The sequence below is a fragment of the Odocoileus virginianus genome, chromosome 15 (genome assembly GCF_023699985.2).
Source record: "Odocoileus virginianus isolate 20LAN1187 ecotype Illinois chromosome 15, Ovbor_1.2, whole genome shotgun sequence".
NCBI lineage: Eukaryota > Metazoa > Chordata > Mammalia > Artiodactyla > Cervidae > Odocoileus > Odocoileus virginianus.
Window position 1 is genome coordinate 56,834,828 of NC_069688.1, and position 72,089 is coordinate 56,906,916.

Genomic DNA, 72,089 nt, shown 5'->3' on the forward strand with positions numbered 1-72,089 from the left:
GGCCACCCTTCTCCTTGCAGCTTCTGCCCATTCCGTAACAGTTGGCTAAGCGGCCAAGAGGCTGCATTGTTTACAGAGAGTTTTGTGGAGTTAGGAGGACAAAAGCTGGAATAGAAATGTTGCCAGTAGTGCTGCAAAGCATCAATATTTTTCATTAAATTCCCAAAGATCTCTAGGAATAAGGATTCTACAAGGGTGAACCACAAAGGGGTAATATCTCAAAGGAATTGAAGTCCAGATATAAAGTCCCTAAATCCTTGAAAACAGATCAGGGAATACTTGTATGGCTAGTGTACGTGGCTGCCTACAAAAGTCACGATAAATCATGGATGATTTATTAGTTCAGGGCTAGTCTGATCTCTATAATTTTTATATACAATAATCAGCAAGTCGTCAAAATAATCAGGCACATAAAAAAGAAAACATAAGAGAAAAAACATAGAAACAAACATTTCTAACCTGTAGATACAGACTTTAGCTACATTTGCTATATTTTAGGAAATAATAAATAGTATTAGGAAGTTAATAAGATATCTGGAAATTATTTTAAAAATTATATAGAAATTAAGAACTCCTTAGGAGCAGCAGCACAATAGAAACATTTGAAGAATCAGTAAGTAAATCAAGATAAATCAGAAGAAAATGTTCAAAGTGAATAATGGAGAATAAAAAGAATCTAAAGTTAAAAGAGCAGGTAAGACACATACAGGATAGTGTGAGAAGGTGCAATGGATAAGAGTCCTAGAAGAAAAGATGAGGGAAAAAAAGGAGTATTAGTGATCAGTGATAATGTGACAATAGATAAGGACTTTCCCAAAATGAAGAAAGCATCAAGCCACATATTCAAGAAGCATCATAAACAAGAAGGATTCTTTTAAAATCACATCTAGATGCATCATAGTAAAACTGAAAAAAAGAAAGAAGCTAAACCAGGAAAATTTTTTAAAGAACACCTTAGAAACAAAAAGGTTAGGAAGAAAATATCAAAAGAAGAAATAATTAGCCTGACAACTATCTTTTGAAAAAAAAAATACAGAAGACGGTAAAAATACAGTGACAACTTTCAAAGAAAGAAAGCAAATAACTGTCAACCCAGCATTCTATACCCAGTGAAACTATCTTTCAAAAATAAAGATAAAATGCATAGACTTTAATTTTTTGTTAATTGAAAAAATTCATCACCTACTGACTTGAAGTACTAATGGATGTTTTTCAGGTAAAAGGATAATGATCTTAGATAGGAAGTTGTAGATTCAGAACAATTTAAGTACAAAAATGCCACTCACAACAATGAAAAGCACATATGTGGGCAAATCTAAATTGATGTTAGCTTTAATGAACAATGTTAATAATGTCATTTAGATACACAAAATCAATGGTCAATTGTGTCCACGTATTCAAAGGTCCTCACTTTGTCAGAAGTATAATTAGTAATTTATACAACAGTTTGGATTAGATCTAGGGTGACTGTGGCAATCTCTAGGATAAACAGTGAATCATGCGGTATTTGTCTTTTGTTGCCTGACTTATTTCATTTAGGATATGGCTTCAAGTTTTATTTATGTTGTTACATATTGCCAATTTTTCTTCTTTATTAAGGCTGAATAGTATTCCATTGGGTGTGTGCATGTGTGTACACACAAAGAATGTATTATTTGTATATAATATGCTATTTGTCCAATTCATGTGTTGAGAGCCATCTAGCTTGTTTTCCTATCTTGGCTTTTGTGAGTAATGCTGTGATGATCATGGGAGTGCAGACATCTCTTGGAGATGGTGATTTTACTTCCCCTGGATGCATACCCAAAAGTGGGGTTGCTGGGTCAGATAATAGTTCTATTTTGAATTTTTGAGGAAATTCCATACTGGTTTTCAAGGACCTACACCATTTTGTATTCCCATCAACTAAAATAGTGAAATTCATAGAAGCAAAAAGTAGAGTGGAAGTTGCCCAGGATGAGAGGAGGAGAGAAGGAAATGGGGAATTATTAATAAACAGGCATGGGATTTCATTAAATGAGATTGACAAGCTCTAGAGATATACTGTACAACATTATACCTACAGTCAAAAATAATGTATTATTCCCTGAAAATTTATTGTACAGGTAGATTTAATGTTAAGGGTTCTTACCACAATAAAATAAAATACAAAGTAAAATAGGTTGAAATGGAATAATTTTTAAATATAGTAGATAATTCCAAAAGAAAGCAGAGGAGGGAAGATAAGATACAGAGAACAGACCAGACAAATAAAAAGAAAATATTTAGATGATTGATTTAACCAAAAATATATTAATAATTAAATTAGTGTCAACGAGATAAACAGTATTGAACAGGAGATTCTAGAAAGTTAAGTAGGAATAGAAAACAAATAGTAAAAGATGTGGAAAGGAAGAGATCAAGCAATTATCATCACCAATAGCTAGTGTAATAATGTATGTGTCAAAAATCCAAAGAAGCTCCAGATAAGTTATTGGAATAATAGATGAATTTGGCAAGATGGCTGACTATAAAAAGCAATTTTAAAATCAGCTTTCTTTTTTTTCCTTTTGGATTTCACTTTCCAAGTAAAAGACTGTCTTTTATCTTAGGAATTCTTCCTTAGGCACTTGGTCTCCACCTCTTTTTTTCTCTGTGGTTGCCCACTTCTAGAGGAATCAGAAGCCATGTTATGAGGTAGCCCTGTGGACAGGCTCATGTAACAAAGATCTGCCAACATGAGTCAGCTTGGAAGTGAAGCGGTATTTTTATACATTACCAAAAAAATTGGAATACAGAATTAAAAAAAAAACTACTTAAAATATCATATTAAAAAAGCCACTAGCCAAGGTTTTCCCATGTTGTGCAGTGGCAAAGAATCTGCCTGCCAATGCAGTGTGACACAGGAGATGTGGGTTTACCCTCTAGGTCAGAAGATCCTCTGGAGTAGGAAATGGCCACCTGCTCCTGTATTCCTGCCTGGAAAATTCCATGGACAGAGGAGCCTGGCAGGCTGCAGTCCACAGGGTCACAGAGCTGGGCACAACTGAGCTACTGAGCACTCACAGAAATAAATAAGCAATATGTAGGACTCAACTCCAGACAGCACAAGTGCTTATAAACAGCAGAATTAAAATCCATGAATGCACATATATACATACATATACACACATATGTATGTATGTGCATACTCATATACAGCGAAATTTTACACAGCAATGAAAAGGACTGAATCACAACCACATATAATAAAATGGATTAATGTTACAAATGTAGTATTGAAAACCACAAGACTCACAGATTCTATTTCTATAAATTCTATAAACAGATAATACTAAGCTATAGCATTAGAACTCAGAAGAGAGGTTATTTTTGTGGTTATAGACTGGGCAGGTGCATATAGGAACTTCTGAGATTCTGGCGAAGTTTTACTTCTTCACTTCCTGACCAGGTTTGAAGGACCTGGTCAGAAAGGGGGCAGGCTTGGTGGCTTCGATCCATTATGGCTGGCATGGATCCTGGGTCTTCAGGGGCAAAATAGGGATCAGGGACCAGTGACTTGGGTCTGGTATCTGTGTCCAAGGCAGATGACCTCATTTTTGGGGAGGGCCGGGAATCTGGTTCATGAGAGCCTTCTGGTGACGGCATGGACCTTTTGCTGGAGTTCCTGGTAAAGTCAGGCCCTCACTTCAATCTCCTTCTCACATGGAGAAGAGGTCTCTCTGCACACGGGCTGCCTGGGCTCCGGAGAGGATTGCTGAGGGTCCTGTGAACCTGTCTCTAATACCCCCCTCAGTGCACATCTCCTTATTTATGTGTTCCACACACATGCTTTAACCCCTATCTGGGAATACTTAGCTCTTGCGAGGTTATTTTTGTGTGGAGGTTGTTGATCACATTGGTGTTTCTGGGAGGGGAAGAGCACTAGGAATTCCTATTCTCCATCTTGCTGATGTTACTTCCGTATCTCACTACGTTTATCTTCTGTGATGAAAGTGATTTGAATCACTGTCAATTTGGGGGCAAAAATTCTAGAAACTTTAGCTTGTAAGCACAGAGTTTTAAAAATAGTTAATATCTTTTCAAATAAACTACACAATTAATTTTACTAAAAAATAAGTAATGTTAAAATAACAAAAAATCTCTCTGCCCCAAGGATCAACATCATGACCAAATATTACACTATAGATTTAGTCAGTCAGTCAATATTTAGGTTTTTGTTGTTGTTTAGTCACCGAATCATGTCCAGTTCTTTTGCAACCCCATGGACTGTAGTCCACCAGGCTCCTCTGTCCATGGGATTTCCCAATCAAGAATACCAGAGTGGGTTGTCATTTCCTTCTCCAGGATTTCTTCCTGACCCAGGGATCAAACCTGTGTCTCCTGCATTGCAGGTGGATTCTTTAGCACTGAGCGACCAAGGAAGACCCTCAATCTTCATATAGGCAATTTTTTATTTTTTCACTCAACAAGAAATATGGAGCAAATATTGCTCCCTCTTAGAAGCCACACTTTGAACACATAGATAATAAGATAGAGTTCATAACTGAGCAATTCACGAAGTAAGAAAAATAGTCAAGATATTCATAAAGTCCTCCACTTGAAATTTATTAAGCACCTCTAGATGATGGATAGTCAAAGAAGAATGGTATTTATGGCCTCTGCTCTTGAAGAGCACCCTAGAGAACATGATAAATTCCAACAACATGTTCTAAGATTTACAATAAACAGAGGAGGAAATAGCTGAGTCCCCCCGGGCAAAGCGGTGGTCAAGAGGAAGCGATAGTTGAGCTGTGTCCTGAAGGATGAGTGGAAACAACATCATGGGCAAAGACAGAGTCACATCAGCAGGTTTGGAGAACTGGAAATAAGTTCACAGACACTAGAAATTAAGTGGATGGAGGCAATAAAGGGAGAAGGGACTGAAAAGTAAAGCGGGGGCTGGATAGCAAATGACCTTTTGCCATCATATGAAACATGTTCGATTTTTGGCAATGCATGGTAATTAAATGTTTTTAAGTAGAAGAGTAATGTGTTCATATTGCATTTTAGAAATATGGCCATGTGGACAATATTCACAAAAATGAGGCAGCCTAGAGACTGTGAATGTAACAGAGGGATGGTGCTGCATGCAGAGGACTTCAGCTGTGGAGCTAAAGATATTGCCAATGGCTTGGAAAAGCACTGGATGTTTAGAGGTGCCCTTCCAGGTATGGGACACACAAGAGAACTAGGGGAAGACCTTGAGTTCAGTTTCCACTTGCTGAGTTTAAGTGCCTAAGGAATAAACATGAAGGATGATGACCTTGAGGTCAAGGATCACATTTAAATCTCTTTTGACCTTTCCGCGTGTATAAATCCATAATCTTTTTTTCCTGTATGATAAATGACAATGTCTTTAGAGTTACAGATAAATATGCTTATGTTAATAATTATACTTTTCTTGTGGAAGCATGATAAACCCTTTAGGGCAGGAATAAATTCCATAGTCCTCTATAAATAGCTCTGTGAGTATCAAAAGTTCCTTTCTCCTCCCTGAGAGTCGTAACTCAGAGATAGTGGAGGACAGACGTGACTTGGCATGCTGCAGTTCATGGGGTCGCAAAGAGTAGATGTGGCTTAGCAACTGAACAACAACAACAATAATTTTGGTATTTTGAAGCGCTGGGAGAGCTGAATCAGTCTCCTTCTTTGGCCTCTTCCTCCCAGAGTGATGTCCTTAGTAAAAGATAGTCTTGCTTTCAATTTTGAGTCTATGACCTTATTTTCTGAAACAAATGCACTCATCATCCTGGAGTGCTGTTATTTTTTTTCTTGAATAGTCACTCAGTGTTTCCTCCTATGTATACATTATTTCCCTAATTATATCATCAGCTCACTGAGGGCATGACTTCCTTGTCTCTGGATCTTCTGAGGCCCTCTGCAGAGCACCAGGCGCATAGTCTGTGCTCAGAAAACGCTGCTGATGGTATGCTTTTGAGCTAATCAAATGACGTCATTAACTATTTTTAATAAGTCAAAGTTTAAACTTAAGCTGCATGTCTTCTGAATTTTCAAAATGTGGCTTACTTTCTTGGAAACTCTCATGTCCTCACACAATCAACTTCCCTAATTCCTTGTTGATGCATTCTCTTAATTATAAAGAAAAAATGTTTGATTCATTAAAGAGAATTAATGCGTGTTGTGATACTCAGAGTGATTTTTTCCCCCTATTATTGAACTTGATTTTCTAAAGAAAAAGCAAAAGTCACAAATCCCACAGTGACTTCACTCATGTCCTGTTAACCAACAACTTGTCACAGCCATCAGGTAGACAGGTGGAACATTTATAAAGGCCATTGGGCCTTTGCAATGCACTGGAAATAGTTCTGTTTTCATGAGTCTTAGGATAGACATACCCCTACAATCACATTGTTATTGTCAAGGGACATTCCACAATCTCTTTATATTTTTATAAATTATAATTAAAGTGTGCAACCAAATTAAGGCAGGACAAAGGTGAATTTTTGGAATCAACCAGGTCTCTTTCCCTTGTGAAATTTATTGCATTTCCTGAACACATGAAACCTTGTTTCTCTAGAGGAGACTTGACTTTCTCCCTCAAGAGTTAATCTCCTTGTCAATAGTTGTTCATGGACAGGCTACTTATCAAACAACGATGGTGCCTTACATTGAGACCACCTATGGGCTGCCGATGTGTCTACCCATTGGAACATGATGTACAGAGTTGATAAAACTAATAGATTTTAAGGTAGCTCTCTAGGCAAAATAACACAAAAGAAACACTAACTTCATTCAAACTGAGTGTTAAAATAGAATTGTTTCTCACTCAGAGCTCCCTCAACAGGAACTGAGCATGGGTTAGTGCAGAAAACGCTATGAATCACCAAGCCTCAAAAGACTGTCCTTGTGCAGACAGATGGTTTGATTCTTTCATTGTATGTTGGCCATAGTAACATTTCAAGTCCTAGGATATTCAGGACAGTTAATTTAAATGCTTCATTCTTTATTTACTCCATGTTTAAAAGATTTCTTTTTAAAGTACCAGTCATCCATTAAATCCATAAAGCTGATGTGGTCCAATTGGTCCAATTCTTTGGTTGCTGTTAAGTGGTTATTGAATAAGCCACAATGTATCAAACATAAGTATAGACAAGTCTACTCTAAGCTTACAAGTTAAATTAGCTTAAGCATTACTCATAAAAAACACAGATCCTAAACAAGCATGTATTGATCAAATTTTAAAGTTAGTTTGTGAACAATGGACTTGAGTGAATATCTTGATGGAACCAGTTGCTAAAAATGAATTTTTGAGAACTGAGCCTTATTTGACTCAACTTTTCTGAGAAGATTTCACGTGTAAGCTGTAAATTGAAGAAGAGTCAAATGTTGGATGTCAGTGAGCTTTGCATGTAGAAAGCAAAGTAATCCAGGTTAGGGAAGAAGTCCAAAACAAATGCTCTCAAACCTAAATTTGAAGCAGATTTCTTAATTAAAATGGAAAACTAATTTCCAAATTGGGAAAGATTGGCAATTATTTGGTTACTTTGATCAGCATTAATTACATGAACAAATCTGGAATTGAGCCAAGGCAGCATTTTCTTCTTTTGATCAGTTACATGCTGGGTAATTGAATTAAGCATATACTGGCACTCACACTTCTGAAAGTGTGGCTGTTAGTTCAACCAAGTCTCAAATTCAAACTTCACACAAACGGTGTGATGCCGCAGTCTGCTTTGAGGACCTAGAAGCAAGTTTATAAAGTTTGATTGCTCAGGGAAATAGAAAATGATATATAAGGTGATTCAGTCTTCTTGGATAAATGTGGAACTTTCTACAAATCTCAGACTTGGGGGTTCTACTATTGCTTCCTAGAACTCATCAGTATATACCATCTCTTTTCTGAAACAGAAAAAAAAAAAAATCAAATCATTAGTTATGGCTCAAAAGAAGCTACTGGTTTTACTATGTTTAATAAGCTTATTTTACAAATAATATTACTATGTAGTCATTACATTTTCATTTGGCTAATGTTAGAGCTGAGATCTTGTTCCTATGACCTTTGACTGTTTATAAAACCCTTTTATATTTATTATTTCTTTAGACCTGCCTATTTACCTTCTCGGGTGATTCTTATTGTCTGTATTTAACAGATGAGGAAAACGAAGCTCAGAAGACTGACTGCCCCAACATCATAAGTTCATAAGAGTCAGAACTTAAATCCAAGAGTCCTGACATCTAGAGTTTTTTTTTTTTAATTATATTTCAATACCTGTTAGAACCCAGAGAAATATTACGCTATGGAATATTACCAGAATTTCAGAGAACAATTCATAAAATACTAAACAGCAATCTTAAGAACAGGATTAAGCAGTGACGGTTCTAATGGGCTTTGTAACCGATGATATCTATCACGGGATTCAGAAAGGTTCTGTTCTTTTCCTCATTCATTTAGTCCTCTTCTCTAACTGCTTTGGGTGTTGGCCGTTAAGTGGATAAGGTAACCAGAGCACTGCAGAGACAACTGTAGTCTGATCTTTGGGTAAGTATTGAACCCAGAATTCTTCTCAGTGGAAATGGTGGAAAAATAAAAGAATACAACTTACAAGGAAAAAAAAATAAACTTTTCCACTGTAATGACAGTAGTTTTACCAAGATTGGTCCAGAGTCATCTTTATTCCAAAAGGTCATGCCAGTGGCTGGACTGAAAATGCAAACCCTTCTCAGGTTAGTGCCTTTTGGCTGAAATATTCCAGTTTCTTTTCTTTCTTTTGGCCTCCGGATGATAAAGTCCGATTGCTATGTAGGATTGGGGGCTGAGGGAGAAGGAACAAAAGGAATTTGTTTGCACAAATTTACTCCCAGATGTCCTAAATTATGCCTCAAAAAATAATCATTTTAACTGTTCCACACAAAGACTTTGTAAACAAACACATTTGCAGTATTGCTCCTTAAATGGGAGAGTTGGGGGGAAGAAGACAGACATTAAATGTTCGGTGGTGAATAGTGGCTTTTACAGCTCTGCTCCCAAAGGATTATTTACTTTTGCAAAGGGAAGTTTCAAACTATGGAGGGTGGACCAATGATTTGCTAATGTAGTCCAGCCTCAGAGTCTATGTAATCCTCACAAGTTAATCTTCATTATTGGCAGATTCCATGTTTCAAATTTGCCTACTTGTTAAAATTTATCTGTGATTCCAAAGTCAGTACTCGTGGTACTTTCGGGGTCTTTCCCAGATAAGTGCAGAGGTGGGAAACTTTGAGTTGTCCATTGTGGACATTACCAGCTGATGTGGAACTCGGTCTTCTTGTTTCAGCTCCATACCATATAGAAGTGTCCTTTTTCTGGTCTATTTAGTGATACATTTTTCACATTTTTTTTTTGGTAGTTTTTCTTGGTAACTCTGCTGTTTAAAATGGGACCCAGGATTAATGCGGAAGTGTTGTCTGTTTTTTTAATACCTGAGCCCAACAAGGTTGTGTTATGCCTTACAAAGAAAATATACAGTGGCAGTGATTCAGTATTTGCTAATGTGTTTGCAGTAACTTTCTAGAACTTATAACTACACCAAATAATGAGATTCCACTATCGTATTTAGTTCTACTACTCTGAATTATCACAAATATCATGTAAGAAAAATAATGTATAGTATGACTTCGAACTACAAAATTTATAGCTAAAAACCCCATATTTTGAAGGTAATTGTTGGTATATTATTTTTTAAAAAGCGTGTCTCAAATGTATATAACCTTGAGTGAAATATACATACCTATTTTCAGGCATACTTTGTTTCCTCTTAAGAGATATACAACATTTTGGAAAGTAATGCAAGTGGATTAAATATTTCACAATGTTATGAAAGGGTAAGGCTATCAAATAAAAGCTTCAATAGATATACCCAAGTCATACCTTTTGAAAGAACCTGTATTAGAATAGAGCTGGTGTTAACTGAAATATAACCCCCACATGAGTATTTTTTAGGTGCATTGAGTTTTTATTGCTGAATAATAATGCTTGTATTTGTAGAGCTTTCTGTGGTCTTAAGCCTGCTCATGTGCATCCAAGTACTTTGATCTTCAGGAAAATGATAGACACTCAGGCACTACTACTAGAAATTAGCTGATGGGAACTGTGAGTCTACTGGCTAAGTGACTTGCCCATAGTAACAAGTATGGGCAAGTTAACTTAGTAACACAGCATCTTGTTAATGTAGTAACAAGTCACTCACATGGCATTGTTGGTGTTAAAATTCAAAAGATTTCAGGTAGTGTCCTTGATTTTGCCCTGTGTTGTCATGCCAAGGGTCGTTATTAGCCTTGAGAAATTTTTAGCACACACTTTATCAGTAAATCCAAACCCCAAAATCAGTTGAAAATGTTCTAAATGTATGGTTGTTATGTGTTTTCCATTTATAATTCTACTTATCTGTATTTGAAGCAGTGCTTTTTCAATAACATATTTCATTTTCCTATTCTTCAGATCTAGAAATGCATTGTATCATGTCTATGATAGAAGAAGTATTTACTGAGAGACAAGCTGAATTTGTAACCTGTATCTTATGGCTTCATGCTGAAATTATATTCCTTACTTTTATAGTGAATATTTAAGTTTGGGAAGCATGTAGGTCTCGTTTATATCTCAAGCTAAAGAACATTCAGTATTATGCTGAACAGAAAGAAGCTCAAGATTAGGCAAATGTAGCTACCAAAATAAATGATCTTTTTGAAAAAAATTTATATCATGTCAAATTTATATCATGTCAACCTTGAACTGATTAAAAAAAATAATTGTAGCTGCTAGTTTGATAGCCAAAATGTTGCAAAAACTGGGGGAGAGGCATTTCTTTTTTGCAGGGGGTGTGTGGAGGCACATATTTACTTGCACTTGGAAGATTATCTTACTTTAAATGGATTCAACAGTCTGTGAGGGGGCAGATGTTCATAACAACAAAAGGAGGAGAAATTAGACTGAGTTAAAAAGGGAGCATACGGGAATAAATACAACACATGATTATTAGCCTACAGAAGTGCTATAAAGAAATAAAAACTTGACTTGAATGGGAAAGCAGGGTGAAGTGGTATAACAGGAAAGTAGGGAAGGAAGACCAAGTGGCAAGATTTTTGTCAAGTTAAAAAAAAAAACATGATGTGTCAAACTTTCAACACTTCATAAAAGACATTTAGAATTCCACTCTTAACCACTATCTTCACCTTTCACCACGTAAAAGAAGCCTTGAGACTGTAAAAAGTCAAAAGTTCGATGCTTAGACTTCAAAATTTTAACATTTTCCAAGGGACAATGCAAATTTAGCTCAGTAAATAAAGCTCCACTGATGTTGACATCCCATATATAGACCTTTCTATCAGGAGGTTGAAGAGACAGATGGGTGTGTAACTTGCTGTGTGTTTGCTAGGATGGGAAAGAACTTTGCTTCAGGAGTATTTTTAATGGTATAGTCAGGACTAAAGATGGCCTGCTCACAAAATCAGTGTGGTACCAAAAGGATAACCCAGTGAAGTGTGCAGTTAGGATGCTTTTAGAGACACACAGTCTACACTTGTGCTGTAACAGTCATTGTATTGTAATCACTGCTGATTTGTTCAGTGTCATTTTGAGGCTATAAATCCCTTGAAGTATCCTGCCAAAAAGTAAAATGTTAAAAGTGTGACTCAAGCACACTTAAGATTATAAACAACTTAGATTAAATCTACATGAATAGATATTGTTAAGTAACACTGAGTTATTTGAACCAAAAAGAAGGTATAAAAGAAAGGACTTTTCTCCAGCCTTTGAAATAAATATAGAAGTGAAAGATCTTCAGTAACACAATGATTTACATTTTCTGAATTAGGATGAAATAGGCTAACCAGCCCATCTTAAAGGAGATCAGTTCTGGGTGTTCATTGGAAGGGCTGATGTTGAAGCTGAAACTCCAATACTTTGACCACCTGATGTGAAGAGCTGACTCATTGGAAAAGACCCTGATGCTGGGAAAGATTGAAGGCGGGAGGAAAGGGGGATGACAGAGGATGAGATGGTTGGATGGCATCACTGGCTCAATGGACATGAGTCTGAGTAAACTCTGGGAGTTGGTGGTGGACAGGGAGGCCTGGCGTGCTGCAGTCCATGGGGTCGCAAAGAGTCGGACACGACTGAGCAAATGAACTGAACTGAACTGACTGTGGCTCCATCCATGAGGTAGGTAACACTTTGCTCCAAACATTCTATTGACAATTGATAATCAATCTCCTGATGCCTCATCTGTCAATGTATATTGACCTCATGGATTAAAAACAGTGTGAGGACCATTTGGGAAACATAGCTGTTTCCCCAGTCCCTCTAAGACACTTGAAGATATTATTCATTTTAGAAGTATATACCTTTACCCGGTACACAAATCCCAAAGAATCATTTGGAAAAAAGTTTTTACTAATCAAAGCATTTCCATAAGCATTAAAAAAGATTCTGCTGAATGTGAATTTACTATAGTAAATTCTAATTGCCCTCTGATAGAGCCAGATTTTCAGAGACTGCGTTTACCTGGAGTGGAGCAGACCTCTGCAGAACTCTTAGGGAAAGAGTTAATCCTGTCTTCTCAAGTGTCTAATAGCTACCTTAGGCACTGGGGGCATCTGGCTCAACCCGTACATATTTTTCAAGTCCAAATTGCGGACTGAGAATGAGGCCAGGAGTGTGATGTTATGTTCAGCAATAGGATGGACTCACCAAGAGGGAGAGGCAAAAATATTGCTTCAGATTTTCATAAGGGTGAAACTCGATATATCATCAATGAGTCTTCCTTCGATGTCTTGAAAGCCTTCAGTCCCTGCTTAATATTCTGCGTGTGTGAACCAAGTTGGGTTAAGGCTGCTTTAAGCAGCTGGGGCATTAATAATAAGACTTCTCTTTTATTCTTAAGATGTTTTTTAAAAAAGTCTGTTTTGTGGGTTATAGCCTGCAATTTGTGCCAAGATATGTATCTGCATACCGTCTACTGTCTACCCCATGTAATCTTAGATGGACGACTAAGCAGTTGTTTTGCAAACAGTTACCTAATCATAATAATTATCCATCTCTATTCTTTCTATTTATTTATTTTTTATTTTTTAAACATTAGGCTTAGTTATGATCAATTTGGGGCAAAATGAGAAAAAACGGAACACATCTTTGTTAATTGTTTTGTTTCTTCATAAATTCTCACAAGTCCAAACTAAGCTGGTGTCATGGGAGGGAGGTGTGGTATTACACTTGAAACTTTGATAGGTGAGAAAACAATGGCAGTGTGTGTTTTCTTAAATTTGAAATAATTTGCTCAGTGGATTGAAAGGTTCTGTCCACTCCAAGCACAGGCCTGTGCATCAGTGACTGGATGTAGAACATGTTAAAGTCCATAAAACTTGGATGAAGATGGTCCCATGGGGAGGGTGGCAATGCCATCACCCTGAATCACCTGTTGTTGACATTTGAGGGGAAGCCAAAGCCAAATCTCTGTTGAATCCCTGACAAAGAGAATCTCACTTTGGGAAAGGAAAATCCAATATTTCATTAAATGTATGTGTCCTTGTTCTAAACTCATAATGCAAGGACCTCATGGACCTCAAGACAAACTGTTTTTCAGGATAGAGGGAAAAAAGAAGACAATCCTACTTCTTCCTCTGCATCACAAAGGCATCCAACCTCCAAGGTGACCAGTTTGACCTTTCTCTTAAAGCACTGTTTAATTTTTTTTTAAGCCTTTAAAAATGCCAACATGCAAATTGTACATAAAATATTTAAAACATGAGTCCTCACTTTGAAAAGGTGAACTAATGAATTCATCAATCAAAACCCTGAAGTTCTGAAAACCTCTAATTTACCCTTGTTGTAATTTAGTGGAAGAAAAGTAGCCTTCTGCTAGATAGCTCCACAGAAGCGTAATTAACCTTTGCTTTTGTCGGAACAGGTGGGACAATTGGTAGAGAAAGATGATAAATAAGATACACATACACACACATCAGAGTATAATCTTACTGGTCTCATTCCCCTTGAGTTTTTATGAAGATCAAAATTTGAAAGAGCCTTTGAACTATAAGTTAGTCCATCTACATTAAGTGTTACAATAGTTGCTTTTTTTAGGTAGATAATAGAGACACAGACATCAAAATGCTAACAAATAATTACATAATTATTTCTACTGTAGAGACTAGGTACTTTCTCCTTTCCTGAATTTTCTAATGGAGTTTTCAATTAGCGCATATCACTATGAAATAAAACAAAATGAAATACCAACGTTGTATTATTTTATTAGCAGGCACAACGGCTGGTCCACAGATACCATGGAATAGTAGTATATATTCAAACATAAAAACTGTAGCGTGTGATCCAGTAAGTTAAAGTGCTTCCATAGGGATGAGTCAGGACACTTGGAACTGAAACTGCCCATAACACAGGTCTGATTCAGTTCAAGCAAGCAGGGAAGGTAATCCTCTTCTTTTAAGACTGACGTGTGCAGGTTAAAATAGGACACTACCTGCTCCCCCCACCACCCATCATCTGATTCAGAACAGAGTGAGCCTGTTTCCCTCAATATTTTTCACTAAACCTGGTTCTTCTCCTTTGCTTAATGAACTCAAGAGTTCATTTAAATCTGATTCTAGCCTGTGTTAAGACTTGACAAGAGCTTAAGAGGAGGGCAGATACATTTTGTATCACATGGAGCCTCTGATAGTACACAGAGAAGACAGACCAACGCTTCCAATTTTTACAGGTTTTTGCTCATTTAATCAATTTTACGTCCATGAGTGAAAATGGATGTACCATATGAAAAGAGCTCAATTAAAAGTGGGGTGTGTCATTACCCTGAGAAGAAATGAATATGCCTCTTTAATATAAAGAATCACTATATTCCAGTGACTCTGATTTATTCCTTGGTTCTTGTTTCATGCATTAAGGAATTTTCTAGGTCACCAGTGTTTGTGTATTCATATGTGTGTGCATACACAAGTGTGTCCCAGAAGAGAAATATGAAGGATTTAATATCCTTTTTTCAGGATAGTATAAACTGCTAGTATAGTTTATGTTTTAATATAAAACCTAATATAACTAAATAGCCAGGATTTATACATTATCTATATTCTTTCACCTTAGTAGGAATAACGAAATTCAGTTTTGAGTTTTAACATGTTCCTTTTTCTATGAATATTTCCTCAAATTATCATGTGCTTAGGAAAAATATATGTGTACTGTGGGGCATGGATATATTTTAATAAATCACAGCATCAAAAGTTCCCTTTAAAAAAATCCAGAAGAAGCCCAGGATCTGGCTGTAATAAAAAAGAAAATGAAAAAAGCTTCTATAAATATGTATTTACATATATATATATAAAGATAAAATGTTATATATATACATACATGTGTACATATAGTATATATGTATAAAAATAATCACGGATGGTTGTGTGTGTGTGTGAGTGTATAACTGATGATAAATTCCACATTGGGAAGGTCTTAGACCATCCTTGTTTCTCTCCCATTCCACATATTCTTTTATTCTCTAGGTTTTTGTTTTAGGAAGAGGCATTGTATGGGAGACCTCATCATATCTACCTTGTGTTGATTAAAACTGTTGTTTTTTTTAATTGATTCCTATGAAGAAACTATGAAGCTCAAAATGTGATTCAACTGTTTTTCCTGAAGCAGCAAGACTGTGTAGGTCATGGTTTCCTCCTTACAAAAAAAGGTAAATCTTTAGTTTTTATACCTTACAATTGCTCAAACAAAAATGATCCAAATGTCATGAGTGGTGTGTTTGACTAGTAAGATGGTTTCATCCTATAATGAGATTTCCCCCGGTAGGAGGGCTATGAATTGCTAATTAGCATCTATGACCTAATATTCTCTAGCAACCAAGAGTAATAGCAGTAATTTCCAATCTTATGCAGAATACAAGTCTCCAATATTGCCAGCACTTCTGTTTCATTTGTAATTAACTGCAAGCAATTATTACAGTCAAGAAAGTATATTCTAATGCTTGTAGGTAATAAAATAAAAATAAATTATGTTTGTAAAACTTATATATGTGTCATGCTGACTGACTGCTGTTCTTTGAAAGCCCTGAGGTTATACAGGTATCAATTAAATTTTTCTTTTCGTCAACAATGGTATCACTCTTAATTTTAATTTGTAACTTTTAGTTCACTACTTAATTATTTGCTCTTTGCTTGAAAATGAATATTTATTAGATTTTGTTTTGAGTTCATGGATAAAAGAAAACATTTAAAAGTTAGTAATTAAGGAGAGATGTCACATTATCTGACAATATGTTTTAAGAGACTAGTAATGCATACTCAAGTGGGGATACAGTATGCACAGAAAGACTGACTTATGACATGAAAATGAAAGAATTTGATTTGAGATTTTTCCATAAGAGTTACACTTCTGTGAATGTAAATAAGATTGTTGTATAAAAAATTTTAAATGATATTTAAGATGATTTTTTACCCTGAAAGAAAGAATAAAGTCTCACTTATCTAGAACTGTGAAGGACTGTAGTTTTCAGTATGATTGATTTCCTTTCCAGATAATTTACCCTTTAATGCACCAATACTGTATTTTAAATATTTTTGATGTGCATTTTCTTGAAAAAATTATTCCCATGCTTTATTTTGCATCGTTTTTGATGAGCCCTCCTGAAGTTCTGGAGGATGCCTTGCTGTGCAACAGGATATTAGGTTATTTAGGTGAAATTGGGGTCTTAATCTTCACTTCCCACAATAAGAGCAGCTCGTCTTGCATGCTTCTGCACTGTCCTGGCTTCCATCCTTCATTCCACTCCTAGAACATGTTTTGTTGCTCAACTTTAGCCTTCAAAAATGTCTGACCTTAGAGAACAGACTATACACATGATTTAATCCTTTACTGATTAAGCAGGTTCATCATCAGGCACATTAATTATTATGTAGTGCAGAAATATAATAGTATAATTAACATTTGAAGGTTTGTGTATTTCCCCTACCCTGAAAGGTTTCAGATGTCTGTGCTTTTCTTATTATTTCTTATTCCTTCCTTTACTGACAGCTGCAACTTAAACCCGCTGTCACCGCTTTAAGCCATCCCTATCTCTGGTTCTCAGCTTATAAAGCCAGAGATGTGAAGGTGGTCAAGGGAGACCATACAACGAAGTTCAGTAAATCCTAATGTGATGATATAAAAGCACATTGTGAAACTGTCAAGTACTCTAAAACCACAAAGCACTGCTATTAAACAGAACTAGAATAACAGGTAGGGAATAGAGTAGGGCAAATTTAAGCTCAAACTATAAAAGAAATTATTCAAGCTTTAGAGGTAGCGATGATAATGGTGATGATTGTTGTTGTTCAGTCATGTCTGAATCTTTGCCACCCCATGGACTGCATCAGGCCATGCTTCCCTGTCCTTCACTGTCTTCTGGAGTTTGCTCAAAATTGTGTCCATTGAGTCAGTGATGCCATCCAACCATCTCATCCTCTGTTGCCCCCTTCTCTTTCTCCTGCCTTCAATCTTTCCCAACATCAGGGTCTTTTCAAATGACTCAGCTCTTCCAATCAGGTGACCAAAGTATTGGAGCTTCAGCTTCAGCATCAGTCCTTCCAATGAACATTCAGGGTTGATTTCCTTTAAGATAGACTGGTTTGATCTCCTTGCAGCCCAAGGGACTCTCAAGAGCTTTCTCCAGCACCACAGGATTGAAAGCATCAATTCTTCAGTACTCAGCCTTCTTTATGGTCCAACTCTCACATTTGTACAAGACTACTGGAAAGACTACATAGCTTTGGTTAGACAGATCTTGGTCAGCAAAGTGATGTCTCTGCTTTCTAATATGCTATCTAGGTTTGTTATAGCTTTTCTTCCAAGGAGCAAGCGTCTTTTAATTTCATGGCTGCAGTCACCGTCTGCAATGATTTTGGAGCCCAAGAAAATAAAGTCTGTCCCTGTCTCCATTTTTCACCCATTTGCCAGGAAGTGATGGGACTGGATGGCATGATCTTAGGCATTCTTTTTGAATGTCGAGTTTTAAGCCAGCTTTTTCACTCTCCTCTTTCACCTTCATCAAGAGGCTCTTTAGTTCCTTTCTGCTTTCTGCCATTAGAGTGGTGTCACCTGCTTATCTGAGTTTATTGATATTTCTCCCAGCAACCTTGTTTCCAGCTTGTGCTTCACCCAGCCCAGCATTTCGCATGATGTACTCTATGTGTAAGTTAAACAAGCAGGGTGACAATATACAGTCTTGAAATACTCCTTTCCCAATTTTGAACAGTCTGTTGCTCCATGTCCAGTTTTAACCATATGCTTCTTGACCTGCATACAGGTTTCTCAGGAGGCAGGTAAGATGGTATGGTACTCCCATCACTTTAAGAATGTTCCACAGTTTGTTGTGATCCACACAGTCAAAGGCTTTAGCGTAGTCAATGGAGCAAAGTAGATGTCCTTTTGGAATTCCCTTGCTTTTTCTATAATCCAACAAATTTTGGCAATTTGATCTCCAGCTCCTCTGCCATTTCTAAATCCTGCTTGTACATCTGGAAGTTCTTGGTTTACATACTGTTGAAGCCTGGCTTGAAGAATTTTGAGCATTACATTGCTAGCATGTGAAATGAGTGCAATTGTGTGGTAGTTTGAACATTCATTGGCATTGCCCTTCTTTGGGATTAGAATGATAACTGATAAGCTTTTCTGGTCCTGTGGCCATTGCTGACTTTTCCAAATTTGCTGTCATATTGAGTGCAGCACTTTCACAGCATCATCTTTCAGGATTTGAAATAGCTCAGCAGGAATTCTATCACTTCTATCACTTGTTTGTAGTAATGCTTCCTAAGACCCACCTGACTTTAATAGCAAAAAACTATTTACCACTTATTCTGTGCCAGGCACCATGCCAGTCAATTTTATACAGCATCTAATTACAAGATATCTATAACCCTAAAGGTTAATGATTATTATTAATATTAACAATATTATGATTTTTCTTTCTAGAAAATTCAGACTTTGTTTACATAATCTTGGAATTAACATACAGATATTACGGAAAGGCATTTGGATCACCCCATGCCTATTTGTTTTCAGAACATGTGAGTATAATTACCAAGTTTTTCTGCATCCCAAGTATGGTAGCAGATAAGAAAAGAAAACATTTTCCACAATCATCAAGTCCAGCCCTGTGATTTTATAGTTGAAGACACTGAAGATCATTGTGCTGAAAACTATTACTTTCCTGCATTCAATGTCCTCCTCCAGGACAGGAATTTGTTTCTAATCATTTTCAGTATGTAGACTTCTCTCTGTGTCCCCATTTCTCCTGCCGTCAGCCTTCTCCTCACTCCTCATTACTTGAAATTGGTCTGACATGGGCTATAGTAACAGAGGGGAAAGAAGGGAGAATTGTGGACATTTTTGCAACTTACAACAATCTCTTTCACAAGTTCCTCTTTTCTTACTTGCCTTTTTAAGTATTGGTTCAACTCTGATGTTCACCACTGGCCTCTTTCCTTAGTCTTTTACCTTCTCCCCTTGTATCTCTTCCTATAACTTCAGCTCTCATGTTTTCATGGATGATTCACAGATCTCTCTGTCAACTCTTACCCATGTTCGTGAGTTCCAGAGTGGAATTCTCAACTACTTATTGGAAATGTACCTGACTTCCCCCCGTGCTCAAATGCAACACGTTCCAAACTAAACTCTATATTCTTCCTCAGACCTGTTTCTTTTGGAAACATTGACCCTGTAAATTTTTTATTTTCCATCTCTTCTCCTAGTCTAGAGATCTCAGAACAGGCTTTGATGATTTTCTCTCCTACAAACCCTATTGAATCAGTTAGTGAGTTCCGATCATTCAACCTAAGTATTCCTCAGGCTCCTCTTTGTTTATTCCTCATCTCACCTTGATTAGATACAGTGTTTCTTACTAGATTGCTTATTGATTTTCTTTACTCCTTTATGTATAAAATAGAGTATATACTCTTCATTGTGATCAGAATAGTATGTCTGAAATATGTGACTATGCATACACATGTATGCATGCTAAATTGATTCATTTCTGTCCAACTCTTTGTGACTCTATGGACTATACCCTCCATGATCCTCTGTTCATGAGCCTTTCCAGGCAAGAACACTGGTTGCCATGCCCCAGGGATTGAATCTACAGTTCTTACATCTCTTGCACTGGCAGGCAGGTTCTTTGTCACTAGCCCCACCTGTGAAGCTCACATATACACATCCCTATCTTATTTAGATACCCCTTTATAGCTTCTCATTATCTGGAAGTTAAAAAATAAAAAGCCTGCTGACTCTTGTTCTTGGAGATTTGAAGTGTTCTTGGATGTCTCTAAGGTCAAGTCATAATTGTTTTGTATGCCAATGGTATATCTCCCTGTGTTTAGCATCCTGCCTCACTTGTAACAGATGCTCATTAGATACTTGTTGGATGGACAAATGAAAGAACGTTAAGTGTACCCACAAGGCAGAGGAACAACAATCAGAGAGTTCTTGTGTGTTGTGTTAGAAAGAGTAAGGAAACTTAGAGATCAATAGTCCTTGTTTTGAATCTAGCACTGCCACCTCCTAGCCATGGACCTTGGACAATTTATTTAATCCTTCTGACCCTAGGTTTCTCTTCTGATAAGATGGAGATAGTGATAGTTTGTGTTCCATGTCAGAGATAATGTATGTGAAATGCATACATAAAACTCCTTTTAATACATGGGGATATTATTTATTATCACCATCATCATCAGCCCAGGTGAAAGAGCTATCAATTTCCAGTGTAACAATATGTAATAGAGACCCAACCATACAGACTGAGATTTAAACTCAGGTGGGACTCAAAGTGTAAGATATGAGCCAAGTCCCAAACATTCAAAACCAAACAAATATAGTGCTTAGGGTAGAGAACCCCAGCAGGAATTCATGCACAGGGAAAGAAAAATCGGAACTTAGAAGATAAAGGTGTAAGAGAACTTTATTACTATAAAAAGCTTCCCTGGGGGCTCAGGTGGTGAAGTATTCACCTGCAATGCAGGAGACCTGGGTTCGATCCCTGGGTCGGGAAGGTCCCCTGGAGAAGGGCATGGCCACCCACTCCAATATTCTTGCCTGGAGAATCCCATGGACAGAGGAGTCTGGCGGGCTACAGTCCATGGGGTCACAAAGAGTCAGACAGGACTGAATGATTATGCATGCACACATTAAGAAGCCTGGATAAAATATGAGAGGATAGGGATGCTTGGTATTAAAGTGATGAGCCCCATCTGTAAACATTTGTGTCATAAACTTCTATTCTAGAAAGTATGCAAGACAAAAAAGAACATACACACCATACCTTCTATAATATTTTCAATATTAAATACAAACATTGATTTCTTTTTTTCTTTTTTTTCACCCTTTGGCAGGCACAAGAAAAATTGACATTAAAATTTACAACAAAAAGATGTATAAACAAAAAGTTACCTCTCCAGTTCTATTTAATGGTGCTACAAATATGAAAACAAAATTTCTTGCCTGGTGGCTCAGTCAGTAAAGAATCTGCCTGCAGTGCAGGAGACCTGGGTTCGATCCCTGGGTCGGGAAGATCCCCTAGAGAAGGAAATGGCAACCCACTACAGTGTTCTTGCCTGGAAAATCCCATGGACAGAGGAGCCTGGTAGGCTGCAGTCCATGGGGTCACAAAGAGTTGGGAACAACTGAGCGACTAACACTCAATACTTTGCAAACTGAAGAGAAATTTATTCTGTAAAAAGGCCATTTTGATGAAAGTGTGTTCAGGCAGTAAAAACATTAGCCTAATTTCTGAAATAAATTGTAACTAAAAATATTAAAATTAGCAACTCTTAGAATAAAGGTGATATTCTTGGGCCATGTCATTATAGCTATTCCTTTTTGCAGAGTCTTCTTAGAAGTCTCCTATTCCATTAAACCAAGATTTCTAATCTTTTCTCTGAAGATCTTCAAAGAAGTGAATAGAAATTTCTCCACTGGTGTTCAGATCCACCAAATGAGTCCATTTGAGATCACTGAGAAGATTCTATGCTAGTATCTTTCATTCTTCTAAGTTTTTTTAGAATATGAGAATATGGCTTTTCAAATCTTCTAATTGGGAAGAATTCATTATATCAAATCAAATCATTTATATGATTCCAAACAGTCATACATCCAATAAAAATACTCATCCAATTTAAAAACTAGGTTAAAAAAAGTGATATGCTCCTCACCTAGCTGTCCCGTCTATCCACAGAGTCTGAACAGGCGTGAATCTACAGAGGGATCAGAATGATATGTTCTATGTGCAAAGGAAAGAGATTGGAGGGAGGGGCAGAGGACAGGGCTGTTTTTTCTGTCTGTAGGGTCTTTATTGAGCCGTCACTGTGTATGTTGAAGGGATTATATGACCCATACTGTGTAAATACTCACAAAAAATCAGCCATTTTATAGGCCACATTCTAATTTTGATTTCTTTTTCTCAAAGGTTATCTTAATTTCCATATTTTTTAAAGTTTAATTTTCTCCTTTTTTTCAGCCACTAATAATGATGTCACTCGCCTTTTAAATAGGCACACCACTGTACACATGTGTGTTTTTCCTTTCCTGTACATCTATATGCCAAATTATAGGACCACTTTAAAGAAATACAGAAAAATGATATGTCAAATAACTTAAAGGGTTAATGTATTTTTAGATAATATATAGTAACTGTCAATATTATCCATGATATTTAATTTATCTTATACTCTTACTGTATATTTATTTCTAGTTACAGCCTTTGAAGTAGGGAAATCAGGCGCTTCTTCACCTATCTTTTTCAGTCACTTTAAATATCACTGCCTGGAGGGCAGTTTGGTTTCATCTCATAGTCTTAATTTTGATTGACTGATACTGGCTGCCTAGAGCAGGGTGTTCAGGGGAATTGGAGGACATTGTCCAGAAACAGGAGCAGAGAGAGCTGTGATTGGCTATCAGTGTCTGCTACGGGTAAGTGAAGGGGAAAGAGCAGAACCATGGTAGTGTACAGGACGAACCTATTCTATATAATGATATAGTCGTTTTCTACTAATGTCAGTGGTTTTCAAATGACTTATAGCCTTATTGGTTTTCTCATATGAATCACAGACCATGGAAAATGAATTGAGCGACTAATTTCCCAATTCTCTCAAGGATGCTACATAATTCGTTCTATCCTAGACTCATAAAACAGAAGTTAATCCTATATAAACAACGGATAACTTAGGGCATGGGGCTTAATTGTCCCAGGCTGAGAAAGACTGAGGTGGTCAGTAAGGACCTCAAAGTCCACTACAGGTGCAAGGAGCGACAGAGAGGGAGGATTCCAGTCTTTCCTTTGTAAGCCAACCCTATCAGCCTCACTCTTACTGGGGGGTACGTATGCATGCCAATTCATGTATTATATATTTACACACAACAGACACTCAGAATTCATTTGAAAAATATTCTACACTTTAAAAATCTTCAAATTAAAAAAGTTTGAAAACAGCTGATACAGATTTTTTTTCTTCTGACTGTTGAAGTTATTCTTTTTCATTTTATATAAATTTGTCTTTATTATCCAAGATAAATTAAAATGTTGCTATATTTTGCTATTAATTGCTCTTCTATCATGTGGATACAAAAATTTCCTTTGATGGTCTAAGAAAATAATGTGGAAGATAGAAAAAATATCATCAAGTCAAGATTGTGTAGTCAGTAAGAAAATCAAGCCCATTAGACCATGATTAACAGAAGTTTTGAATTAAGGGATTTGATGTAAATTTCCATATTCACCTTTGCACCTGGATTCTGAAACAGCTGCCCCTTTAATCATTCACAAATTTCTTCAAATAGTGTTTCCTTTTTCCTTGTTGTTTGATAGCTAATGTAATTAACATCATTTCAGCAAACCTGTAAAAATCTGGTGTAGATTTTGTGATTTGTGTCTAGCAGGGCCTTCAGAGGGCTTCCCTGGAGGCTCAGTGGTAAAGAATCCACCTGCAATGCAGGAGACACAGGAGATGCAAGTTCAGTCCCTGGGTCGGGAAGATCCTCTGGAGGAGGGCATGGCAACCCACTCCGATATTCTTGAAGAATCCTAAGACAGAGGAGCCTGGCAGGCCACAGTCCGTAGGGTCACAGAGAGTCTGAAGCAACTGAGCATGCATGCATGTAGGGCCTTCAGATAGATGAAAGCTATTCCAAGTAGAATCTTGCTTTTTGACACAGATTATTTCAATGCCTTATAAATAATTAATCACCAAAAAAACCCTACATTAATGTAGCCCTCGGGTCATACATTGGGACCTAGAAGCTAAATGAATAGAAAGTTCACATTGTCCAAGAAATATTCATTTGTTTTACATAGCTTATGTTACACAAATTATTTGCTTTATATTTAGAAGCCCAATCTAATGGCCTATGTGCAATATGGAAAACTTGTTATTTTGAGGACTGTGCTTTTATTATTAACTGAGCATCAACTTTTGCCAGGCATGGGGCAAAGACGATGTTAGAATATAAAAGATGGCCTTGGTTATGGGGATACACAGCCCAGTGAAAGAGGCAAGTTATTAAGGGAGGTGAAGTGAAAGTCACTCAGTTGTGTTGACTCTTTGTGACCCCATGAACTATACACTCCATGGAATTCTCCAGGTCAGAATACTGGAGTGGGTAGCCGTTCCCTCCTCCAGGGGGTCTTCCCAACCCAGAGGTCAAACCCAGGTCTCCCGCGTTGCAGGTGGGTTCTTCACCAGCTGAGCCACAGGGAAGCCCAAGAATACTGGAGTGGGTAGCCTATCCCTTCTCCAGGGGATCTTTCCGACCAGGAATCGAACCGGGGTCTCCTGCATTGCAGGCGGATTCTTTATCAACTGAGCTATGAGGGAGTAAATTTAAAACTAGTCATCAGAAATTGTGATCAATGCTATGGAAAATGTAAATAGTATGCTGAGCTCAGGGCAAATGGGTCAGGCTCCTTTGGGCATGGTTGGGAAATATTCCCTGAGGAAGTGATGTTTACTCTGGGCCTTGCAGAGTCAAATATGTTCAAGGCACTGAAGGAAAACCTGTGAGCCTGAGTTCCAGGTGGAGAAAGGGAAAGCATGAGAAAAAGTTCCAGAAATGTGCCAAGACCTGATCATAGAGCCAGGGAAAGCCATTGATGGGATACTTGAAATGATCCTTAGTTTTAAAAGATGACTGCAGCGCTAGCATTGTGGGGGAGCAAGAGGGGAAAAAAGGAGATGTTCTAAGTGGCAATTGTAATAATTAATTACTAGCTAAAATACACTTAATTAATAATTACTTTTGGCCAGCAGTGACTGAAACCTGGACATAAGAAGGCATAGAATGGAGAGCTGCGATGTTTATTTGAAAGGCAGAATTGATAGGACTTGCTGACAGATTGTGTGCTGATGGGTGGGGTGACATGGAGGACATAATGAGGGAAAGGAAGGAATTAGGAGTAACTGAGAGACTGAACAACAACAACACTTGGCTTTCTGGCTTGAGGAAGTAAGTGGCTGAGGGTACCATTCATTAACACAGGAAAATCTGAGCTAAAGGGGACTCACTGGGAAAGTTGAGACATCTACATAGCGATCCGGAAGAGGTAGTCAGGTAGATGGGCCTTGTTGGAGGCTTAGAAATACAAATTTGTGAGTCATCATCAGAGAGGAGTCATTTAAAGCAGTAGAACTGAATAAGGTCACCTCAGTTCAGTTCAGTTCAGTTGCTCAGTCGTGTCTGACTCTTTGCGACCCCATGGATTGCAGCATGCCAGGCCTCCCTGTCCATCACTAACTCCCGGAGTTGGCTCAAACTCATGGCCATTGAGTTGGTAATGCCATCCATCTCATCCTCTGTCATCCCCTTCTCCTCCTGCCTTCAATCTTTCCCAGCATCAGGGTCTTTTTAAATGAGTCAGCTCTTCGCATCAGGTGGCCAAAGTATTGGAGTTTCAGCTTCAGCATCAGCCCTTTCAATGGATATTCCCGACTGATTTCCTCTAAGATGGACTTAATTCTGGTTTGATTTCCTTGCAGTCTAAGGGACTCTCAAGAATCTTCTCCAACACCACAGTTCAAAAGCATCAGTTCTTTGTAGGGTGGGAATATAGAAAAAGATAAGAAGGTAGGTTCAGAACCTCACCCAAAGAGCACCAGTTTTTAGAGATTTGTTTGAGAGAACCATTTGCAAAGAAAATAAAGACTGTGGAACTAGTGAATTGGATAGGTCCCAGAAAGGCGTGCTATGCTGAGAATTTTTTGCATGTATGGAAGCCAGCGCTGTGCTGTGTTCAGTTGCTCAGTCATGTCTGACTCTTTGCAAACCCACAGGTGTACTACTATGGAACACAGGCAAAATTTAAAAATTGGGAAGGTTGAGCTTTAAAGAATGGTCCTAAGAAGCAGGTGGAGCTGATGATCGTGGACCGCTTGTTGGGTTTTCATGATACTGAAATGGGTTTGAACAATGTCTGGTGGGCTAGTATTATGTGAGAGAAATGATTTAGGGAAAATGGAGGATCAGTGCACCCATGGGATATGGACAAGAGTAGCGCGAGCCAATGATTTGAGAAAGTGTGATCCAGAAGACAGGTTGGAGGTTTGGCCTACGATGGGAAATTAGGGAAGTACTCATTCCCTTTCCCATTTACTCTCTTTTCTCAATAAAACAGGACATTTCAGCTGAGAAGAGACAATGGTGTTGATGTCTGTGGTGTGAGCAGAGGATGTCTCTGAAATGCTGTGTTTTCTTATGGAGACCTACAGAGATATGGGCATTGTCAGCGAAAGCCTGCCAGGCTACTGAGACTCGCAGAGACCCACTCAATCACCAGGCAGAGCAGAGAGGGTGCTGAGTCTCATTCCCCTCACTCCATGACAGGCACCTTACATTTTCAATTGACATGAAAAAGATTTGGAAAATAGCACAATTAATGCATTTGCCAAATGAAAAACTTCTCACTACCAAATATCAGGTTAAGAAACTAGAGTCTGGAAGAGCTTTGCTTCTTGATTGGGCTCTAAAGAAAGAACTAGTCCCTTCTATTTAAACAGGGAGTATTATTAGACTTAAATTCAATTTCTAAGTCCTCTGGAAAAGTTACGCAGATTGTTTAAGGAAGAAACGTTTTTTTTTTTTTCCAAAAGAACTGAAATTCTGCTGGAGTAGTTGAAAGTGATCTTAACCATTTCAATGAAAATTAATTTCTATACCACCTCTAGGCTTTGAAGGAAATGGGGGCTGAGGGAAGAGAAGAGCGAAAGGAAAGAAACTTACTGTCTCCTGACTAGAATAGATCATTATTAGACCATCATGTGGGTTACACACCCCTGGGACAGGGCTCCAGCTCCTGCCTACAAAAACGTGTGAGGAGCTGACAGTTTTTCCATCTTATTACCTAAACCAAGCCATGTGGAGCAGAAAGACACATGGAGCCAAAACAGTGATTTTTCTTCTGTGCAAACAGTCAGAAACCCACAAACTGCATGTCATCATGTGATTCAGAATTGGACTTGAGAGAAGTACGACTGAGGAAGAGAGAAGTCTTGAAGGTTTGTAACACTTTGCTCAGAAGCATAATTGGGAAAGTGAGGATAGATCATTCAGTAATAAATCACTGATATTCAGTGCAGAAGAATCATGTTTTACCTTTGCTTTGAAATAATATTATATAAATGTGTAAAATAATGTTGTGAGTGATTGTCAACCTGGTTAATTTAATTAATAATTTTACATTTTTAAAGAAAACATTATTATAAGACATAATTAGGTGAACTATTTGCTCTATTTTTTGTTCCCTATAAGAAATGTGGCTACTTATGCCAGAAGCATCACAAAAATCACTTATGATCTTCCTTGATGTCAGCTGATATTTGAGAATCAGCTAATTAGTAAATAGAACAAAATGCTCTTGTTAAAAGATGTGATGCTTCTCATATGGAAATTTCTGAAGAAGTATTCTATTTGTATCATGAATGTAGTAGTGGGTATAGACTTAGCTTTAACACTTCACCTCCTATTCTCTAATGCTATCAGGGTATAACTCTTGTAAGATTTTAAGACAGCAGTAAAAGCAGATTCTTCCAGCCCATGCCCAAACTTCCACAACATAATTGCCATAACTTTGAAAAATTAGCACCTGTATCCAGGATCTGATGCTACTCTGAATGAATGTAAACAACACCTGCAAGATTCTAAAGGTATGTCTGTCATCTTTTTTCAAAGAATTTAATCCAGTGGCTTCATGCTTATGTATCTACACATATCTATACATATGCATGTGTGCACACTCAGTCGTTCAGTCATGTCCAACTCTTTGCAACCCCGTGGACAGTAGCTCACTAGCCTCCACTGTCCATGGAATTTTCCAGGCAAGAACACTGGAGCAAGCGTCATTTCCTTCTCCAGAGGATCTTCCTGACCCAGGGATCAAGCCTGCATCTCTTGTGCCTCCTGCATTGACAGACAGATTCTTTACCACTGAGCCGTCTGGGAAGCCCCATCCATACACACAACTTGGAACCAAAAAAAGAAAAAAAAGACAGATTTCCAATTCAACCCCCCTTTTTTAAAAGCCTAGTGTATACAAGGCCCCCAAATGAAGGTTATAGGAAGCCCCTGACAACAAAGAATTGTCAATTTTCTTATATGCAAATGGAACTAGCAGTTTCTTTTTTCTGCTAAGATTTTAAGGACCAAGGACAGTTACAAACACCTATCTGGATCCTGACTATAAATCATTATTGCCCCATAATAAAAGCAGAAATGGAATTGAAAAGCAATCACTGCTTCTTGGAAAAAATGATTACACATTTACTGTATTCTCTAGAAAACAAAGCCTAAAATTATTATTTTTTTCTCAGAATTATTTCTTTGATTCAGGAAAGAATTAGAACATGAGGTTATGAGCACTGTATTCAACCCTTTGGCACACTGGGGAAATGAAGTAGTGTGAGAATGAAAATCAAGAGCTGGAAATCGCATTGCCTTGGAAAGGCTGAGATCGAGGCTTAATTTCTAGCACAGCATCTGAACTCATGTCTGTTTCTGGCTCTATACCAGTAACCTGGGCTGGAGAAGGGAAGGCTGGCCCCCACCCTGAGTAGCAATGTATGGTGTGGCCCCAAAGATACCAATGCTTGTCCCTTAAATGCTCAAGGTCAGAGGAGTGATGCTTGGGGATGGAGTGGGGAAGGAAGCAAATTAAGTTGTTCTCTCTGGATTTTATTTCATGGTGAGCTAAGGAATATCAAAATCAAGGATGTATCCCTGGAAAATTACTTTCAGAGTTTCAGGCTGCTGCAAAGTATGCTAGATTTCAGCCAGGCGATTGGACCACGTTGGCTTTGAAGACCCTGAGCTATAGAAGTGGGGAGCACAAGGGTCTGGCCAGAGGGAGGACACACAGGCAAATTTCTCACCAAAGGAAAACGTGGGGCTGAATCTCCATTAGAACTAACCTACGTGAGCCTCATGTTTGTGTTCTGTATAATGAGGAGTGTCATCTACCTTACTGACTCTGAGTGTGTAAGAGATGTTCAGTCAAGAACAGCCATCAGCGTTAGAGACGTTTTCTGATGATGTTTTTGTTTTTTCACTGAATTATAGTTGGTTTACAATGCTGTGTTAGTTTCAGGTATAGAGCAAAGTGATTCATACATATACTTTTTCAAATTCCTTTCCATTACAGTTTATTATAAGATACTGAATATAGTTCCCTCTGCTATGCAGGAGGTCCTTGTTGTTTAAAGTTCGTTTTCTGTATCTGTGAGTCTATTTCTGTTTTGTAAATAAAGTAATTTGTGTCATAGCTTAGGTTGGCGTATAAGTGGTATGTGCATGCTCAGTCGCTAAGCCATGCCCCACTCTTTGTGACCCCATGGGCTGGAGCGCTCCTACAGGCTTCCCTGTCCACGGGGCCTTTCAGGGAAGAATACTCAAGTGGGCTGCCATTTCCTCCTCCAGTGAATCTTCCCAACCCAGGGAGTGAACTCACATCTCTTGCATCTCCTGCTTTGGCAGGTGGGTTCTTTAGCACTGAGCAACCTGGGAAGCTCTACATATAAATGATATCATATTTGTTTTTCTCTTATGTATTAACACTTCACTTAGTATGATAATCTCTAGGTTCATCCATGTTGCTGCAAATGGCAATATTTCATTCTTTTTAATATATACCATATCTTCCTTATCTATTCACCTGTCAATGGACAGTTTGCTTCCAAATCTTGACTATTGTAAATAGTGCTACTATAAAAATTGAGGTGCATGAATCTTTTTAAAATAGAGTTTCCATCTTTTCCAGATATATGCCCAGGAAATGGAATCACTGGATCATATTGTAGCTCTGTTTTTAGTATTTTAAAGAATGTCTATACTGTTCTCTGTAGTGCCTGCACCCATTTATATTCCCAGTAACACTGCAGGAGTGTTCCATTTTTCTATACCATCTCCAGAGTTTATTTTTTGATGATGGCCATTCTGACCAGTGTGAAGTAACACTTCATTGTAGTTTTGTTTTGCATTCCACCAGTAATTAGTGATGTTGAATATCTTTTCATCTTATCTTCTTTAGAAAAACATCGATTTACATCTTCTGCCTATTTAAAAAATTTTTTTTGAGCTGAGTAAGCCATTTGTATATTTTGGAGATTAATTTCTTATTGGTTGCATTGTTTTCAAATATCTTCTCTCATGCTATAGATTATCTTTCTAATGGTATGTAAAGAATTTAAAAAGTGATTACCTCCACAAGCCTCATATTCTAGAATATATCTGTTAAAAATGCCCTCAGAGCATCTCTCAATTCAAGAAGAGTCTTACTGAATTTAGGAAAAGAAGGTAATTTTCAGATGACTGGGTACTTGTTACAAAGAATGAATGGATGGAGGACTAAAACTTCTATCGTTCATAGGAAACAGTATTTCTCCATGCTAAATTTGAACCATCTTGACCATGTTAGAATCAAAATGAAGTGAATACTATGGAAACTTCACACATTTTAGCACAGCTCCACTAAGTACCTGGAAAGTAAACCTAATTTTCTCAAAGAAACTAACCTGGCCTAATAGCCCCATTTGCTACTGATATTGTTGATTTACATGAATGTGAATATAATGACTTGAATCTAAGAACCCAGAAGACAATGATTACTTTTCCAAAGTTCAAGTGATAATCAAAAGCTTTTTCAAAATGTCTCCTGATCTTCTTGGTCAATTAATTGTAGAATTTTTTTAAATAGCAGTTATATTTGAAATTTGAGCATTGCTAAGTTGTTTGCATAAATGGTGTCTTGTCTTTGTACACAGGGCTTATCTATGTACAAAATGAGAGGTCATATCAGGTCTCACATCTTTTGTCACTCTGCTTATTTCGAGTTTTTTAGTTTACTGGAAGAGCAAATGCAGAAAGATCTGGTACACAGAGCTTTATTACTAATGTTTATGAATTGAGCATTTAAAATTAATAGAAGTTATCCCCTATCATAAAAAAATAAATTTATCAAAGAGTAAAAACAATTAGGTATTGAAAAATCTGGCCATGTTTGAGGTTTAGAAAATGATTAAATACTAGTTTTTAAATGTTTTGGCTTTGGAATGTTGCCAAATGGGTTTTGCCAAACACATTTTTCTGTCATTTCACAACCCATGTGTGTGTTTTAATGAATGTATAATCCGTATGTTCTGATTCACTTAAACTTAACTTGACAAAATCTGTTTTAAGAATAATATGACTTCCAAGAAGACTTTATAGCTGTCCTAAGAAGTCACATCTTTAATTTTAAAAAGGAAGTCATAGTTTATGATGAATAAATGGAACTGATTTGTAAATTTGGAATACAAATCTAAATCTGAAATCCACATTTTAACAGCTTTACTAACTCATGTTTAGTGAAATAGATTCAACTCTAAGTTATCATTATGCTATGTAAATGGAAGGTAAAAGGAAACACAGCCCATCTTCCTACTTCTATTGAGTGTACCAAGAAGAAAGAGAGCAATGGTGAAATGACAGAAAGAAAATTCAGATTTATGTTTCTTTTCTATGGCATACTCAACTCTGAAAATACCTCCCAAGGTAAGTTACAACAAACATTTTAAAACTAATGTGAACTGGAAAGGAATAGATAGTAATATAAAAGCAATGTGTACCTGGGGAAAAATTCAGATCCTAGCTGGAATCAGCGGAGAAGGCAATGGCACCCCACTCCAGTACTCTTGCCTGGAAAATCCCATGGACGGAGGAGCCTGGTGGGCTGCAGTCCATGGGGTCGCGAAGAGTCAGGCTCGACTGAGCAACTTCACTTTCACTTTTCACTTTCCTGCACTGGAGAAGGAAATGGCAACCCACTCCAGTGTTCTTGCCTGGAGAATCCCAGGGACAGGGGAGCCTGGTGGGCTGCTGTCCATGGAGTTGCACAGAGTCTGACGCGACTGAAGTGACTTAGCAGCAGCGGCAAGAATCAGAAATGACTCTGGGCTCCACAAGGAAGGGAAGCTGAACCTGAGGTTGAGCATGGTGCTCAAATGGCTTCATTTAGCACCATAAGGTTGGGAGCAGCCCTTATATCATAAGTGAGAAAAACACAAATGCTCTGTAGATGGAAACATTTTCTGGTTAGGACCTCAATTTTTACAGAATAAATTATGTGCTATGAGATTCAACTTATCTAGAAGATGAAACAAACCTAAAGTTATATGCAGTATATGTTCATAACACAAGAAACAGAATACACACACACAAAGACAAGAAAGCAAGTTGCCATAAGTGAAAGCAGAAAAGAATAATAACATCAGGGTCCCAAGAATGTAAGATATTGGAAATATCAGATATAGATTGTGTGTAAAGAGTTTAAAGAAAAATATAATTTTTAAAATAATCAATTAATAGATATCATCAAAAATAACATACCTTATTTGAAAAAGAACCAAATAAAACTATTAGAAATGAAAATTGAAACAATGAAATAAAAGTACAACAATAAAATAGAAGTACAATTGTTATACAAAACAAATACAGTTAAGAAAAATTTTAACCGAATGCTGCATAAAGACATGAGAAGATGGAAATGAAAAATGAAAGAAATTTTAAAGGACATGGAGAAAAAAATGAGAAACCAATAAAAACCTGTGTCAAAATAAAAACTTTTTTTTAAATGGAGAAACAGTAGTCAAAGAGATAATAGAGATAATTTTCTAGAACAATAGGAGACATGCATTCAGAGAAATCAAAATGTATGACAAGCAGTGTAAAAAAAAATTACATTGTCGCGAAGCTTTAGAAGATCAAATACAAAAGGAAGTTCTTTAAAGCATTCAAAAAGAAATTACTTGTAAAGGAAGCATCAATAGGCAACTTCTTAAAATCAATGCCAAGAAAATAGGATGATATTTTAAGGTATGATGAGAAAATAATAATTCAGAACACTGTATGCAGCATAACTGCTTTTAATGATGAGAGTAAATAAAAACATTTTCAGGAGAAGAAAAAGGCTCAGCATTTACTCCCATAAGAAATTTACTAAAGAAACTTCTGTGAAACATACCTCATGGAAAAGAAAAAAAAAAAAAGACTCCAAAAATAAGGTCTAAGAAGCAAGAAGTTGAGATGATCTAATAAATGTAACCTAAAAATAATCTGTCTAATTAAAAATAAGCATACCATCTTTATAAAAATTAAAACCTAAGAGTTAAGGTAACTTAACATATTAGCCTGTTTCTAATCAATATTTTCTTGGAAGTCTGCTGTGGGTTGAACGTTTTCTCCTCCAAAGAAATGCCAGAGTCCTAACTCCTAGAGTTTGACCTTATTTGCAAATAAGGTCTTTGCAGGTGCAGCTAAGGATCTGAAGATAAGAAAATCCTAAATTTCAGATGGGTTCTATACCCATGGAATCTGTCCTTATAAGAGAAAAGAGACAGAGATGAGAGAACAAACACAAAGAGGGAATGTCATGTGAAACAGGAGGAGAGATTGGAGTTATGCAGCTGTAAACCAAGGGATTCCAAGGATTTCCAGCAGTCATCAAAAGCTAGCAGAGAAGCATGGAGATGCTCCCTCAAGAGCCTCAAGAAGGCGCCGCCTGAAGCTACTGATGTCTTGATTTCAGACTTCTGATGTTTTCAGGAGCTACTCAAGATTTTCTAAAATGTGAAAGAAAAGGTAAGGTCATTGAAACAAACTAAAAAAAAAAAAAAGGATAGAGGATCTGTCCCACTATCTGTTGTAAATTCGTACACAATGGTTTTCAATTGATCATGTTATCAGTAGAGTGTTTAAAATAGTGAGGTTGGGAATGATTTTCTTACAATGAGTAGGAAAATGCTTTTTAACAAAAACTAGTATCTTGTGATGTGTGAGGCAGTCCTGCAATATGTGAGGCAGTATAAAGCCTTATATAGTATTACCCCAAATGCCAAGAGTTTTCTGATCAAGATATACTGAGCTCTTATCTGGTAATACATTGTCTAATAATTAAAACAATAAAAGACCCTTACATATGTGGAAACTAGACATATTAAATAAATAACATTGCAGATCATTGAGTAAAGGACAGCCTATGCAACCAATGACACTAGGACAATTTAGTATCTTTATGGAAAAAGTGTCCTTTGATCCCTATTTCATACTACATTTTAAGTGCAATCTTTTAAACTGTTAGAAGAAAATTTATGAATATATTTCTGTCTTTAGAGTAGAAAAGGTTTACTAAAAAATACCCCAAAGCACTAGCCATAATATAAAAATATATGACTATATTAAAACTAAACACTTCTACTTATCAAGCGATAATAGAGAAAATGGAAACAAATCACAAAATGGGAGAAGGTAGTTTCCAAAAAATAAATAAAATAGTACTGTGCATGCTTAGTTGTGTCCTATTCTTTGCGACCCCATCAACTGTAACCCACCAGGCTCCTCTGTCCATGAGATTCTCCAGGCAAGAATACTGGAGTGGGTTACCATTTCCTCCCCCAAGGGACCTTCCTGACCCAGGGATCGAACCTGCTTCTCTTAGGTCTCCTTCATTGTCAGGTAGGTTCTTTACCACTAGCGCCACCTGGAAAGCCCAAAATAGTACTGTGTCTATACTATATGAAGTTCTTGCATCAAGGCAATAAGGTAAAAGACAACCTAATGGTGAATGGGCAAAACATATAAGAAAAGTTTTACATAAGATATATAGAGGACAAATATATGAAAAAATACTTAGTCTCACCAGTAATCAAGGAATAAAAGTTAAGAACTAAATTAAATTTCATAATAAATGGTAAAAAAATAAGAAATCTGGCAATATTAAGCATTAGCAACAATCTAGAACAAAGAAAACAATATCTATCACTATTGGAGTTGTTAATTGGTACAATCATTTGGAAATCAATTTACCTTTATCTTCAGTTTTTCTACCCAGTATATTCAAAACATACAAATATGAAACTGAAAGCTTTATGAATACCCTTAATCTGATGATTTTTCATTCAATTATTTCATTTATAAAAATTTCTGACTAAGGCCTAATTTATTTTATGATCTGATAATGACTTCTAGCACATAGTTTAAAAAATATTATTCTAGAGAAAGTCGTATGTTATCATAGAAACAAGATAATTCAAAATTTTCAGTGACATTTTTATAACCACAAAAATTGGAAATAATTGAAATATCCATCAGCAGAAAAATATAACTATATTGTGATCTATTCAAAGTAATATTAAATAACAGTGAAAATGAAAGAGTTCTTGCAAAACATCAATGAATCTTTTTTCTTCAACTTTTAATTTTGTATTGGGGTATAGCTGATTAACACACAGTGTTGTGGTAGTTTCAGGTGAGCAGCAAAGGGACTCGGTGATTCATATACATGTTCCCGTTCTCTCCCAAACTCCCCTCCTACGAGGTTGCCATGTAACTCTGAACAGAGTCCCATGTGCGATGCAGCATGTCTTTGTTGGGTCTCCATTTTAAATATAGCACGGTATACATGTCCATTCCAAACTCCCTAACTATCCCATCCCCCCATTCTTCTCCCTGGCAGCCATACGTTCATTCCATGTGAGTCTCTTACTAAATAAGTTCAACTGTATCATGTTCTTTTTTAGATTCCACATATAAAGGATGTCATATGATATTTCTCTGTCTGACATATGACGCTCTCTAGGCCCATCTGTGTTGCTGCAAATAGCATTATTTCATTCTCTGTAATGGCTGAGTAATATTCCGTTTTGTACCACATTTGTGCATATGTACCACATCTTTATCTGTTCCACTGTGGATGGGAACTCAGGCTGTTTCCATGTCTTGGCTATGGTAAACAGTGCTACAACGAACAGAGAAATTCAAGAAACATTCCATTTATCAGTGCATCCAAAAAAAAAATAGACCTCAGAATAAACCTATTTTTTTTTTTTTTTAGAATAAATCTATTTAAAGAAACAAAATAAATCTACCTAAGGGCTTCCCTCATGGCTCAGTGGTAAAGAATCCACCTGCCAAAGCAGAGGATGCAGTCTTATCCTCGGGTCAGAAAGATCCCCTAGAGAAGGAAATGGGAACCTACTCCAGTATTTTGCCTGGGAAATGCCATGAACAGAGGAGACTTGTGGGCTACAGTCTATGGAACCACAAGAGATTTAGACACTATTTAATGACTAAACAGCAACAAGGCAAAAAAAGACCTCTACTCCAAAAACTGTAAGATAATGATAAAAGAATAAAAGACACAAGTAGTTGGAAAGATATACCATAGCCGTCATGGATTGGAAGAATCAACATGGTCAAAATGACTATACTACCCAAGGCAATCTACATATCCAACACAATCTCTGAAATCCCATTCCTGGGCATATATCTGGAGAAAAACATCAACAAATCTTATAAATATTATTTTCATGGGTTAATACTTACAATGTAATTTTTATAAAACTATAACAGTGAAAAAGTAAATCATCTAAATTTTAGATTATACATACAAATCTAAAGAGAAAAGAAAAATCAAAGAAATGCTAAATTCAAAATTCAGAACAATTGTTACTCCTGGGTACAAAGCAATAGACTCAGAAAAGACTATGCAGATGGCTGTGATGGAAATAGGTCTTGTCATGTAATGGGTTTATGTTCATTCATTTTATTATTTTCCTGTCTCACACTTTCTCCAAATATGCTATGAATATATTAAATGTTAAATTGGTTTGACCAAAATTTTCCTTGATTTTTAAGTAAAATAAACCATTTTGACCAAGAACTTTATTGAACAACTTCTTTATTGTTTTGTTCCACTACCTTCTGCCATTTTTTCAGGCAACTTCATAATTCCATCTTCCCAAAACTTTTTTATCATTTTTGAGCAAAGAATTGTTCCAGGTATCTTTTGGAAGATACCTGTTCCAGTCTTCCAAGGAATTGAAATTTTTTTCCATTAAGAGTTTTGTAAAGACCAGAATATATGGCAATCTGAAGATGAAACATCTGGTGAGTATGACAGAAGAGTTAGACCGTCCTAGCCAAGCTGTAAAAGCTTTTGCCTGGTCATCAAAGAAGCATGTAGTCCTATGTTATCCTGATGACAGATTTTGAATTTTCTGTTGACTAATTCTGGATGCTTTTCATCGAGTGCTTTCAGTTTGTCTAACTGGGAGCAGTACTTGTTGGAATTAATCATTTGATTTTCAGAAGGTGCTCATCATAGAGGACTCCCTGACAACTTCATTGTATATACATCACCTTGTTTGGATAAAGACCAGCCTTTGGTGTGGTTGGTGATGGATCCTTTTGATGGATCTCTTCCATTTCACATTATTATACTGTATCTGCTTTTCATTGTCCATCATAATTTGTCCTAACCATGGAAAGCTTTTGTTACATTTCAGTAGAGAATCACATGCAGAAATATAGTCAAGAAAGTTTTTTCTGTTTATATGGAACCCAAACATCAAAGCAATTAACATAGTCAAGCTGGTACAAATGATTATCAGTGTTTTATTTGGATATTTTTAGTATATCAACTATCTCCCATGTGGTAGAATGCTGATTGTTCTCAATTAATGTCTCAATTTGATTACTATCAACTTCAACTCGTTTAATTGACCATGGAGCGTTGTCCAGTGAGAAATCTCCAGCAGGAAGTGTCACAAACCGCTTCTGACATGCTTGCTAAGTCACAGAATCTTCTCCATACACTGTACATGTCTCTTTTTTCATTTCAGTTGCAATTTTACCTTTCTAGAAGTAATAAAGTGTAATGTGCTGAAAAAGTTGCTTTTTTACTTCCATCTTCAGTGTTAAAATGGCTACCCAAAATTCACCAACTTTGGTGTTCTCTTTTTAATTCATGCTGCTATGACAGTTGTTATAATACAATCTAACAAAACTGTTTCAAATGAAGTTAAAGACAGCTAAGCACTACTAGAGCCATCTTATGGAAAAAAAATAAATGAACGTTTTGGCCAAACCCCCCCTCCCCCATATAATGGAATCTAAAACAAACAAGAAATCTGAAAAAGAACACTTTGTAGTTCAAAGTTTTGAAACCCAAGATGTGTTGAGGTAGATGCTAACACACACTTTAATTTCCATGAAACAAGTAATAGATGGCCAGGGAGAGTCATGAAAGAACTTTCTGGAAGCTTTATTGGATTCTGAATGAGTTACACAGCAAGGTGTGTCTCCTGAGACACTTTAGTGTTACTTGACAGCCATATGTCTTCTGTGATTCAGGAGTGGTCTTGTCTATGGTTGGGATTGATGTTCAGAGGATGGATTAGATGACCTCTTTGGTCTTCAGCATATGGTCCTTGGTTTTCCTGTCTTGTCCTCTGGGCCTTGATTGACAGCACAGCCAGTCTCTCTGCCATGCCTTCCCTGTCTACATTAAACAGTCTACCAGGGGACACAAACATTCTACTTATAAGTAAATAGTATCTCTTGGACAAAACATTCATTAGAAGTGATATATAAATGATATATAAATCTAACAACCTAAACTATCAACCCCAGTACTTTGAACTTTTTACCTTCCTCAAGGAATGCTGGTGTCCATAGGGACTAAACTGAATACACATAAACATATCCATACTATGCATGGTTGCCTTAAGTGTCTGTGTATTTACCAACAAAAAAAATAGAAAATGTATCTCAAGAAATATATATAATTAAATGTGTTTACATATTATATATATATATATATATGTACTATATATATATACACACACACACAAAGATACACATGAAAATATGGTTCTTAAAGATGATTCTGCAACTAGCAACTATGGTTTTAGAGACTAAATAAAGGAATAATATCCACATTGCTGATCTCTTGGTGGCACTCTCAGCAGGTTCTTGATTAAGAGGGTCAACAACTCAACAACCCCAGTTCCTGGGGAAGTTTCTGGATGCAGTCCAGGTTCATTTCACCCCGGCCACATGAGAGAATGTCAGAAGCCAAAATCAGGCAAGTAATTCTCACTTAGGTTATAGCTCCAGGAGTATATGCTGCACTATCACAGTTAATAAGTTTACATTTCAAAATAATTTGAGGTTCATGTATACAAGGATCTTCATACTGATCTTGTTAGACTAATCAAAACAATCCAATAATCTCCATACCCCTGCCCCTGCCTGGCGCCTTGCAGAGTGACATACAGTTTCACTTTTCATAGAGTATCTGCATTTTGTAAACTGGAGTAACTTAATAAAGTTATTTTCCTTTGATTTTTTTTTTCATTTGGGGATGTTTCAGGGGTCTTTGACTATCTGTTCACAGACAGAATATAGAACAGTTTTGTTCCTTAAGGAGAGGAAATCCCAACTCCCTAGAAAATGTGTCATTTATTATTTGAGGTAGAAGGAAGAGGGAGGGCTCAAGGAGAACTTTCTATTTTCCTGTTAGACTAGAAGACTTATACAATAAGAATATATTTGTATATTATTTGTGTCCTTTAAAACAAATAAAGTGGATTGAAAAAGAAATCACTGGAAGGAGATGAGACATGAGCAGGGCGTATGATGTAACACACACGACCGCAATTTGAAGTTTTCAAGGCAAAAATCTGTGTTCAATTTGCCACTGGAGTCTCACAGCAAGCATTGTACTTCCCCTCGCACCCCCACCCTCAAAGCAGCAGCCAGCTGCAACACAGATTCCCACCCAGACGGAATGCAGGTGAAACACCAGTACTGCAAGAGCCCAGTCAAAAGGGGGCATGTGGAGTTTGGAGAGTTTTAGAAAATTTTATTGCAGGAACACATGTGTTAGCGGAGCAGATGGAAGCAATTATGGGAGGAAAACTTTGCCCTATCCTTAAAACCACATTCCAATAGTGTGAGCTCAGGCTAATGACTATCCTTGAGGACAAGTAAAATCAGACCACAGTGAGTTTTGAAGATTGACTTCACATTGCATCAGGTCGTGATCTGCCTGCTAAAAACTCATCAGAACTTGATATTATCTCTTCTCACCAGAAAGAGAGGTGACCTCAAATTCACTCATCTAAAATTAATATGCTTTCCTCTAGTCTCTGTTATAAACCTCATCTGACACTAGTATTTTATACTCTGACTGGTAGGAAGTATCAATGCAACTATAAATAGTTTGATTATTCCAGATAGGAGAAATTCACTTCATTTGGATATTTCTGTGCATGTAGTCCTTTCTGAAATGTTCTTCTCTATGATGGAGACAGGCAGACACCAGCTATCTCCTTTAATAAATAGTATCACAGGAGTTAGGATGAGGAAAATTAAGCAGAATGAGGCTGAGTGCTAAATCTTTGACCTATAAAACAGTCAGAAGGATTAGATATAAATCCAGCTCCATGAACTCTCTTGTCTAAGGGTTTATTTTGCAGACTTGGACACTAAAGTAATTTTTCTCCCTCTTTGGCATTGTCATATAATTGTTTCTCCTTACAAGAGATTCTCAAAAAACCTGGATGGTAATGATTATGGATGTATAGATAGTGTTTGTCTTATAGTAGTATAGTATCACTCACAAGAGGAGTTCAACTTCTTTACTCTCATGAAACCACTGACTGAATAATTTATTGAAAAGGGAACAAAAGAACTAGAAAGGTATGGAAATTCAGGGCCCAAAAGAAATAAAATAGATTTCTCAGTTTCTAAATTAGTCTTCTGGCAATATGCATAATCTTCCTTCCTATCAAAAGATGAAATAATTTAGATATTTAAGATTTGACTTTTAAAATATTTTGTTACTGAAAGTAGAGGAATACATGATAGTTTAAGTATAACTTTGGTTTTGAGCTCTTTCATTTAAGACACAAGGCAAAATTTCAAAGGTAGTTCCAACAGTCGTGCCAGCTCATTACATATACACAAAAAGTGAAAGTGAAGTCGCTCAGTCGTGTCCGACTCATTGCGACCCCACAGACTGTAACCTACCAGGCTCCTCTGTCTATGGAATTTTCCAGGCACAGACACTGGAGTGAGGTGCCATTTCCTTCTCTAAACACAAAGGCACAGACCAAAAGTTAGAAACTGCAGCTTTCATTCCTGGTTTTTCCAGAGACCATGCTTGTTATTTTGGACAAGTGACTTAACTTTCCAGTTCTCAGTGAAGTCATGCAAAATGGGAAGAATAATGCCCGCCCTATTTCCTAGGTTAATTAAATATGGAAATAAGAAAAACATGTTTGAAAGTGTAACTAGAAGTGTGTTTGCCTGGATGACCCAAGTAAGTGTAGTCTCCTATAAGTGACTATATATGTAACTCTCATTTTCTAATCTACTTTATCAAGACCTCTAGATAATAATGTCTGTTTCTAATTCAATGTTTTAGAATTCTGTGGACATACATAAATTCAACAAATGCAATTGTTGGGAATAACCAAATCCTCACTGTGAAATTAACTACTACATTGAGTTTATTGGCAATTGACTTACCCATACATGCATTAGTGCAGCAAATAATCCAGAGCACCTGTGACTTGACGTACTTTGCATTAGATGTTAAGGATCCAGTGATGAGGGAAATAGGGTAACCATAGCTGAAGTAAGAACAGATGCTAGACAGAAGCTGGGGACAAGGAGGAGAAGGAGATGAATTGCATAAGGGAACTCCCAGACTTGGTCATCCAAGACTGCCTAGTGCATTGAAGGGGCTCAGATTACAATCACATGGTCCAAATTAAAAGGCAGAAAGTGATGCTCTTGATTAGCCAAATTTGAAGCACTGTCAGAATAGCAATCCCATCATCCCTTTCATGACTAGCAGTCCTATTGGCCAGCATCAGAGGCACAAGGCTAGAAGGCTTATCCCTTATTACTCGTCAGTTGATTTTGTCTCTCCTATTTCAAGAAATATTTCAAATCCATTTCAGTCTCCCCAAACCCCCAGTGAGAGCACCCGCACACATGGAGCCATTTCATCTTCACAGGGATACTGAAGGTCTTTCCATTTCATTTACTATACTTGTCGGGGAGAGCAGGGCAGTCTTACAGAGCTGAGTCCTTAACCTACGTTCTCCAATGTTGTCTCCAGGTAGATAGTGTCAGAATTGAATTGAATTGTAGGATACCCAGCTGGTGTCCTGAAAACTGCTGACTTTTGGTGCAGGAAACCTCCCCTTTACATGTGGAAATCTGATCTCCAAAACCAAAGATTAGTATATGTCATACTTGTCACTGGCTTATCTTTCATCTCCATCTCCCCTGTATTTTATCTCCACGACAGAGCCTTTGTCTACTTTCCACTTTGTTTCATTCTCACTGCCTTGCACAGTGCTCATCGTAATGTAAGCAATCAAAGACTGAAAGAACACCATGACCAAATTCTGTTCATAGTATGTTATAAACAAGGCTGTGAGAATACACACAGAATGGTGCAAGTAACAATGACTTAGAAAGAGGAGGGACATAGAGTTGCAAAGAGTTGGACACGACTGAGCAGCTTTCAATTTTCATGAAAAATTTAATGCAACATGTTAAGATGTTTGTGCTTTATCTAATGTACAACAGGAGCCAGAAAAATTTATTAGAAAGAGAATATATATATATATGTATAATTTGACTTTTAGGAAAATAGATGTGATAGAGGATGCAATGGGTTGAGCAGAGACTGGAAAGAGAGAGATACTAGAGAAGTTATCAGTGGACCGTGTTAAAAAGTGATGAGGACTTAAAGAAGGCAGTGGTGGCAGGAATCAAGAAGAAGGGTCAGAGAGAGGAAGAGAGAAGTGAGGGAGGAGGTGGGGAGAGACACAGAAGATCAAGCAAATGCAGCAAAGTGGTAACATAGGTAACCTCGAGCATAGAGAATATGAACATTTTAATAACACTCTTGCTTCTTTCCATAAATTCTAAACTATCATCACATAAAATGCTTTTAAAAATTAAAGACAAAGAAGAGGCTTCTGGTTCAAGATGGTGGAGTAAAGATGGTGTGCTCATCTCCTGTGAGAGCACTTAAATCGCAACTAGATATTAGAACAACCATTGACAGGAGAATGCTGGAACCCACAAAATAAAGATACCCCACATCCAAAGATAAAGAAGAAGCTGCAGTGAAATGGTACGAGGGGCACAATCATGATAACATCAACTTCCATACCCGACAGATGGGTGACCCACAAACCAGAGAACGATAATACCAAAGAAGATCTCCCACTGTTGTGAAGGTTCTGACCCCCACGTTGCTCTGTGGCGTGTGGGGTCTTCCTGGGCCAGAGATCGAGCCCTTCTCTCCTGCATTGGCAGGTGGGTTCTTTACTGCTGAACCATAAGGGAAGCCTTCCAGATATGTTTCTAATGATTCAGTTTAGTCGCTCAGTCGTGTCCAGCTCTTTGCAACCCCATGGACTGCAGCACGCCAGGCCTCCCTGTCCATCACCAACTCCCGGAGCTTGCTCAAATTCATGTCCATCGAGTCGGTGATGCCATCCAACCCTCTCATCCTCTGTCGTCCCCTTCTCCTCCTGCCTTCAATCTTTCCCAGCATCAGGGTCTTTTCCAAGGAGTCAGTTCTTCCCAACAGGTGGCCAAAGGATTGGAGTTTCAGCTTCAGCATCTGTCCTTTCAATGAACATTCTAACGATTAGCCATGTTTAAAATCAACCAGACTATATGATGATCTTATACTTTTATCTAGCTAGTTTCACTTTTTTCTATTTCAAAGACAAAGAAGTTCAGGGTTCCCATTTCGTTTAGTTTATATTTTCCAATTTCTCCATCTCTTCATTTTTTTTTTTTTATGTTCTTTCTTAAGCCTTTATCCAGTATAGTATAAAAGCTCTTGTATACATATATGTAAGTAGTATGTGTAAATATATACATATATTAGAAACTTATGAATTTTGCCTAACTAAATAATTTGTGACATTTTGATTCCACTTGTTTGACTTAGTATGAATAAATGCTAGATTTCTAATTAAAAAATAGATATGCAACAAGCAAAAAAGGTTTACTAAGTAGCACAGGGAACTATAATCAATATTATGTAATACCCTGTAGTGGAAAATAATCTGAAAAAGAATATATGTGTATACATATAATTGAATCACTTTGTTATATGCCTGAAAATATTGAAAATCAACTATACTTTAATAAAATATGTATATCAAGAAAAAAATTGAAGAGAGAAGAAAGGGGTCAGAAGAGAGACAAGTGATGGAAGTGATGGTCTGCAGGGAATAAGCTGAGAAGGAAGACACGTGAATTCTGGTTTCTAATTTAGAAGACCAAGTGAATGGTGATTCAATCACCTAAACTCAAAAACTTTGGACTTCCCTGGTAGCTAAGACGGTAAAGATTCTGCTGGCAATTCAGGAGACTTGGGTTCAATCCCTAGGTCAGGAAGATTCCCTGGAAAAGATAATGGCAACCCACTCTAGTATACTTGCCTGGAGGATTCCATGGACAGAAGAGGCTGGTGGGCTACAGTCCATGGAGTCGCAGAGAGTCAGACATGAATAAGCAACTAACACTTTCACTTTCAAACTCAAAAACAAAGAGAAGCAGCAAGTTTCAGAAAAAAAGAATATCAATTCTTTTTTCTAATTTAAAAAACTTTTTTTTTTCCCCAAATAGGCAGAAAACTTCAAATGCACAGAAGAAATACAAAGGGAAAAAAGCCAACTGGATTCCCACCTCCTAACTGCTATCATTAATAAAAGTTTGCTATGTGGTCATATGTGCATGCAGAGACATAGAGATGTTTGTTTTCGTTTTGTGTATTGGAAGCATAGCTTTCTTTTTAATATCATAATATACTATACCATTTTACAAAATAAAACAAATGTTAACAAAGTAAATAAATGCTTTTCTACACCATAATTTGTTAACGGCTTCTTAATGTAGTACATTGTCATATGGTACACCAAATTTTACTTGACTAATTCCCCATTATGGAACATTTAGTATTTTTCAAATTTTATTGTTGAAAATAATGTTACAGTAAACATTTTTTACAAATTCATTTAAAAAATACTAAAATTAAAGAACATAAAAGTCAACTGTAATAAATAAATTCTATATTCTAAATATTTTCTAAATACTGTACGAAGTGCTTATAAACATTATTTTATTCAGTTCTTTCTCACTAATTTTGTCAACTCTGTTTCACAGGTAAGAAAATAAAGGCTTAAAAGGGATACGTAATTTGTACGTGTTCACACAGTCAAGTCCCAAAACAAGGATTCCATTACAGTGTAAACAACACACAGTCTCAATCACCGCCCTAGGCTGCCTCTCAAATGACTGTAGGAAATGTGGATCTGCCGCTCAATAGAAGGTAGAAATTAAATGTTAGGTTTTGTGAGGCATCAGCACCCAGGTGAATGGATCACAGTTCAGCTGTTGATTATCACATAGGGAGATTTCTGATCACACAGCTGACCCCAGAAGAATTTAATCAGAGTATCAGGTTGAGAGAGAGTCACCCCAGGTATTAGTTTTAAAAGTGCCACAGGTATTGCTAATATGCAGCCACTGCTGAGAATCATTGATCTAAAGCAACTGAAGCCTAAAGCTAAGGACTAGATAAGATTGCCATGAGGCTACACACAGAATGGAAAGTAAAGACACTGCATGCTCAGTCGATCAGCTGTGTCCGACTTTTTTGTAACCTTACAGACTGCAGCCCACCAGGGTCCACTGTTCATGGGATTTTCCAGGCAAGAATATGGGGAGTGGGTTGCCATTTCCTTCTCCAAAAGACAATACAGAAAGGCAAACAAAGTTCCAACACAAGGTTCAGGCCAGCTATGGCAGGCGGAAGTAAGAATCTATTCAGAAATTATATTCTAAGGATTATAGAAGAGAGAATTTTACCAATAATATGTATATGAAATCAAACACATACCCACAGATGTCACTCAACAATTTCAAATAATTTATTGTATGAACTCTGGGTGATATTGATGCAAACTGCCAATCTTTCTTGACTTGTCAGCTAGCCTGTACCAGAACAGTTCAGGTGTGAGCCTTTTGTCATCCTGTTTTTGCATTGCTGTGTGGTCACTCTGATTAGTTCCTTTCTATATCCCAAAATGGTCCACTCTGACAAAGTTGCTTATAGGCTGGTAGAAAATGTTGTATCTGCATAAATAATTACTTTCAGCTCAATGCAGTAACTTTCTGTTACTTGCTCAAACATGCAAACTTTGATAACCATACATTTTGGTATATTAAATCATTTATCACATTTTATAAAGAATATATATATATATGTTGTTGTTTATTTGTTAAGTCATGTATGACTCTTTTGTGACCCAATGGGCTATAGCCCATCAGGCTCCTCTTGTCCATGGAATTTTCCCGGCAAGAATACTGGAGTGGGTTGCCATTTCCTTCCCCAGGGTCTCTTCCCAACCCAAGGATCAAACTTGCATCTCCTGCACTGGCAGGAGGATTCTTTATCACTGAGCCACCAGGAAAACCCAATATATATATGTTTAGAATAGTATATATACTTTATTAATGTAGTTATATGTCACATTTTATGTTAAATACTATTTTATTTAAGCAATTATAAAATAATGTTAATCTAACATTTCATGAAACAGTTTTATTTCAACTTTTCACCAGCATATTCACCATCAGTCTTCATCATCATTAGGGAACTTCTAGTCACCTCAAATATTCTCCAAAGCATAGCATGCTCATTTCTGTTTTTCAGTTAAAACAGAATATCTTTTGACACTATGTATAAGACTGTGACTAGGAATTCCAAGCCATACAATCTCTTTTCTATGATATCAATATAGGTATTTTAATTATCCTAGGTACTATTCTAATTTTTAAACTTATATATTTTTTATATATGCTTTCTATTTCATTTGGATCCTCCTACAGTCAAGGCTGAAACAAGGACTAGGGATAAAGGAAGTTTACTGTGGAGGTATTTATAATTAGCTGTTTATAATTTTATTTCCAGTAATATGTGTATTCTACTATCTACTGATTTATCATCACCTTCAGATATTTTCTCGTGACTTCCTATAAAAAGTAATAGTTACTTTCTTCGTAGCATATGCTGTGTGTAGAAAATCCATTGCCATCCTCCCAATAGATTTAGATTACAATCTGAGGTATCATTATAAATATTTTAAGTATCACTAAATAGAAACCCATTATATATATTATATGTATATATATGTTATAAACATATATTAGTCACAGCTGAGTACCATACATAGTGCTAGGATTATATTTCCTTTCTGTCCAACTTCTGTTTTCCTGGAGTTACAGGGCATATTATTATTATTATTATTATTATTATTATTATTATTATTTGCCATCAAAGATTTAGCCTTATTATATCTATAGAACTAAAATTCTCCACTGCATGTTCTTCCAGATTTACTTTTCTTAAGTGGACGCATTCCTCCTAGAGTCCTCCATTCCTTCTTCTGTCTTCCAGGATGTTAAAGCTGTCATCAATCACCCTCCACTTTCCTGCACAATCATCCTGAGTTTCTCTTTTCTTCTCATCTGGGTTCTTTTTGCTTTGTCTCTTGTTCTTTTGAACCCACATCTTCCTCTTATTTGTTCTCTCTCTGAGAGAGAGCATAACAAGACTTTTGATTTTTTTTTGAGTTTTGGTCTGTAAAAATATCTTTATTTTACCTCACTCATGCATAGTTTGGCTAGGTATACAACTTTAAGTTGAAAATTCTTTTTGCTCAGCATTTGAAAGTCATTGCATTCTAGCTTTCATTTTGCTGTGACACTCTAGAGTCATTGGATTTTCTAATCATTTGAATATATTCTGCTGAATTTTTCTTCATTTTTTTAGCCACAATAATTTAGATACAGATTGTCAATGTGCTAAATATTTCATGAGTCATTTCAATCCGAAAATCCATGGTCTTCAATTCTCAGAAATTTTCTTCTGTTATTGTTTAATAATATATGTTTATTTTTTCTAATTGATGATTGCTTTTTTTCCTGATCTATTTTCAGAATGCTCTCCTTTTTCATTATTTAAAATTTTATTTCAACTGAAACAGAAAGTGCTTTTTCTCAGGCTTGGATTCTTCGCTTGTGCATTTTTGTTGCTATTTACTGACTTCTTTTTAGCATCCTACCCTTGCTGATCTTGCTTTGCCCAGAGGCTAATAATGTGTCTTTTGTTATTAGCTCTTTAATGCCTCCTGAATTGCTATACAAAAATAAATTCTCTAAGGACATACTTTGGGATATTTTGGAAGTTCCTTGTACTCCCTGCACTTCCTCTGTTTCATACAAGTTTTCCTTACCTGTTAATTTAAGCTTGGATCTTTCTTGTTAGAAGCATTCCATGAATATATGGCAATCTTTGGCAAATCACTAATTCATTATACCAAGTCACTAAAAAATTGATTGAAAGTGTGTGTGGGAGCAGCGTTTGTCAACTGATGAGTTTCACTGTAGGATGGTTAGAAGGGATTCTGGACATGTTTATAGGGACTTTAAATACTGGAATCTCAAATTCTTATTTTTCTAATGGTTTCTTCAGGGATGATTTCTCTAATCTCTGCCCTTCTACCTTGAGATTTGACAGTCCATTTTCTAGGAGCAAGCAGAGGGGGAAAGGCCAGAGGTTTTTTTGTGATGTCTATTTTCTCTTGCTATTCCTTTTTCACTCTGGCACCTCAACTCCCCTCTCCACTGTGCCTGGGAGTCAGAGACAGGTAATTCTGCAGTTTAGTTTCTTCTGAGAATAAGTCTCTGCCTTCAGAGCAGGATGAAGAAAGAGTTTCATCTTGCTGGGGATGAGGAAGGGGTCGAGGAGTGACAGGATATGAGGGTCTGACTACTTCTTACATATACTTTTAGACTTTCAGGTAACCTTCCTATCTTCACTTCACCTTTTACTTTCATCTTCTAGGGGAGAAAGCCAGTGCCTCAATTCTGGGCCTTTCTGATTTTCTTTGACTTGAATAAGCCTGCTTTGCATTGCTATCCCTTTCTGTGATAGAGTTTGGGGTTCAGCATTCTTTGGTCTCCTAAGCTAGATACCTCTCATCTATTCACTTCCCAACTCCATATACATACCAGCATCTCTTATCCACTTTCACTTCTTCACCCATTGCCTTTGCATTTGTGAGGTTACACTTTTTAAATTTCTTTACAGTAATTTTAAGGGGGCTTCCCAGATGGCTCAGTGGTAAAGAATCTGCCTGCCAATGTAGAAGATGTGGGTTCGATCCCTGGGTAGGGAAGATCCCTTGGAGGAGAAAATGGCAACCCACTCCAGTATGCTAAAGTATTTTAAAGGGCTTTCAGAAATACAAATACATATGCTCATGCCACAACATTTAGCCCAAAAGTCCCAACTTCTGTTGCTTTAGCTGCTCACATTTTGCTGCTAATTTTATTAAATAGATTCATAAAACAAAGGAACTGTAGGGTGAGCAGTGACAAAGAAATGACGTTCATCAATGATGTCTCTCTGACAAGCACAATGTTAGGTGCTTCCCACACAAAATCCTATCAGAACCTTACAATCTCCATGATGTTCTATAATGGCCATTTTACAGACGGGGATTGAAGATCATAAAGATTTAGTTATTTGGCAAAAATCACAAAGCTAGCCAGTCAAAGAACTAAGACTTCAATTCGAAGCCTATGTTCTCAGCACATCAGTGATTGTCCTGCAAGTAATTTCTCTAAGAGGCAAGGGAATGTCTCAGAATGTCAACTTATATCACCATTGTTGAACAGAATTAGAAGCATCAGATGTTTCATGAAGATTCAAAACTATTTTCATGTTAGGTGCTGTCTCAAAGATTTTGTCTTAAAAGACTTGCCTGTCTCTCCTTAGAAATTACTTTTGCTTGACTGATTGGTGGGGGAAGGGAAAGCTATCTGGGTGCTTTGCCCTGAGGTGTATAGTTTGGTTTTGTTTTTAACTCTTTATCATCCACTGAGTTGCTATAAAGTCATAAGGCATTCTTAGGAAACCAGGAAAGCAAGATGTTTCCACGCTTAGAGATCTGGCTGAAAAATAAGAGCCTTCCTTGGATGAAATTCCCGGAGAGCAAAGCTTCAGCTGTTAATCCTCAAATCAGAGAGCCATAGACTCAAGCTGAAAATGAAGGGAGGGGTGAAAACATCCAGTCCAGGGCCTGGGGGGTTGATAAAACAGAGCTGAGAATGGAAATGTGAGGGAGACTCTCTTATCATCTCTGTCATTAGCTGCTTTATGCCTGAGGCCATGAGGGGTGTAATGTGCTGGGTTTTATGTGTGTTCACTTGTTCACCTCGGTTTATCCCACTGGTTCAGTGCTTTGCCACATATACTTACTGAAAATTAGAGCTTTTTTCTCTGGTCCCCTCCAGTATTGGCAGCTGCCTTAGGAATACAGAGTTAGTGCCGGCATCCGTTTTTTTTAGCCATCTATGTAGAATCTTCTCCTTTAATCTGATAACTCATTGCCCTTCTGAGAGGCCTTATATAACTTTATAAAGGTGACACATTCCTCACTTTTCCATTTCTTTTTCTGTGTCTTGTGATATCATCTCCTTACCTTATCCCTATCCTGAGCAGACTCACAGACACGACAGAATATGGGTGTAAATCAAACACTTCATTCCCAAATGCCCTAAATTATGCACAGGAAACCAGTTTCTTTCCCCAGTGGTAATCCTTCCATTTTCTTCCAGCAAATTCTCTTCTAAGCAAGGCTATATGTCCTCATTTTCCTTCTATTTAAGGGAGACTTCATTCAGAATAGCCTTTTTTATCTTCAGGGAATATGTTGCTGGATTCCAAAATGCATTCGGTCTTTCATTATGATTATAAAGACACATATGCACAAATATAGTTAATATATTAAATAAAGACTATAATGCACTTCTATAGACATTGTTATGGCATAGAGTTGAGAGGGCTAATTTTATTTGACACTGTCTTTTAGCAGAGCAGAAATAATGTTACACTTAGCACGCCATGTGTCAAGGATAAAGGGTAGAGAAGATAAAAATACACAAGGGTAAGAATCTGTGACAACACAGTCTCCTGACATGCGGCTTTATTATTACTCTCAATAAGAATATTGTTAGGGTAGAAAATACTTTTGCACTGGGATATCCATGTAATTATTTCTCAGCTGCAATTATGATGAAAACCAAGTATTTATTACATTTCATATTGAAAATAAGAGGAGGAAAACCAAAAGTAACAGAATAAAATGAGATAAATGCCCTGACTGAAGGCATTGTTTCACCAAGTTGATGAGAAAGGCTGATGCAAAATCCCCAGTGTTACAGGACTGGGGATGCTCTGGGGACAGAACATCGATTGTGGTCTTTTCACCTTTGTCTTGTTGATGCTAAATGCAGAGTAGGTTTATAAGTTAGAAACTGCTGAGACTGTGTGAGGCAAGTTGAGCAATCTCTGTGAAATGATTTATGGTGATCTCAGGCCTGTTGTTTGTAGGCAAGAGCCACATTTCACTTGTGATTGGTGTAAATAGTTCTCATGACAGTATCTCTATTGGTTTTCCCCATTTTTGCATCATTATTCAACATTTTCTAAGAATGATTCTTTTACTTCCTGGGCAATAAAAGAAGCTGTTACTATTGATTACCTATAATGTTCTAATTTCTGTTTTTGACACTTGACTCCTGTTATTTCTAGTCTTTAAGACAATCCTGCAAAATGCACATTATTCCCATTTTACCCAAAAAGGAACTGAGGTTAAAAAGGATTAAACAATATAACTAATACGTGATAGAAACACATTGCAAACACCTTCACCAGACTCAGAATCCCACACAGTTTCTACGAAATTAACACATACTTGCATTTTAAACGTAACCTGGAAACATTTTCTCACTTTTTATAATGATGTCTATAAAACACCATGATTTTCATCCTAGGGATCGGGTGCCAAGTACATCCAGATACCTCCCTCCATAGTGTAAGTGAAGACATTTGTAGAAATATAACATAACATGACATATGCAGAGTACGTCATGAGAAACACTGGGCTGGAGGAAGCACAAGCTGGAATCAAGATTGCCGGGTGAAATACCAATAATCTCAGATATGCAGATGGCACCACCCTTATGGCAGAAAGTGCAGAAGAACTAAAGAGCCTTGTGATGAAAGTGAAAGAGGAGAGTGAAAAAGTTGGCTTAAAGCTCAACATTCAGAAAACTAAGATCATGGCATCTGGTCCCATCACTTCATGGCAAATAGATGGGGAAACAGTGGAAACAGTGGCTGACTTTATTATTTTGGGCTCCAAAATCATTGCAGATGGTGATTGCAGCCATGAAATTAAAAGACACTTACTCCTTGGAAGGAAAGTTATGACCAACCTAGACAGCATATTAAAAAGCAGAGACATTACTTTGTCAACAAAGTTCTGTCTAGTCAAGGCTATGGTTTTTCCAATAGTCATGTATGGATGTGAGAGTGGGACTATAAAGAAAGCTGAGCATAAAAGAATTGATGCTTTTGAACTGTGGTGTTGGAGAAGACTTTTGTGGGTCCCTTGGACTGCACGGAGATCCAGCCAGTCCATCCTAAAGGAGATCAGTCCTGGGTGTTCTTTGGAAGGACTGATGCTGACGCTGAAACTCCAATACTTTGGCCACCTGATGTGAGGAGCTGACTCATTTGAAAAGACCCTGATGCTGGGAAATACTGAAGGCAGGAGGAGAAGGGGACAAGAGAGGATGAGATGGTTAGATGGCATCACTGACTCAATGGACATGAGTTTGGGTAAACTCTGGCAGTTGGTGATGGATAGGGAGGCCTGGCATGCTGCAATTCATGGGGTCGCAAAGAGTCAGACACGACTGAGCGACTGAACTGAACTGAACTGAACTGACTTCCCAAAGAAAATGGTCTTCCCAGGTGGTGTTAGTGGTAAAGAACCCACGTGCCAATCCAAGAGACATAAGAAACGTGGGTTCTATCCCTGAATCAGGAAGATCCCCTGGAGGAGGTCATTGCAACTCACTCCAGTATTCTTGCCTGGAGAATCCCCTGGATGGAGGAGACTGGTGGGCTATATATTCCATTGAGTCACAGAGTCAGACATGACTGAAGTGACTTAGCATGCACACCCAAAGAAAATTAACTTTAGATTTTTAAAAAATGAGTAAGAGACACATGCAAAATTACAGACAAATGGAAGCAAACCTAGAGAAGGGTAATCAAAACAGTGAGCAGCCCTAAAACCAAATAACAAATGTAGTTAGCGAATAAATCAGGAGTGTTTAGTTTAGAAATGAATCAATTCAGATGCTGTTTTGTCATTTCTATCAACATTTGAAAGGCAGACATAAGGAAAAGAAAGTTGACCTGTGCATATATGTCCAAAGGGGTAAAAAAAAAAATGGAGAACTTTTAAAGGTCCAGGTCAGCAATAAACAGGAACTTTTTAAGAATCAATTTTTAGATGGAAGAGACAACCTAAAGAAGTAGCAAATTCTCAGCTTTCAAAGGTGGGTAGGAAAAAGCCTGCCTGTCAATTCAAGGAATTAAATACAATGAATTGAAGAATCAAAACAGTGATTCAAACAGATTTCCTTTAAAATTGTCTTTCAGTCCCAACTGGAAATTGGCAGTCCTGATGCTTCCTGCCAAATGTGTGCCACAAACACTTTGCGATAGAATTAAACTGGCACACATTAGTGCGCACAATAGTTTCTTGATGATAAAATTGAGTGACCTTATCAAAGTGCTCAGTACTTCTTCCCTTTTTCTTTTTCATTCATTTTCAGGTTCACGTGTCCAGCCACAGGTTTTTAAGCCAAAACGGTTAATTAATGCTCAATCAACACAGCCCCTGTGTTGATTGCTGACTTCTATATTTGTGTCAGCGATGAAGAAAGTGACAGACTGAATAGAAAAATCTGGACAGGGTGTGAGAAATAAGGCAGGATGTGAGCCCTACACCTGGTCTGGTCACTGGTCAGGACACACCCTTCCGCCTTCTGTTCAGAGTTTCTATTTTACAAGCTTTCTGTGCATTTCTGTTTTGCTGCACATAGCCTTGAGCAGGAGCAGTGCATGCTAAAATGCTTGTCTGCTACAGGCATTGACTGATTTCCTTCATGTGTGACTGCCAGCTCTTATTAAAAAAAAAAAAGACAAAGTCGGAGCATATCACAGCATTCAAACCACAGAAGACTGTTAGGTTCCTTTTGCATCCTTGAAGAAGAGGCTTAAGAACAGTTAAAACAAAGCAAACTAAAACTGGTCTACTTTTTAATGAGTAGGTTAATTATGGTCATAAGATGCAGAGCCCCGATTTTATGAAAGAAGAAGGAAGTTCTGCAGGTACATTTTTTTCCTCGATGCTGGAAACTGATAGAGTTGTTGGATCTACCTACACTACCTTCTTCTGGTTTAGCACCGCAAAGATACTGCGACAATATATTTTTAAAAGAAATTCATTGCTGGACATCGACAGCTGTACTTAAATTCTTCTTAGGCAGGGTATTTCTCTGCTGTGACTAAAAACTTTTCTAAAGCTGTTTCTGTCGGGGTGACTCTTCCATTTGTTTGTGATAATGCTGGATAATCCAGTAACTGTGTGTGCATAAACACATATCCAAGTCTATTTTTATGGACGACACTTTGCACTTCACCCTCATCAGCTCTCACATGCACTCCATATATTTCTGAACATGTAAATACTGTCATGGGACCTGCAAACTGTTGTTCTAGGTGAACAGACATCAATTATTTTCTTCTATTGTGTTTTTCTTGGAGAGAGAAAAAACTAGAGCTTATCCAGAATGCATTTGTTTTTCTTGACAGTAAATGAATTTCATGAAAAATCTCAAAATAGTTTGGCCTAATTTCTGTATTTGTTTAATTGCTTTAGCATGCATGCCGATTAAATGCTGAATAAAACCTTTAGCCTAAGAACAATAAAATGTTTTGTCTATAAGAATTGTTAAGAACTAATACCAGCCTTCCTCTGTGTTTAAGAACCAGGTGATGAGACCTTGTATTTGCTTAGATTGTGATCTCAGGGATGATTCTTCAGATACAGAGAGGAAAAAAAAATGTGTATTGGAAAGCATTACTGAAAAAGTAAAATTGCGGAGACTATATTTTTTTGCCAGTAGGAGTCATTTCTGGAGAAATACCTCCTAGTTTTCTCCTCTCTCCCTTCCCCAAGATTTGCAGTGTACTTTCAGCTACGCTGTCTTTTTGCTTCTGAGAAAGCACCTTCGTGTTTCTGTCTGCGCCTATGCATGGGAAACACATATGTGTATATAAACCTGTGTCTTAAAAAACTATCTATACCATCAAACCAAATGCAGAATTTTCATCATAAATTAGACCCACAATTCCCACTTCATGAATGAAATGATCCTCCCCTGTTTGGTTCTTTGAGTAAGTGGTGAGATTCAATGAGACAAGGTAAACATTTATATGTGTATATGTGCTTGAACTGCTTTCCTGAAAGACAATCAGTATTTTAAACTATTCCTATCAGGACACCTGAATCTCAAATGCACAGCAAACACTCAGAAGATCTTGAAAACTACCTCCAAGAGAGCCTTGCCCATCGGGAGTTAAGAAACAACAAGGTTATTTCGGAAAAAAAAAAATTGTGCTGCTTTGGCAATGTTTTGACAGTGAGGATTCTCCAGGTTCTTAATCCCCACAGCCTGCTTCTACCCAGCATCGACATAACCAAACTGCTGTTCAATTACATAATGGCCATTTTAATTATTATTTTGTTTAAGTCAAAACGCATATGAGCTCCCACAAAGCTAATTTTGATCAGGAAGGTAAAACGGGGCCGCTCCAAAAGGCGGCTTGCCCTGCGGCGCCACGTGGGTCTTGGTTTTAGGTGGCCCTCTGTTTCTCCCTACTCATGTAGCAGGTCTCTTGCCATTTTATTTCAATTATTACCAAAAGCTACCCATGCAGGAATAGTTCCATAAAACTGAAAATTGCAGTTAAGTTCACATCTTAACAGCATTTCAAGTGCACATTGTAACAGAGACTCCCAGTAATCAAGTTGCAGGAAGGCTGTTATAATAGTCTTTCTCTCTCTCTCAATTGCAGCAGGAAAGGCAGATGTGGAAATTATGAGTAATGTAATTGATGATCTTTAAAGCTTTTAAATACCCAAGCTCTCAACAATCAAGACCTATTTGAGTTCAGAATCTAATAAGAAGTAAATACAATAGATTTCAATAAGACATTTTATCAAGAGCTCTGCCGCACTCACTCCTCCTGCTTTTATGGGCAACATTATCATCTCATCAGCAGACAAGTTGGAGAATTTTATTGTGACACATAATCATTTTTAGTTCATCATATTTCTCCTTTCCTTGTGCAGCTTTTTTTAAAAAAAAAAATAAAGTTTGCTCATTAAATACACCATTTCAGAGGATTTTGTCCCTATTAGATTTAATAGGAAAGGAAGCAGAGTGTTGTTCAAACAAGCTGTTTATTGACAACTAATTTATTGTGTTCCACAGTAGGAGGCTCTATAAAACACATCAGTGTGTTAAAAATAATACCAGTAAGATATCTTCTAGATACCTAGGTTCACAAAGCCTAGCTAGTGACAATTATTTCCAAATTCACCCTGCAATTCATTCACTAGCCTGGCTCAAAATAACTTGCATGCCATTAAGAGTTAATTCAAATGCCACATTAAATACACCTCCATATTATTTTCGTTAATATGCAAATCATTCATAATATCAGGGTGATCTTACATTCAGTGGGACTAGCAATAATGCCTGCTTAATGATGTATTCATCAGTGCCGTAGGTGTCTTCATACTATTACTATTATATATTATTTTCAGAAACAGACTTGACTACAAAGAAAATTGTTTTGTCTCAGCAATAATGGTTTCAAACATTTTTTCCCCCTCTTTTGGTGGAAAAATACCTTTGTTAAGCACACAGAACTACTGGTAATCTTTCCAGTGCTACTGTTTCACATCCAGATGTATCACTACCACAATCCTGGTTTCTGAGATCTGGAATTATTATCATTACATTTTCACCACATAGGAAACACATACACACAGAATGGCTTGTTATTTTGTTTACTTAGGAGGAAAAAATCATTTCACATTTCTGTCATTTTTTTCTCCTGCATTTCCTAATAAGACAATAGGGAAATCATTTATAGATGGTGGTTTTCCTAGCCTGAAACAAAACCAAAAAAGGTGTGTGTGACTGAATAAATAATTTCTTGTGATATAATGCAAAGTTTTTGTAGCAACAGCAACTTAAAATATAAATTAGCGTTTACTTTTCTGAACATGTTTTTCACTTTCCAGTGGAGCAAGAAAGATAAAAATAGCTTATGGAGAGGGAAATGTGAAATTTGATCATGACTGCTCTAACTATTCTAAAAACTTGTATTGTGGTAATCAAATAAATCAGCAAAAACCTCCAAAGGGCTTTTACATAGCTCTGCCTCTTGCATTTATGACTTTATTTTATGCAAAGTGCAATCATTACATATTTCAAAATTCCAAATTATTCTAAATATATATTTTTTAAAAAATCTTGTTGTGACTGTAAGCCCTAGGTTAAACCATGAACCATGTCAAACCATAATGCCTTTCATCCCAAGGCTGACTTTCAACCAGAAACCTTCCTAACTTGGTTGTGCACTCAGCTCCAGATGACAGGAAGAGCACATCGATTGATTATAAATAAGATTCAAATTACATGTATAGATATGAAAGAGGAGGATAAAAGAAGTGGAAGACTCTCCCCTCTTCCAAGCTCACCGCCCCAGGATTTCCCAGAGATAAGAATTAAAGCTAACCAAAGGATCTTTTGGAAACAGGATTGTTTTGCCATGGATGAGGGATTACTGATTGGCTTTTTAACTTCAGCTTTTCCAAATAGTTTTTCAGTTATTTAATTTACTCTACATGGAGTCTATTGATTATTCAAGTTGGCAGTCAATTTTATAGGGCACCCCGCTGTTTCTTTGCTTAATGTAGTCAATGATTGTAATTGCTTGATCAGTGCAGCCCATGAAATAGGTTTTGTGTCTTTTTTTACAATGCATTGATGGCTTTATCTGATGCAGCCTTGGCAGGGCCGGGTTTTACAGCACTACCCGGAACTCCCAGAGGTCTCTAGATTAATGGCTATGGCGAGCTGCTGATGCTGCTCTCCAGAATGGATTCACACATCTGGCATGCGGCACTTGGCGTCGGTGCCAGCGTTGTGTTGTGCAGTTACAGAATCTCTCACCAGTGCCTAGTTAACTGTTTTCACTAAGGGAATGAGATAAAAAGCCATCCAGAGAGCTGTTGGCACCCACTCTCTGTCACTGTAGTCACACATTAAAAATTTTTTTCAGCCTTTTTTTTTTTAAGAGGCAAATGATGTATGGAAACAACAAATTACGTGGAATGTTTATGTTTTGAACTCTGTTTGGATTCTGAAAAGCATCCCATGGGTGTTCGGATTTCCTGTAAACCAACAAACAGCCCTCCTCCTTCCCTTCGCCGCCGCCTACCCTTGGATGAGAACATGATAGTATGAAACGCATCCAAGTTTTCCGTACAAGCTGACAGGGGCTTTAGATTTTGAGAGAAAGGTGGATAGCAGAACCACACGTGTGAAAAAGCAGCCTGAGCCACCCTCCACAGCTCATTACAATAAAGGTAATTCTCCTGTCCTTCAGTGAATCAGGTGAAATTGCCCAGGCATCATTTCCCTGGGCCTGCACGTCAGTGTTTCATATTTGGTACAATTTGAATTGCATTATTAGACACGTAAAATGTAGTTTTAATAAGTAGAGCAAGAAAAAGTAATGAAATATGCAACAGAGTTGCGTAAATCCATGGACAATATAATTATACAGTACACACGCACGATTTACAATGCCCAGGACGACATTCACCAAAAAAGGAAAAGTGTGATAGATTTTTTTTTAGACCAACTAGACTCTGAGTTGATTTTCTCGGCAGAGTTTGACATTGAAACTGGACAGGTATAGTTTCTTTATTAATACTTTTCTCTCTGAGTAATAAACTATAAATGAATAATGCATCTCTGAAAAGGAAAAGTCTACTTAGAAGACAGAAAATAATACTTTAAATTCCTTGGTCTACATGGAACTGAAATTTCCATTAAAGTAAGAAACAGTATAAGCATACCATATACGTATGCAATAGTAACTGCAGCCTGTATGCAAGAAAAATATTTATCTTTACTGAAAGTAACCATTCTCATGGTTAGATTTGATCGTCATTGTGTGTGACGTCATTGCTAGGATAATTTTGCTAGCATAATTTCACCATTAATTCAGATTTTAATACCTTTATAAGAGAAGATTCTCCAACGAATTCCCTCGCTCCTTCTTTATGTTCCTGGCCTTTAGACACAGTCTAAATATATTTTACCCATTGCAGGCGTAGCCCTATATATTATCCAACTCTCTTTCCTTATACAGAATGTTATTTAATCAGCCGAACAGAAAGAAGCCAAGTCAGCAATTTAAACTAGTTTACTGCCAGTCCAGGCTTAGAAATATGAAGAAATGCCTTTTTCTTAAGGACTGTGGAAAGCATCTCACCACTCCTCCACTCCTAATTTCATTTTACTCTGAAACGCTATAAAAATGACAGTCATTTTAAAATGGATGTCTGAGGCATTTTTCCATTGCTGTGTGCATCCAGGGGGTCTGCGTGACTGTGAGCCTGGCTCCCACCCCCGGTCCCCAAAACACACCCACATACAAGGAGCGGCACAGCAAAGAACAACATAATAGCTAAACAAAACACTCAGAGGAAATGAAGGACTCACTAATAGGACAGCTGATGAAAAGCCTTGTTTCAAACTGATTGAAGATAACTCGTGATGGTGGGTGAGGAAGGGAGCTGGGCAAAGCTCAAGTCTAGCTAGACCATCATTGTCCAGGTGAGGATGGCCACACCCCGCTCTCCAGCCTGACTCGGTCATGGTGATGGGACCTCAGCTGGCCAGCCCTGAGGGAGACCTGTGTGTTCATCGGGGATTGTCCTGCGCTGGGACTACCTTGATTCTGTCTCCCCAGTCATCTCTGTTTGCCAGGGGGCTGACTTGAAGGCCGCGTCCCCTTGCCATACCCCTGGCCCATCTGTTATTGATTGTAAAGTTCCAGAGGGCAGGGCCTTGGTCATTTTCACTTGCATTTTATTGTTCCTTTTGGTAGCAAGGTGTTACGCAGATGTGGACACTTAATAAATACTACAGCGCAGAGCTTTCCTGTCCTAGACGAAAGGAAACACATGGCCCAAGTGCGATGCAAACTGCAAGTGCGCTTATCCCCCACCTGAAAAGACAGGGGAAGCATTTGAAAAACAGCAGTTGTTAATGAGAGAACCAGGGTTCCCTCTGTGATTGTCTTCTTCCCAAGGTACAAACTGTAGAAGGAGTGGCCACGATAGGAACAGATTTATTCAAGAGAAGTAGATTCAAATCCCTGCTCTGGCACTTGGGGACTATTTGACACCAGACGAATTACCTTATCTTTCTGAACCTCAGTTTCCTTTGAGGTAAAGCATTCAGATCATCCAGCATTGCTGGGAGGCTCAGAATTAGCCACATAAAGGTGCTCCATAAATGGGAGTTCCACCTAAACTATACTTAGCAGAGAATCAAGTCCACTTCCTTGTTCTTCTACCCCTCAGTGCCCGTGATGTACCTCTGTCTGTGGTCTCCTCTATTTCCTTTCAGCCTCTGGTTCTTTATTTTAATCCAGCATGGCAAATAGATGGGGAAAATGTGGAAACAGTGGCTGACTTTATTTTTGGTGGGCTCCAAAATCACTGCAGAAGGTGACTGCAGCCATGAAATTAAAATATGCATGCTCCTTGGAAGAAAAGTTTTGACCAACCTAGACAGCATATTAAAAAGCAGAGACATTACTTTGTCAACAAAAGTCCGTCTAGTCAAGGCTATGGTTTTCCCAGTGGTCATGTATGGATGTGAGAGTTGGACTGTGAAGAAAGCTGAGCACCGAAGAATTGATGCTCTTGAACTGTGGTGTTGGAGAAGACTCTTGAGAGTCCCTTGGACTGCAAGGAGATCCAACCAGTCCATCCTAAAGGAGATCAGTCCTGGGTGTACACTGGAAGGACTAATGCTGAAGCTGAAACTCCAATACTTTGGCCACCTCATGCAAAGAGTTCCAGTCTTTTCTCACTGGAAAAGACCCTGATGCTGGGAGGGATTGGGGGCAGGAGGAGAAGGGGACGACAGAGGATGAGATGGATGGATGGCATCACCAACTCCATGGGCATGAGTTTGAGTAAGCTCCGGGAGTTGATGATGGACAGGGAGGCCTGGCGTGCTGCGATACATGGGGTCGCAAAGAGTCAGACACGACTGAGCAACTGAACTGAACTGAACTGAAATTTCATGCCTTGCTTATACCAATTGCTTCCTGAAAATATAATCTAAATGTAATTCAGAACAAACAATCTAATACAAAATGTGATAGACAAACATCATCAGGTTTGGGAGAATATTACTGTTTCTCCTTTACTACCTATATTTTGGAAAATCATTTCTTATTTTTTTTAGTTTATTATAAACATTACCATATTTTTATTCATCTCATTTATGGATGTTCCTTTGTTGTCGTGACAGCAGTAGGAAAGAGAGAAAAAATAAAAAGAAAAGAGAGACACTTTCTTCAAGTGTGCACAAAGGTGGTGATATTGACTGAAGACGAGGGTGAAAACTTCTCCATGTGCTCATGCAGACGGAGGGGCCCTGTGCTGAACCTTGGATAGAGATGAGTTCCAGGGCCTGAACCGGCAGAGCAAGGAATCCTTCTTCTTGCCCTGGGACATTGGAGAAAAATGTGACCCGTCCCGATCCACGGTCCATGGTCCTGGCTGAGCAGAGAAAACCACCCCTGGAAGATCAGTGGAGTCCCCGCCTGCCCAGCGACCCCAATACATCTCGCTCACTCAACCACCAATTGTCCTAGAAAATATTAAATTTTAGTTGATACTGTCCTTTGCCTGAATTTCTTTGGTTGGGACCCTCCTTGGGGTACCTGGCAGCAGAGAGAGCTAAGAATTGAGGACCAGGAGTCCACCAAAGCAAAGCGTACTGGCCGAAAGACCCTAACCTGAGTTGATAAGAGCCACAGAAGTGAATCTTAACTACAGTTTACAAAACAAAAATTTTTAAAAACATAATAAATAAATAAAAGCAAAGGAAGGCAAGTGCAAAGTCTATGGTAAGAGAGATGGGTGCTCATGTCTGGTGAACATGGTAATGGAAAAGACACAAGGCAGAGTCCTGGATGCTGAACTCTGAGCCAGACTGCGGGTGACTCTGCCTTGAAAAAGGCAACTTGCAGATGGTTCTGGATGATGAGAAACCCTGCTTCTTGTGCTGGTCAAAAAGGTCCTTCAATGAAGGGAAGAGCTTGACCATCTCACCCCTCTTGACAACCCCAGGTTCTAGCCCTGAAGCTGCAGCCGACAGAGGAGTAGTCCGTGGTGTCTTCTATGAAGGCTTCTAGCTTTGTATATGCTACCTATTTCCAACTGACTACCCATGACAGAAATTTTCTAAGAAAGTCTTTATCTCTCAGTATTTCTCAGGAGAGGGTGCATCTGTCCACAGAGAATGTAGGTGGGAAAATCTAGATACTCTGACATCAGTGGTTGAAATATTCTCATATACACCGGCCCCATTCTCCTAGATTTCCTGTAAACACTTGTGAATATCATACCATGAATGTCAAAATGAGCACATATTTTGATATTTAATAATAAACTGAAGTTTTACCCATTTTCTATAAACCACATTGTTGATGGTATTTCCATCATAGACTCAAGGGCATTCCAGTTGCATCAGGAAAGGACAGATATCAACAAGGTTATGGAAGACAGGGGTGTGATAGGGCCACATCTCCAGTCCTGATAAATTACAAAAACTCTGATTATAACCAGATGCCATTCTTCAAATGGGGAAGGAGAGGCCACTAAGAGAAAAATACCTTAGTGGGGAATAAATTTTAAATTATTTGGTAAAAATTTACCAAAAGTGGTTGTCATTTCAACTGCCCACTTTGTCATCATCCCACATGGAATATTAACCATTCCTCACACTTGGCACCCGTTCCCCCTGCAACCAACCAGAACAGGGACTGAAGAACAGGAGAGGCAGCTTCAAATGTGAGAAAGTTAGCTTTACCAAAATGCTGAGTCATGGTGAATACAATTCATTTCTACAATAAAGGCCATTCTGTGAGCGATCCACGGAAATTGTGGCCCTTTCTCTCTTACATTAAGTCTGGCCCTGGTAGGATACTCTAGCTGATATTCCAACAGAAGGGAAGGGAAAGAATCTAAACCAGCATTTATTGATCACTTAGCATGTCCAAGCTTCCCTGGTCGCTCAGAGGCTGTATGCAGTGCATACCCGGAGACCCGGGTTTGACCCCTGGGTCGGGAAGATCCCTTGGAGAAGGAAATGGCAACCCACTCCAGTATCCTTGCCTGGAAAATCCCATGGATGGAGGAGTCTGACAGGCTGCAGTCCACGGGGTCACACAGAGTCGTACACAACTGAGTGACTTCACTTTCACTGAGCACGTCCAAGAGACAACTAAATATGTGTATACGCTTTCACCTATATGTATGCGTGGAGGTACATATGTATATTCTCTGACTTAAGTTTGTCTCAAAACTATGGGAAGCTGAAGCTCAGAGAGAGGTTAAGTGACTCCCCTGAGGTTACACAGCTAGTAAGGTATAGTTGCATGATTTACACAAAGGGTGGTTTACTGTAAAACTGTCTTTCACTCCACTTTGCTGTCAGTTAAGTGCTGAAGGCATGATTCAAAATGAGTGCTTAAGCTCTAGGTCACTTGAGAACTTCCTTGTGGGTCTAATTGCTGAGTGTTATAAGCATATCTGCTACATAACAGTAAAGAGGGTCCTACTTGCTTCATTTTGGACATGCTGGTTGTGGAGTTATGCTGAAAGGGTATGCCTCAGTTGTTTGTTGTGACCTGTTCTCTGTATTGTCATGTGGAACTCCTATCTTGGCATGAATCAAGTTTAGTTCAGACACTCTGGACTTTGAATATTTAGGGGAAAATTGTCTATTAAAAAGTTTGTTTGTTTTTAAACATAGTCTACACAAATACAGAAGAATTAGTATTCAGATATTACTCACAGAATAATTTCTTTCCAAACATACTCATCTCAATTTTTTAATTAAAAAAAATTTTATTGTATATATACATAAAACCTCTGATATAAAGCACATATATTTAATGTGAATTAAATATTTAAAATTCTTTTCACAATAATTCAAACATTGTCCTCAGTTCTTGAAAAATTTCCTCTCCCCTCAAATCCAAGAATTCAAACATTTTTAAATCAAAATGGTATATTTTTTATTGGGGTTGAATGCCTTGAAGGTGGTTTCAGCCTTTTGCAACCTGTGAGCCAACAGAACCATGCTGGATTCACGCTGGCGATGAGAGTGTTTGGTCACACTTTGGTTTCTTAAACATCCCATTGAGTCAGTTATCCCCCTGGCACATTCATCCCAATGATGGAAACTTCACCTCACTCAAACCCAAACAGTCTTCATAAAGGGCTATGAAAAATATGTTGTCTATGGAAATCTTAGCCAATGCTTTCATAAACTACCTTGTTCATAAAGCTCTGAGCATTTTAATAGAAGAGAATTTTTAAACGAAAAAAATTATCTGTGATTGGGGAAATGTGTTGGATACCTTACAAAATAAAAAGGAAAAGTTTGATTTATTTGCTCTTGCCTCCTTCAAGTAGCTATTAGTATGTTAACTGTACATTACACTTACTATATTTTATCAAAGTCTAAAACATGATACTTACAAGTTTAACCTCACTTATTAGTGAGCAGCTCTTTGAAAAATACTGCCATTATAGAAATATTCTACTTTTTAATACCAATAGCATCTCTTTAAAAAATACCATAGCTGAAAAAAAAAAAAAAGTTTACTATTCTTTCTGTATACCAGTCAGTCTCATTTAGGATAATTAAGCTGTCTTTAATTATAAGGAGCATTTTTAAATGTTTTTCCCCCATAGATGGAACTGAATGAGAAGTTGCTAGCTGTAAATTTATGTGGACACCCCATGTATTCCACCTTAAAGACTTGTGTTGAAAATGAATCACGGGAGTGTTGGCTAGACATCAACTCTGTCGTTAGGGAAGCGGTGCTCGTTTAGTCAGTGTTCTCATGGATGCTAGCATTAGATGTGTTCCCCCAGCGTTGTTTGTGGCCCTGATTTGAGACTTTTCAATCAGTTTCAATTTTCATATCCCTTTGCACGTCCAGATTCTGGCTCTGCCTTGCAGAGGAAGTGCCAAAATTCCATGAGAAAAACAATCCCTATGGAATTTTTGGCCTAACCAGAAGCAGGAAGAACAGGAAACATTATTTTTAAAAGTCCCGTTTTTCACACTGTTGATGTCTGGAAAGTCAAGATAAGCTCTGAGCCTACTTCCAAATCTTTGGGTGCCCCTCCAAGCATACTCTAAACGGGGTGTGAAACATAGCTTGCTGGGGGGGGAGGCGGGGCAGGGAGGGAATTGAACTGCAATCAAGATGCTATAGAATTGGCAGTAGGGCTTTTCTCCATTTAGTTTCCAGAATGATGGAGGTGAAGCTGGAGGTTTCCCATCCTTAATGCCTTATCTAGGAGACAGCTCTGTGAATACTAGTCCAAAATGTTACTTTTCTCTTTTGTAAATATTATACTCTAAGTTGTTGAGTTTTAGTGAGCCAGAGAGCACAAAAATAATCTTTATTCTTGAAATATTTATACATAGAAGCATTACTGAAATAAGAATGCATGATTCCTTGGATTGGATTACAAAGTTGTGACATAATTACTTTATTTTTAGCTCTTAGAGCTTAATGGAAACACCACATGGAAAGGGCTGTTGGGGCAGAAACCATGTTGTGTAAAGTACTGTGAATGGTTATTAATTAAACTGCTACTGACTTTCCTAAAGTTCTACATCCTTTTGCTTCATCAAGTTATCAACTAGATCCTTAATTTTACCTATGAATTTAGAAAAGATATAAATCATTGCATATTTGGAAAGTGTCTTTGATAAAGCACTATAGTGAGATCTCCAAAGATCTTTATTTAATACAAGTATCTCCAAACCTGAAACTATACTACAAATATCTGAGAGTTGTTAAAGATCTACCATATACACATATGTGTGTGTGTGTATATATATACATATATATATATATATACAAATATATTTTTTATTTATATATGAGGAGTATAAATGTTCTTCCAAGTTTAATAAAGAAAAGCATCACATACATAGCTCAGTTTTAAATCTGAATGTCATCCTTTATAACAAACCACATGTATTTACCTATTTCATAACAAATGTTCTTTAAGCAAAAGGGAGAAAAGTACATTTTGCAAAATGTCCAATTGTGCAAATAATGCTGGAAGGGATCTTTTACTTTTTCTCAAAAGGTACAGGATTTATAAACATTTATTTTCAGTTGTCTAGGAATTCATGAGAGTAGAGAAGGCTTGAACTTCATTGCATGGCAATAGATGAGAACAGCAATTCACCTGCCTCTGCTAATATTCAGTGGTGTTCACAACTGAATTAGCAACTGGAATGACTGAGTAATTTAATGATAACATTTACTAAGAGGAATCCTTGCAGATGCCCATGCTTAGGGATGAAATAAAGGACACTTTCTTACCATGAGCAATGTGAAATTGAATACCACTTTTCATTTCCTTCTTGTTATTATACTGTTCAATCAAAAGGATAGATTTCTTTAGTGTCTCCTTAGCATGTCTGGCCTCTGAGCTTTAACATGGTCATCTGTAATACTCATATTTTCTCAGAATTCTCAAGTTATATTATGATAGATATAGTGAACAGATAGATCGCCATAGGAGTGTGTGTGTATGAAAGAGAGAGAGAGAGACGGAGTGAATGATATTGCGTCTTAATAAATCAGGAAACAGTAAAACCCATAAGGTCAGTTTTCCTATGGATTTATTAGCATAGTTGAAGAAGATAGTTTCTGTAAGCAGAGGCTCAAGTTTTATCTACTTAATGCCTTTACAATGAAGTCATTTAGGAATGGTCCACATTGAAGTCACCTTGTCCATTGCTTGAAAATTAAAGTTTCTTAGAGTCCAAGAAAAACTACAAAATTTATGTAAATATTTGATGGCAAAGTCCTAATTTTCAGAAGCAAGAAGATGCTAAAGGAACAGGTTATTGGGGAGATTTCTTTCCCTTCAAATGCAGTCACATCAGCACCATCAGCCTGGTTTTGCTCAATGACTTAAATAGCATTTCCTGTCTTTCTGAATATTAAATGTACCAGTGCTATTTAATAAACAAGTTTGTGTTCGTGGACAATATGCAAGATAGAGAAAAATGAACATAGAATTAATTTCTTCTGGGACAAAATGACTGCATGAGAGAGAGGTCTTCTTCTGCTGAAAGTAACAGCTGATGATGGTATATTTGGGAAGAAATCTTTCCAATGAACTATAAGTTGAAATAGCATGTGATTTGAGGCGGGACATAAATACACAGATGCATAAATAAGATGGTCTTGTAATTTTCAGGATGTTTTGTATCTTTAACATGCTTTCACATAGATATGCTCCACATGTATGAAAGGGAGAGAGTGAGGTTTACAGAAAGCAGTCAGAGAGGTAATTAACAGAGCTAGATCTGGAGTCAATTTTTTTAACTCTTATTTTTTTTTCCTGTTCCCATTTCACATACGCCTTCTCATTTGAGAATGACTAGGATAAAACTTAATTCAGAATTTTTCAAGGGCAACAGAAATAGTATTAGCACAAGATACTGTATTTTTTTTAAAAGAGATAATTGATTCCTTTGGTTTCATCGCAGTCCCATTTTTAGGTAAACGCATACAAGAGTGCACCCTTTAAGAGTTAAAAATGAGTTACTACATTTATTTGCTTACCTTGGCATCAGTTACAACATGACTTAAAGGCAGTGACATGTGGCAGAGAAAAAATCAATAGCTAGAAATAGTTAGCTATGCCATGACTCTACTTTGAAAGGTCAATCATTTCATTTTTCTCTGGTATTTCATGGACTTTGTCACCCTAAATTAAAAGGAAGAACTCAAAGTGGATCTTAAAGTTTAATATATGTTTGAGAACTCCTTATTAGAATAGCCAGCAGCCTTCAGTGCCTCTTGCTTTCAGTCTATTGTGTCCAATTGCGAGTATCATGTACATTTCACAAAAACTCATTTGTGTTATTTAGGAAGAACAGTTAGATTTATTTGCTTAGCCTTGATTAGATTAGACCTGGCCATATCGGCTGGGTCATTGTGTTTAACTCCTTACACTTAAGTTTTATAACATTAGAATAAAAGGGTGGGCACTGCCCATCAGCACCATCTCACAATCAGTTATCCTTAATGTGCCTGAAAGAAACAGAGAGAAATGAAAGGAGACACTTTCTCATTCATGATTCTTTTAAAAACGGTTCTCTCGGTCTCCCCCCGCCCATCCTGATATGGCATGCATGGTTTGTTCTCAGCCTGCTCTGAGACAAGCTCGGGCAGGCCCTGTAATATGATTCAAATTGCAATCTCATGTCTTGCATCCCCCAAACACCTCATCTCCAACGCAACCTGGAACCTTCATTTCAGTCCCCAATTAGACTAATATATCTGCCCAGCTCCGATTGGGGGTGATGGATCGGCTGGGCAGGTTGGGGGAAGACAGGGAGATTTTCTCAGCTCCTCTGCATTCCCATAGGCACGCAGCGTTTGACAGATTGGGCAGAGCTGCCACGAAAGAGTCTGACACAGATGGTGTAATTAGAAAACGCGAAGTGCGAGTGTGAAATTTATCTTTGATCAGCACCTCCTTGCCAGATTGTCATCTATGTTAATATGATGATGGCTTCTTGGAGATGGATAGAAGGAAACAGCAGCCTGGAAGAGGAGAGGGAGACTGTTCACTCCATAGAGAAGATTTTCTGTTTGCTTCTGAAACCCAATCAATTTCAACGGGCCAGAATGAAATTGTACTTATTTAATTCATATGGAAAATGAACCTAACCTGATTCGAACACTTTATTAAATGTGATCAATATGGTAAAATTTGAGCTTGAGTTAGAAAGGAGACATGTTAATTTTTATGGAGTAATAAATAGCAAAATACAATCTCTAACTGTAGGAGCTATTAAAGACCATGTTCATCTCCATTTATCAAGACTCTATGAAAAACATATAGAAGAAAATCACTGCATTCCATAACATGAAAACTTCACACATTGCCACAAAAGTTTTATTTTCTACCTTTCCACCACTCATTCTGCTCCAAAGTAATACATATGATTATTATTCAGTGCAAAGTCCACAAGCCTATCTCCTCTCATGTTTTAGATTTTATACTTATTTTTCTATATTTAGCAATTTGCAAAGATTAATAAAGTGCATTAGTAGTCAGGACTTGAGGAAATTGCTTCCTTTTGATGTATTTTTCTGAGAAATCAGGATATTTACCATGAGGGGGCTCAAGGGTAGCCATAACCCATTTCTTAAGTTCACTCTATCTAAGAACAGTAATCTTTTCTTTGGATGGCTCAAAAGGTTCAGGCTTACAAGCAATCTATGATAGACTACATTTTGCCATAATCTGCTCAAATGTTCACGTTGATGGTGCTAATTTTCAGTAAGGTAAATTAGCATAATTAATGACCAGCCAAATTTGGGGGTAATATAGTATGTAATTAACATTAGAGAGTTCTGTTGTACCACCTGCCCCCACATTTCACTGTTGCAGGGATCGAACTGTACAGGAGGAAATTTTCCCATTTGCTGCACTGAGCAGAAAGCAGCTTTCTTCATCAGAATAAGCCATTAGCTGTAATGGCATGTAGGTGTAATGGAATGTGCTCGAAACATCTGTGCTGAGAGCAGGGGAGAAATTGCGGCATGCAGTCGCAGGCCTTTGGGGAGCTTGATTAAGGGTTGCTTCAGAGAACTTGAGATCTGGCTTGGGATGCAAAAACACACACAGAGACCGAAAGAGAGAGAGAGAGACGGGGAGAGAGAGAAAGGAAAATAATGCTAATAGATTTACGGACATACTGCAGGGAGAACAAAGGATTTTTAATTTTTTTCTTCCTTTATTGCTCTTATATTGCATCTGTTCTCTGTTGGGCTTTCACTTATTGAAGTGATCTGGAAAAATGTAGCTCTAAACGCAGTTTAAAGGGAAAGATCATAGCTGTAGAATAAAATAGCTTGATTTTTTTCTACCTTTTGGTTAGCTATGGGAAAGTTTCTCACAATCTATAAAGAAAAATCCTAAATGTTTTTTATGCTAAGCGTTATCTTAAAATTCATCTCAGAAAATGAAACGCAAGTACAGGTTTATAGCTAGAAATAAATTTTTGTTTTTCATCAGTCAACACACAGCAGTTCTTGTACTGTATCTAGTAACTGACTGATTCATTTTGAACTGCTTAATTCAGTGCTTAAAAGGAATGCCCTGGACTCATTTTTAAACTCATCTTTTCCACAAAATTTTTGTAAATAGGTATATGACAGATAATAACATTGTAACTTCTGAGGACAGTGGGGGAATTTTTTTAGTCTTTTCTTTTTTTTTTTTAGAAAATCTTATTGAGCACTTGCTATGTGAAAAACACAGTTTCTTTACCCAGTGTTTGGTCACCATTGCTGGAAATATAATAAATTACATTTGGCAACGAGCATGGTCAATTGCAACACCTCAGCTATCTCCTTACTCCATGCTGACTGATGAAACTGAATCCAGCATGCACTGAAACACATTGATTGCTAAAACAACTCAACTAAATGCATCAATTATGATGAGCTTTGACCATTTTAGACGTGTTAAAAAAAAAAAAAATACTGTCTTTTAACCAGAGCCTTCATGGTAAAGATTAGCCAAAAGAGAGTTATATTTAAGTAACGAGCAAGAAAAGGGTTAAACATCTGTGAAACTAATGCAACTGAAATGGAATTAGTATTCTGCATGGGACAGATGTGAATGCATTGCATAGAAAATTAGAAACAAACCTGAAAATATTGGGTGATTTTATGATTAGGTAAATCTTATACTTTCTAATTATAAATGACAATGAAGCACTCTATTGGTTGGAATCTATCTTCCTTATGAAATAAGAAGCTTGCTGAGCTGGTGCCAAAAATTCCTTACACTGAAGTTTAAAATATGTAGGGAGGCAAGAATGTAATAAAAATTCAAAAGCTAATAATATTATGGTGACTGGCATTGTTTACAATGTACAGCACCTGCTGTTTGGGAAAAAAAAGGAGGAAGAAAAAGTGAAATCATCAAACTGTTCCTAAATGGAAAATCTGGGCTCTCTGCCAATTAGACAATGTGTTTCAGGTGCTCTGTAAATAGGAACAATAAAAGGTGCAGAGGAAAGAATATGAAATGTTAAATCTCAAATACACGAGAATATTAATATGATGTTTCTTGAAAGAAAATCTTGGGACTCTTCCAGGGTTCTCCTGTGGAAGGAGAGGGTTTAAAATTTTACACAGCATATGTAAAGTTCTAAAACTTTTAATTGCCTGTATCTTAAAAAGAATATATATGAATGCAAAACCATTTGCTTCAGCAGGAATGCCTTTAGTTGTTTCAGTCAG